The 53,626-nt window shown below is 43.9% G+C and overlaps 1 long non-coding RNA gene and 1 gene segment (V, D, J or C); one reads left to right on the forward strand and one right to left on the reverse strand.

Annotated features, from left to right (window-relative positions):
- Positions 1-25,838: 25,838 nt before the first annotated feature.
- Positions 25,839-26,787, forward strand: LOC119960989. Its single transcript, XR_005459562.1, has 2 exons — positions 25,839-26,145; positions 26,246-26,787. It is a non-coding gene; the product is annotated as an uncharacterized LOC119960989 (long non-coding RNA).
- Positions 26,788-41,975: 15,188 nt separating this feature from the next.
- LOC119960967 lies at positions 41,976-42,398 on the reverse strand. The segment is given in 1 exon segment: positions 41,976-42,398. A coding segment is annotated over 1 exon segment (423 nt).
- Between the last annotated feature and the right edge of the window lie 11,228 nt (positions 42,399-53,626).

The following is a 53,626-nucleotide window of genomic DNA, read 5'->3' on the forward strand; positions in this document are numbered from 1 at the left end:
ATGTAATACAGAGACAGGTTTAAATTAATAGAAGCAGAGTCAGGTTCTAGGTTAATGTAAAGAGAGACAAACTGGGTCCATAACTCCATAAGATATAGGAGCAGAATTAGCCCATTCGACCCATCGTGACTGCTCCGTCATTAAACCATGGCCAATATGTTCCTAATCCCCATTCTCCTGCCTTCTCCCAATAACTTCTGAACGCCTTATTGATCAAGACATGTCCTCTAATTGGTGGCCTAGTTTAATATGAACAAAGAGAAATAGGTCCTTATTTAATATAAACTGACACAGGTACAAGGTAGTATAATATAAACAGAGACGGGCTCACAGCCTGGTGCAATACAGAGCCAGGGACGACTGTCCCTTCAAACACTCGCAGGTCAGGTGCATCACAGGTTGGAGACAAAGAGAAACTCCCTTACACTGTCCCCATCAAACATTCTCAGAGCAGCTGCAGATTGTTTAGATATAGAATTAAATTCCCTCTCGCTCAAACACATTAAAGGCCTAGAAACCAAGAGTTCTATACCAGGCAAAACCTCTTCTGCACTCTTCCTTCAGAGATCCCCAAGACAGGTTGACAGTGGGGTTAGTTACTGGGTAAAGAAACCTCTGCATTTTCCCATCAAACCCACCCAGGTCAGGTGCAGCACAGTTCAGATACGGAGTAAATCTCTCTGTGCACAGTCATATCAAACACTCACAGGGCAGGTTCAGTGCAGGTTACATGCAAGTAAACTTGCTCTACACTCTTCAGTCAAATGCTCCAAGGTCTCGGCAGCTGGATTAAGTGCAAGGAAAGATTCTTCGACCCTGCCACATCAAATCCTCAACCACCATGTGCAGCCCAGATCAGATATAGAGGAAACTTGTCTCTACAGTTCTCATTAAACACTCCAAGATCATTGAATGCTCCAACCTCATTTTAGCGTAAAACTCCCTCGACGGATTCCAATACATTGGATTCGATGCATTTAGTTGGAAGCCAACGGGGTGAGTTCGGGCTGAGAGGGCTGGTTTAGCTCAGTGGGCTAGACAGCTGGTTTGTGATGCAGAATATGCCCAGCAGCCCGGGTTCAATTCCCGTTCCAGCTCACCTGAACAGGCGCCGGAATGTGGCGACTCGGGGCTTTTCACAGTAAAATTGTTATTAGTGTTGGCCACATGTCGATTAAAGACAATGACCCATCGTGGAGAGACATGAGATAGAACCAGTTATGAGAAAGACACAAAGAGAGATAGGATACAGGACATTTCTACTAACACACTTGGCATGCCCTTATATTTAGAGATTAAAGGGAATATTTCCTAATTATGAACATGGATATCATCATGACATTTTTCTCATATAACTGATGAATAAAAAAATGTCGAAAAACAAACACTACTGGAATCCGTTGATCTATTTGCATCATTTGCTCTATTTCTGTGCGGTGTTGGTGGGGAAACATTTGTTTTGCTTTTCTCAGTCCGCAATCTAATCTAGATCTTCTATTTCTGTGTCTATTTACATAAACACCTCACTGGTCACAATGAAGTGTTCATGTCAGCAAAATTAGATAAACACAGTCACTTATTGATTAGTTTTAACTCAAAATAGCGGTTTATTTTAAGAATATTGACAGTTGGTTAAAATGAATAGAAACTTCCATTAGAACAGATGTTACTTAATTGAAATAAAAAATACTTTAAATTAAGTATTCATTCTGAAAGTTCTGATGCCTCAATTAATAAAGCATCTTTAACCAGCTACTTTTCCACTGAACGTTAATTTGATTGAAATCTTAACCTATTTAAAGTAGATAGATTAAAACATCAAGCAGAGGAGTGATCTATAGTCACATCAATCTCAGATCTTTCAACATATTACAACCAGCATTTTAAAAATGTTAACATTTGGAAAGAGATTGCTTTTGTAAAACACTTTACGCGACCTCAGGTCACCTCAACGCCCTTAAAACTCACTGATTTTTTTTGCTGAATTTAGTCTCTGCTGTAATGTTGGAAACAGAGCAGTGAATTTGCGCACAGCAAGCTCCCACAAACTGAGATGTGATAAGTGACCAGCTAATTTGTGATTTTAGATGAAGAACGGACATTGGTCCAACATCCAATTGGCAGCAGGGTAGCATGGTGGTTAGCATAAATGCTTCACAGCTCCAGGGTCCCAGGTTCTTCGGAAGTATAAACAACGCGACGATTTTTGGTTGATTGATTAAGCCATTCAATTGAAAGTCTCTACAGCTGCAAAAAACCCATAGGATTTTGAGCAGAACTTGGCCATTCGGCCCATGTTATGGGTATAGGGTGGATACGTGGGTTTGAGTAGGGTGATCATGGCTCGGCACAACATTGAGGGCCAAAGGGCCTGTTCTGTGCTGTACTGTTCTATGTTCTATACTGGGAAAAGCAGCTCTGCCCTTTAGAATTATATCAGTGAGGTAACCTATCTGAAATGTGAATCTGTTTCTCTCTCTGCTGATGCCCACTGTCCTGCTCCGCAGTCTTTTTTGTTGTTTTTGTTTTAGATTTCCAGAATCTGCAGCACTTTGCGCAGTTTTGGATTCATTCTCGCCATGTAGCCATCAGTGACAAAGTCAGCATTAACTATCCATCCTGAGAAGCCGGATGTGAACCATCTTTTTGATGAGGTGCACTTCGAGCGATTTTATTCACATTTGACTTTCTGTAGCATCTTCCCTTCAACTGACTTGCTTGCTCGGCAATATCAGAGATAGTTAATAGTCAACCACATCATTGTTGAAATAGAGACACATATAGGCCAGAGAGAGTAAGGAGGGAAGCTTTCTTCTGAAGGACGCTGGTGAACCTGCTGGGCTTCGCGTGAAATTTCCATTTCTTCGGAAGTATAAACAACGCGACGATTTTTGGTTGATTGATTAAGCCATTCAATTGAAAGTCTCTACAGCTGCAAAAAACCCATAGGATTTGGAGCAGAACTTGGCCATTCGGCCCATGGAATCTGATCTGCCATTCAATGAGATGGTGGCAAATCTGGTAAAATCCTCAACTCCACAGTTCCACTTTATTCCCATAACCCTTGATTCCCTTACTGATGAAAAATATCTGTCTCAGCCTTGAACATGTTTATTGACCAGGCGAACGCTCTACGGCAAATAATTCTATAGAAGCACTACGCTCTGAGAGAAGAAATTCCTCTTCATCCTCGTCTGAAATGAGTGGCACCTTACACTGAGATTGTGCCCTATGGTGCTAGATTCTCCCAAAAGCGGAAGCAACCTCGAACATCTACATTGTCAAGCCCCCTGAGAATACTATATATCTCAGTAACTTCTCCTCTCATTCTTCTAAACTCCAATTCGTGTAGGCCTAACCGACTTAAGCCCTCCCCATTTCAGTCTCTGTGGTCACAGTAAGAAGTCTTACTACACCAGGTTAAAGTCCAACAGGTTTGTTTCAAACACTAGCTTTCGGAGCACTGCTCCCGACGGAGCAGTGCTCCGAAAGCTAGTGTTTGAAACAAATCTGTTGGACTTTAACCTGGTGTTGTAAGACTTCTTACTGTGCTCACCCCAGTCCAACGCCGGCATTTCCACATCATTGCCACAGTCTCTGTGGTGCAATTGGTCAGCGTGTTTGGCTGTTTACCGCAAGGTCTGCGTTTCAAGGCCGGATTCTTCTTTATTTGCTGACAGGTAGAGTAACGATGGGCCGAGGAGACTCCTTCTGTGCTGTGAAATGCTACCTACCTTTGAAAATCCCTCCACACTCTGGATTTACCTAAAGAACCTTCTCTGGACTGCCTCCAAAATATCTTTCCTTACATAAGGAGACCAAAACTGATCACAACATTACAATATGACCTGGTGGAATTTGTACTCCTGTGTCTGGAGTATTAGTTCAGGCCTCCAGATTACCAGTTTTGTAATAATATTGCGAGACTATCCCGAAGACTGTAATATCCCCCCATCGAAAAGATGGAACAATTGGATCATGTGCGGAGGTATCTATTGTGGGAGGTGATAGTGATTCCACAGAGAGAATCATCATGGTTTGCATTTTGACATTCTGAAATATTGCTCGGTGAATCTAAAGTTCAAACTATGGGTCCAGTCTTACATGGGTCAATTTAATTTTCAGAGGCTGGTCTTTTACTAGTCTTAGGTCCTATTCTGACACGATGGCAATGGTGATAGGGAATTCCACAGGCTCCATATAAAATATCAGTTATTCCAAAAATAGCACACCAGGGTCAGTCTCTGTTTATATTTTACCGGACCATATTCCTGTTGCCTGTCACGATATTCTAAATGATTGTATATATTTGCTTGTTTGTACGAGTACAATCATTGTTGATTTGGAGATTATATTAATTCTTGTTGATACTTATAAGTAGTTCTATGAAATTTGTATTTGCTCTGCTATCATGTGGGTAATATTGAGTTTAATATTTTACCACCGTCCCAGTAATGTACTAGACTTGAGGGACAGGTCTACATGTGAGCATCGCTGCACAGCACTTTCCAAAAGTTAATGGAAATCTCTGTTATGTTCAAAATGATGAATTTACTCTTGTATTACACTCTATCCATTGGAAACTGGTTTTCATGGTGAGGATTTTTTTTCTGCCTCGTTTTATATTCACTAAACGCCTAATATACTGGCAGTGTGAGGCAGATCAGTGCTCTCACAGAATCACTAGAATGGCTCCCACAGGATAAATGTCCACACAATCATAGAACTCTCATCTGGTTAAGAACAGCAAGTGAATTCACTTCAAAAAGGGATTGGCCGTTCACGCAGTTGTGCATATAAAATATTGTTCTGGAGTTTTGCAACTGTAATTTATCAAGACGTTATGTTATGTTCAGAATTAATTGTTTTGCTTTGCGATGTCTTCATGCGTCTCGGCCCTAAGCTCTGGTATTCATTCCCCACTCCTCTTTACCTCAATTCCCTTAATAAAATCATCCCATATAACCTGCCTCGTCGACCAAGTTTTTAATCATCTGTCCTAATAAGTCTTTACACATATATTAATCCAGACCCTGCAGCAGGAATGACTGCAAGAGACCCTACCTCAGTTTATAATATTCCAGACCCTGAATCAATAATCACTGCTCTATATCATTTAAGGGCAATCAACCTTTGTATCAGTAATTTCTGCACTAGAACCTGTTTCGATTTATGCTAGTTGAGACCTTGCATTAGTAATCACTGCACTATATCCAATCTCAGTAGCACTGTTGTTTCACAGCGCCAGAGTCCCAGTCAGTGCGGAGTCGGCACGTTCTCCCCGTGTCTGTGGGGTTTGCATCGGGTGCTCCGGTTTCCTCCCACAAGTCCCGAAAGATGTGCAGTTCTGTAATTTGGACATTCTGAATTCTCCGTCTGTGCACCCAAACAGGCGGCGGAATGTGGCGACTGGGATCTTTTCACAGTGACTTCATTGTAGGGCTACTTGTCAGCTTACTTGTGAAACAAATATTATTAGATTAGTTTAGGTTAATCTCCACCCCATATGAGTAATAATCGTTTTAGACCTTGGCATGGAGTCATGGAGAGTTAGCGGTTTACAATACAGAAAGATGCCCGTCACCCACCATATCTACGATGGCAGTCAGGTACCTGTCTATTGTAAGATAGTCCATAGATGGTCTTCCTACCATAAAACCATAAGGCACAGGAGCAGAATTCGAAGATTAGGCGAATCGAGCGTGCTCCGCATTCAATCACGACTGTTATGTTTCTAATAGCCTATCTCCTGCCTTCTCGCCAGAACCCCTGATCCCCTTATTAATCTAGAAACTATCTATCTCTGTTAGCCTGGTTAGAAAGAGGGAACGATCCTTCGGCACTGCCACATCAAATCCTCACCACCCTGTTCAGCTCAGGTTAGATACAGGGTAAATGTTTCTCTACAGTGTTCATTAAACACTACAAGGTAATTGAATGCTCCAACCACATTTGAGAGTAAAACTCCCTCTATGTATTCCAATTCATTGGATTCGATCCATTTAGTTGGAAGCCAATGGGGTGAGATTGGGCTGAGAGATTATATTCGGCACATGTTGGCTTCATGTTGTCGATTAAAGGCAGTGACCCATCGTGGAGAGACATGAGACAGAACCAGTTAGGAAAAAGGGACAGATATCAGATACAGGAGAACTGGAAAACTCTACTAACACATTTGGCGTGTCATTATATTTCGAGATTAGAGGGAATCTTTCCTAATTCTGAACATGGATATCATGATGATCTTTTTCTCATATAACTGACGAAGAATCAAATGTCAAAAACAATCATTACTGGAATCCGTTGATCTATTTGCGTCTTTGCCTCTATTTCAGTGCTGTATCGGTGGGGAAATAGTTGTTGTGCTTTTGTCAGTGTATAATCTAATCTGAGACTTCTATTTCTGTGTTTATTTACATAAACACCTCACTGGTTACAATGAAGTGTTCGTATCAACAAAACGAACAGTCATTTATTGATTAAGTTCAACTTAAAATAGCGGTTTATTTTAAGAATATTGACAGTTGGTTGAAACGTATAGAAACATCCATTAGAACAGATGTTACTTTACTTGAAATGAAAAAATAAAGTTAAATTAAGTATTAATTCTGAAAGTTCTGATGCCTCAATTAATAAATCATCTTTAACCAGGCTGTTATTCCACTGAATATTAATTTAATTGAAACATTAACCGATTTAAAGGAGATAAATTAAAACATCAGGCAGAGGAGTGACCCATAGTCACATTAATCTCAGATCTTTCAACATATTACAACCAGCATTTTAAAATGTAACATGCGTGGAAAGAGCTTGCTTTTGTAAAACGCTCTACCCGACCTCAGGTCATCCCAACGCCCTTAAAACTCACTGATATATTTTAGCTGAATTTAGTCGCTGCTCCAATGCTGGAAACAGAGCAGGGAATTTGTGCACAGCAAGCTCCAACAAACTGAGATGTGATAAGTGACCAGCTAATCTGTGATTTTAGTTCAAGAACGGACATTGGTCGAAGATACTGGGAAAAGCAGATTTACTCTTTACAATTATGTCATTGAGGTAATCCACCTGAAATGTGAATCTGTTCTCTCTCTGCTGATGCTCACTGACCTGCTGAGCAGCCTTTTTTTGTTTTTGTTTTAGATTTCCGGAATCTGCAGCACTTTGCACAGTTTTTAACATTCATTCCCGGCCTATGACCGTCACTGGCAAAGTCAGCATTAACTGCCCATCCTGAGAAGCCGGATGTGAACCACCTTTTAGATAAGGTGCACTTCATACGGTTGAATTCACATCTGACTTTCTGTGGCAGCAGACCTTGAACTGATTGGCTTGCTCGGCAATATCAGAGATAGTTATGCGTCAACCACATCACTGCTGAACTAGTCACATAGAGGCCAGACAGGGTAAGGAGGGAAGATTTCTTCTCCTGAAGGATATTGGTGAACCTGCTGGGCTTTGGGAAATTTCAAGAGCTTCATGAGTATTATGAATGACGCAACAATTTTATTTCTGATTTATTAATTCATTCAATTGAAAGTCCCCCAGCTGCCATAAAACCAGGGGCTGATTTAGCTCACTGGGCTAATTCGCTGCTTTTTAAAGCAGACTAAGCAGGCCAGCACCACGGTACGATTCCCGTACCAGCCTCCCCGGCCAGGTGTCGGAGTGTGGTGACTAGGGGCTTTTCACATTAACTTCATTGAAGCCTACTCGTGACAATAAGCGATTTTCATTTTCAAACCATAAGATGTAGGAGCAGAAGGTGGCCATTCGGCCCATGGAATATGATCTGCCATTCAATGAGATCGTGGCTGATCTAATAAATCCTCAACTCCACTTTTCCGCCTTATCCCCATAACCCTTGCTTCCCTTACTAATGAAAAATCTGTCTGTCTCAGTCTTGGACATATTTATTGACCCGGCCTCTCCAATTCTCTGCACCATAGAATTACTCCCCTCTGGGAGACGAAATTCCTCTTCATCCACGTCTGAAATGAACGACACCTTACTCTGAGATGGTGCCCTACGGTCCCAGACTCTCCCACAAGCAGAAACAACCTCTAGCATCCACACTGTCAAGCTCCTTGAAAATACTACATATCTCAGTCAGTTCGCCTCTCATTCTTCTAAACTCCAATGCGTGTCGGTCTTCCCTACTAAAACTCTCCACATGTCAGTCTCTGTGGTGCAATTGGTCAACGTTTTTCGCTGCAAACCGAGAGGTCTGTGTTTCAAGACTATCCAGGACTGGATTCTTTTCTATTTGATGACAGGCGCAGTAACGATGGGCCGAAGAACCTCTTTCTGTGCTGTGAAATTCCAGCTACCGATGAAAATCCATCCATACCCGAGATTAACCTAATGAATCTTCTCTGGACTGCCTCAAAAATATCTATCCTGAGGTAAGTAGACCAAAACTGTTCACATCATTGCAATATGCCCTGGTGGAATTTGTACTCGAGTCTCTGGAGTAATAGTTCAGGCCTCCAGATTACCAGTCCAGTAATAATGTTGCGAACCAGCCCTAAGACTAATATCATCACATCTAAAAGATGGAGCAACTGAAACATAAAATACTCCTGCATTGGATCACATCTGGATCATGGGCTCAGGTATCTGTTGTGAGAGGTGACATTGATTCCACTGAGACAAGACTGTTAACCTATCATGGTTTGCATGTTGACATTATATTCTCAAATATTGCTCAGTGTATCTAAAGTTCTAATTCTGGGTCCCGCCTGATATGGGTCAATTTAATTTCCAGAGGCTAGTCTTTTATTAGTTTTGTGTCTTATTCTTGTTATAAATTTAGAGTACCCAATTATTGTTTTCCAAATCAAGGGGCAATTTAGCGCAGCTAATCCACCCACCCTGTACATCTTCGGGTTTTGGGGGTGAAACCCACACAGACACAATGAGAATGTGCAAACTTCACACGGTCAGGGACCGAGAGTCGGGATCGAACTTGGTACCTCTGCACTGTAAGGCAGCAGTGCGAACCACTGCACCACCGTGCTGCCCCCGTCTTGTGTCTAATTCGGACACGATGGTAATGGTGAACGGGAATTCCACTGGCTCCATATAAAATGTCAGTAATTCCAAAAATAGCATCTGAGCACAAGCAAGGGAGAAACATATATACAACTGGGTCTTCACACTGCATGAGCTGCACGGTCACAGCGGTTGGAAGATCGGAATGTTTTCCTTCGAACCAAGCAGTTTTTGGGAGGCGTGGTAAAAATGGTCAAAATTATGAATGGCTTTGTTTGATTAATTAGGAAGAAAGTTGAATCACTGGCAGGAGGGTCAGAAATCAGAAGACACTAATTCATGAAATATTAATTTCCCCCTCATTATAAACCTATCAAATTGTAAAAGGACTGGACAGGGCGGATGCAGAAAAGATGTGTCCGATGGCGGGGAAGGTAGAACCAGAGGTCACAGTCTAAGGATACGGGGTAAACCATTTAATACTGAGACGAGAAGTAATATCTTCACCCTGGGAGTTGTGACCCTGTGGAATTCTATACCACAGAACGAAGTTGACTCCAAAGTATTGTATGTTTTCAAGGAGGAGTTAGATAAAGCTCTTGGGGATCAAAGCTCTGAAGGGACCAAATGAAACAGGGGAAAGTGGGAACAGGTTACTGAAGTGGATGAGCAGCCATGATCAGAATGAATAGCGGAGCAGGCTCGAAGGACAGAATGGTCTACCCCTGCTCTATTTTCTCTGTCACTGTATTACATCATGTTTATTCTCATGTTAAATGAGACCCTGTCTTTATTTCTATTAAAGTAACCCCTGTCCCTGTCTACACTACACTGTACTGTTTGTGCTGCACTCAATTAATAATATGCTAGAACATACATAGGATTAGATCACATTAAGTTCCGCCTCTATGATATTCCACAGGAATTTACATCTTCACATCACGCCAAGGCCTGTCTCTGTTGATATTACACCAGACCATGTTCCTGTTACCTGTCTGGATATTATAAATTATTGGACATGTTTGCTTGTTTCTCCAAGTACAATCATCGTTGATTTTCAGATTATGTTAATTCATGTTAATATCTATAAGTAGTTCTATTAAATGTGTATTTCCTCTGCTATCATGTGGGCAATATTGAGTTGAATACTTTACCAACATCCCAGTAATGAATTGGTCTTGTGAGACATGTCTACATGTGAACACCGGTGCATTCAATTTCCAAAATTTCGTGGAAATCTCTGTTTTGTTCAAAATTATGAATTTACTCTTGTGTTATACTCTATCGATTGGAAAGTTTTTTTTCACGATGATGATTATTTTCCTGCATCGACTTATATTAACCGATCACCTGTGCACTGGCTCACAGTGTTCTCACAGTATCGCCACGATGGTAATGGTGGGCACCCATAGGAGAAATGTCCACCCAATCATACAACACTCATCTGGTTAAGAAGAGCAACTAAAATCGCTACAAAAGGGTATTGGCCATTCGTGTAGGTGTGTATGTGAAACATTTTTCTCAATTTTTGCAACTCCAATCGATCAAGGTGTATTGCTATCTTCAGAATTATTTGGTTGATTTTGCGATATCTTCATATGTCTCGGTCCTCAGCTCTGGTATTCATTCCCTACTCCTCATTACCTCAATTCCCTTATTAAAATCATCCCATAACCTGCCTCGTCAACCAGGTTTTTAATCATCTGGCCCTTTACACGTATATTAATCCAGACCTTGACCAGGAATGACTGCAATTGACCCTACCTCAGTTTATAATATTCTAGATACTGTATGAGTAATCACTGCTTTAGATCCTATCTCATTTAAGTTAATGAAACTTTGTATCAGTAATCGCTGCACTAGAACCTGTCTCAGTTTATGTTCATCTAGACCCTGTATCAGTAATCACCGCACGATTTCCAGGGGCTGGTTTAGCTCACTGGGCTAAATCGCTGGCTTTTGAAGCAGACCAAGTCGGCCAGCAGCACGGTTCACTTCCCTGGACAGGCGCCGGAATGTGGCGACTAGGGGCTTCTCTCAGTAACTTCATTGAAGCCTACCCGTGATAATAAGCCATTTTCATTTAATTTCATTTCAATCTCAATTTAGGTTAATCTACACCATGTACCCCTGAGGGATAGGATCTATTCACATTTGGAAGAAAATAGACTTATCAATGATAGGCAGCATGGTTTTGTTCAGGGAAGGTCATGTCTTACAAACCTAATAGAATTCCTTGAGGAAGTGCCAAAGTTAATTGATGAGGGAAGGGCTGTAGATGTCATATACAGGGACCTCAGTAAGGCGTTTGATAACGTTTCCCATGGCAGATTGATGGAAAAAGTGAAGTATGGTGTTCAGGGTGTATTAGCTAGATGGATAAAGAACTGTCTGGGCAACAGGAGACAGAGAGTAGTGGTGGAAGGGAGTGTCTCAAAATGGAGAAAGGTGACTAGTGGTGTTCCACAGGGATCCGTGCTCGGACCACTGTTGTTTTTGATATACATAAATGATCTGGACGAAGGTATATGTGGGCTGATGAGCATGTTGCAGATGATACTAAGATTGGTGGAGTTGCAGATAGCGAGGAGGACTGTCAGAGAATACAGCAAAATACTGTTAGATTGGCGAGTTGGGCAGAGAAATGGCAGATGGAGTTCAATCCAGGCAAATGCGAGGTGATGCATTTTGGAAGATCTAATTCAAGAGCGGACTATATGGTCAATGGAAGAGTCCTGGGGAATATTGATGTACAGAGAGATCTGGGAGTTCAGGTCCATTGTACCCTGAAGGTGGCAACGCAGGTCGATAGAGTGGTCAAGAAGGCACACAGCATGCTTGCCTTCATCCGACGGGGCATTGAGTATAAGAGTCGGCAGGTCATGTTACAGTTGTATAGGACTTTGATGAGGCCACATTTGGAATATTGCGTGCAGTTCTGGTCACCACATTACCAGAAGGATGTGGATGCTTTAGGGAGGGTGCAGAGGAGGTTCACCAGGATGTTGCCTGGTATGGAGCGTGCAAGCTATGAAGATAGGTTGAGTAGATTAGGATTGTTTTCGTTGGAAAGTCGGAGGTTGAGGGGGGACCTGATTGAGGTCTACAAAATTATGAGAGGTATGGACAGGGTGGATCGCAACAAGCTTTTTCCAAGAGTGGGGGTGTCAATTACAAGAGGTCACGATTTCAAGGTGAGAGGGGGAAGGTTTAAGGGAGATGTGCGTGGAAAGTATTTTATGCAGAGGGTGGTGGGTGCCTGGAATGCTTTGCCAGTGGAGGTGGTCGAGGCGGGCACGTTAGCATCATTTAAGATGACTCTGGACAGATATATGAACGGGCGGGGAACAGAGGGAAGTAGATCCTTGGAAAATAGGCGACAGGTTTAGATAAAGGATCTGGATCGGTGAAGGCTGGGAGGGCCGAAGGACCTGTTCCTGTGCTGTAATTTTCTTTGTTCTTTGTATTAGTGATCATTGCTTTAGACTCTGTCATAGGGTCATGGAGTCTGAGAGTTTTACAGTATAGAAAGATGCCCTTCCACCGATCATTTCTGCGACGACAATCAAACACCTATCTATTCTAAGATTGTCCATAGATGGTCTTCCTACCATAAAATCATAAAACATAGGAGCAGAACCCGTCCTTTTAGTCCATCGAGTCTGCTCCACATTGAATCATGACTGTTATGTTTCTAATCCTCATTCTCCCGCCTTCTCCCCATAATCCCTGGTCCCGTAATTAATCAATAATCTGTCTGCCTCTATCTTATAGGCACTCAGTGACTTGGCCTCCACAGCCTTCTGCGGGAATGAGTTCCACAGATTCAAGACCCCCTGGTTGAATAAAGTTATCCTCTTCTCAGTTGTGAAGGATTGTCCCTTAAATCTGAAGCTGTGCCCTCGGGTTCTCGTTTCACCTACTAGGCCTCTCACTATTCTGAAAGTTTCAATGTGACCCCACTCCCACACACCGCCCCGCGGCCCACTCCCCTCACGACGCCTCATCCTTCTAAATTCTATCCAGCACAGACCCAGAGTCCTCAACCGCTCCTCATATGACAAGTCCGTCATTCCGAGGATCAGTCTTGTGAATCTCCTCTGGAGCTTCTCCAAGGCCAGCACGTTGTTTCTTAGATAAGGCGACCAAAACTGCTCACAATATTCCAAATGGGGTCTGACCAGAGTCTTATAGAGCCGCAACAGTTACATCCCTGCTCTTGTAATCTAGCCCTCGCAACATGAATGCTAAAATTGCCTTTGTCTTCCCAGCTGCCAACTGAACTTGCATGTTAACCTTAAGAGAATCGTCAACTAGAATTCCTAAGTGCATTTGAGCTTCTGATTTCCTAAGCCCTACTCCAATTAGAAAATACTCTATGTTTCCTCCAAAATGCAGAACTTTACACTTTTCTACATTGTATTCCATCTTCCACTGCTTTGCACACTCTCTTAGCCTGACCAAGTCTTTCTGCAGCCTCTCTGCTTCCTCAGCACAACCTGTCCCTCTACGTATCTGAGCATCATCTGAAAACGTAGCATCAGTGCCCTCAGTTCAAAGGTAATAATAAAATCTTTATTAGCTTTTACATTACATCAGCCTTTAAAGGCTTCCGTATCCTCTGGCATCCCAGTAATCTTCTCCACATTGCATCCTTTGCTTTTATGCTGTCCTTGACTTCCCTTGTCAACCATGGATGCCCTGTCCTCCCCTCAGCATGGTTTCTCCTCTTTGGGATTAATTTATGCAGTGCCTCGCGAATAATCCCCAAAACGTCCTGCCACTGCTGTTCCACTGTCTTCCCTGCTCAGCTCCCTGTCCAATCAAATCTGGCCAGCTCTTCCCGTGTATCTCGTCAGTATTTCACAAAATTCCTTTTCTTGGGATCTGCTACCAACCTGACTTTCCCTGTCCTCCTCCATATTGAAGTCCCCCATGATTATTATAATATTTCCTCTCTTATGTGCCTTTTCAATCTGCTGATTGATATTGTGCCCCACATTCTGACTACGGCTAGGGGGCTGTACGTACCTCTCATCAGGGTCTTTTTTCCTTTGAGATTCGTCAACTCTGCCCACAGGGATTCTACACTTTCGGACACTAAATTGCTTCTTGCTATCGAGTTAATTTCATTCCTTACTCGCAATGCAACCCCGCCCCCTTTGTCCACGCATGCCAATTTCAATATGTGCAATGAGTTCATTTACCTTGTTCCGTATACTGCCCACATTTAGGTACAACACCCTCAGTTCTGCGTTGACCATCCCTTCTCATCGTTGTCCCTTTTTCTGCTGTGCCTGAAGTTGCATACACACCTCTATCCATACTCCCTACTCTCGCATGTGTTCAGGAAACTTTACTAACCTCCCATAAGCTCTCGGCCCGTTTCACTCGGTTAATGTCCTGATCACTAACCTACACTCTCACCTTCTCTTTTAACTTTGGTTTTCTAATTTTTCATACAACCGACCCCCCTCCCCCCAATATTTCGTTTTAAAGCATCACTTCTCAGCATTGAATTTTATCTGCCACCTATCTACCTGTGAACATGAAAAAGCCAGTGACCTGTTGCAGCCTAGGCTGGACGCATCCTTGTTACAACACCAGGGACGGCGGGACTGTCATATGAGGAGAGATTGACTACGTTAGGAATGTTCTCGATGGAGTTCAGAAGAATGAGTGGGAAGCTCATAGAGACTTATAAAATTCCCGCAGGACGAGACAGTGTAGATGCAGGGAAGATGTTCCCGATGATGGGTGTGTCCAGAACCAGGGGTCACTGCCTGAGGATTCAGGATTCATTTCGGACAAAGATAAGGAGACATTTCGTCACCCAAAGAGTGGTGAGCCTGTGGAATTTATTAGCACCGGAAATAGTTGATTCTAAAACATTGAATATGTTCAAGAGGCGGCTAGATATAGCACTTGGGGAGAATGGGATCAAAGGCTGTGGGGAGAAAGCAGGATTAGGATATTGAGTTGGATGATCAGCCATGATCGTGACAAATGGCGGAGCAGGCTCGAAGGGCCAAAAGGCCTCCTCCTTCTCCGAACTTCTACATATCTATGTATGTAATCCTCTTCCCTGTTTACTACATTGTCAGTTTTGGAGACAAATGAAACATTTCAATTGATATCATGTGAACCCGAGTCCCGGACCCTGTCTATTAATATATAACAGAAAAAGCAGTGCTGCTAATATTACCCACTGCAGAATAACACTGTACCCCACCCAATCTGAAACAATTGTTAAGAACTGTCCCTTAGTCACTGTTGTACACATTCTGCTCCTGCCCCTTTAATCACCTGAGCATCAATTTTCCCCACTTTTCATATATGACACAGACATTAAGATATTTGTCCCAGACCTCTCCATTCCTCGAGTCCCATCAGAATTCCAAGGACAGCTTCAGTAACGCTCTGCTTGTCTAAACTATTCCGTCTAATTCTCGCAGGCCAGGTACAGTACGGGGTTGCATACAGAGCAAAGCTTCCTGCACACTGAACCAGCAAACACTCTCAGGCCAAATGCATCACAGGATCAGATAAAGACGAAAGCTTCCTGAAACCTGTCCCATTATACACTCCCAGGGCCCCAACAGTAAACATTTAGTTACTGAGTAAACTTCCCTTAACAATCTCGCCTCAAATACTCGAAGGACAGGTACAGTACAGAGCAAAGCCCCCTCCACAACATCCGCCAACTAACATGTGAAGGACAGGTAAAGCATATGTGAGGAACAGAGTAAATTTGCCGTACCATCAGATACTTGCAGAGCAGGAAAAACGCAGGGCATGTGGAGAGTTAAGTTCCTGATACTCCGTCCCATTAATCGGTATGAAACAGGAATTATTTGTGCAGGGGTTTGGTGTGAAAATGTCCACACACACGCACAAACACTCAGAAAACAACGGACATGTGTCTTAATGTATATAATCTCAACCGTGTAACGGTGAATCTTGGGCCGACCCTGCAATCGACCCTGTCACCTTTTGTACGAATGTATACCCTGAATCAGTAATCACTGCATTAGACGTTATCTCAGTTTTCGCTAATCTAGATCCTCCATCAATAATTACGGTACTAGAATCTGTCTCACTTTATATTAATCTCGACGCTCTATCAGCAATTAGTGCTCTTGAATCCTGTCTAAATTTATATTACTGAAGACACCCCCCATCAGAAATCACTGCACTCGGCCTTGTCTCAGTTTATATTAATCTAGACCCTGTATCAGGAACTACTGTACTAGACCCTGTTTCAGTTTATGTCTAACTTAGGCTTTGTTGCATTACATAGACACATAGAAGTATAGAAGCATAGACAATAGGTGAAGGAGTAGGCCGTTCGGCCCCTTGAACTTGTTCTTCCATTCATTGTGATCGTGGCTGATCATCCAGACTCTATAGACTCTTCTCGCTTTCCCTCCATATCCTATGATCCCTATAGCCCCAAGAACCATATATAATTCCTTCCAGTAAACATACAAAGTTGTGGCCTCAACTGTTTTGTGTGGTAGAGAATTCCACAGATTCACCACTCTAGGTCAATACATTTCTCCACATCTATATCCTTAGACTGTGTCCCTGATTCTGGACTCCCCTCCATTAATCATTGCTGCACACCACCTTGTCTCCGTTATTATGAATATTTACCCTGTAACAGTAACCCCTGCATTAGAACCCTACACCAGTTATTGTGAATACCGGTCTTTTCAAAGTATCATAGAATCCCGACAGTGCAGAAGGAGGCCAGTCGGCCCATCGAGTCTGCACCCGCCCTCCAAAAAGGCACCCCACTGAGGACCACTCCTCCACCCTATCCCCCTACCCTTTGCACACTCAGGGGAAATCTTTTAGAATGGCCAATCCACCTAACCTGCGCATCTTTGGACTGTGGGAGGAAATTCTCGGTTTCCACTGCACTGCACTGTCTCCACTTGTATTAATCGAGGCCCTGTTTTAGTCATTCCGGGACACCGCTGGCTCTGTTTATTTAATGTCAGTTTATGTACCTGTAAATGATGCGCTTCTCTCTGTTTTAGTTATTAATGTGCGGGACAATACCAATATTAATCGTGATGTGGAGCTGCCTGTTGTTGGACAGGGGTGAGCTCAGGAAGAAGTCTTACAACAATAGGTTAAAGTCCAACAGGTTTGCTTCAAACACTAGCTTTCAGAGCACTGCTCCTTCCTCAGGTGAATGAAGAGGTATGTTCCAGAAAGATATATATCGGCAACTTCAAAGATGCAAACAATGCTTAGAATGCGAGCATTTGCAGGTAATTAAGTCTTTACAGGTCCAGAGTTAGGGGTAACCCCAGGTTAAAGAGGGGTGAATTGTCTTTAGCCAGGACACTTGGTAGGATTTTGCAAGCCAAGCCAGATGGTGGGGGATGAATGTAATGCGACATGAATCCCAGGCCCCGGTTGAGGCTGTACTCATGTGTGCGGAACTTGGCTATAGGTTTCTGCTCGTTGATTCTGCCTTGTTGCGGGTCACCTCACAATGCTCCACTTCTCCACTTCCACCCTAAACACATTAAGGAAGCCATCCCCGATGGACAAGCCCTCCATATACACAGGATCTGCTCAGACAAGGAGGAGCGTAACAGACATCTACAGACGCTGTAAGATGCCCTCGTCCAAATCGGTATGGCGCTCGACTCATCAATCGACAGTTCCAACACGCCACAGCAAAGAAACGCACCGACCTCCTCAGAAGACAACTATGGGACTCAACCGACAGAGTACCCTTCGTCGTCCAGTACTTTCCCAGAGTGGAGAAACTACGACATCTTCTTCACAGCCTTCAACACGTCATCGATGAAGATGAGCATCTTGCCAAGGTCATCCCCACATCCCCACTACTTGCCCTCAAACAACTGCGCAACCTCAAACAGACCATTGTTTGCAGCAAACTACCCAGCCTTCAGGAGAACAGCGACCATGGCACCACACAACCAGGGCAATCTCTGCAAGATGTGCCAGATGATCGACATCGATACCACCACTACACGAGAGAACACCACCCACCATGTATGCGGTACATACTCGTGTGACTCGGCAAATGTCGTCTACCTCATACCCTGCTGGAAAGGATGTCCTGAAGCGTGGTACATTGGCGAGACCATGCAGACGCTGCAACAACGAATGAATGGACAGTGCACAACAATCACCAGGCAGGAATGTTCCCTACCAGTCGGGGAACACTTTAGCAGTCAAGGGTATTCAGCCTCTGATCTCCAGGTAAGCGTTCTTCAAGGAGACCTTCAGGACACGCGATAACGCAGAATCGCCGAGCTGAAACTTATAGACAAGTTCCGCACACATGGGTACGGCCGCAATCGGGACCTGGGATTCATGTTGCATTATATTCATCCCCCACCGTGTGGCCTGGGCTTGCGAAATCCTATCAACTGTCTGGGCTTGAGATAATTCACACCTCTTTATCCTGGGGCTACCCCTATCTCCGGATCTGTAAAGACTTAATTACCTGCAAATGCTCGCATTCTAAGCATTATCTTGCATCTTTGAATTTGTGTATACATATGTTTCTAGAACCTACCTCTTCATTCACCTGAGGAAGGAGCAGTTCTCCGAAAGCTAGTGTTTGAAACAAACCTGTTGGACTTTAACCTGGTGTTGTAAGATTTCTTACAATATTAATCGTGCAATGGGTTACATCTCATTTATTACCGCACTCCTCCACATCTCTGTTTAAAATAAAATAGGTCCTTTCTCAGTTCTCTCTCAATTAGACTCTCTCAGTGTTTATATCTTTCGATATTATTCCAGTTATTAATACATTAGATCATTCTTCTGTGGCATCTATAAGTTACTTTAGTTGAGTTTTTACTTGTAGTTAGACGATGTGTTTATTAATATTTTACTGCACATTGTGTTTCGTAGTATTACATTAATCCCTGCTTCAGTTATCACTGTTCTTAACCGTATAACAAGTATTATTACCCTGGGACTTGTCTCTGGAATGATTGAACAGGACCATGTTCCGTTTTATCTTTCCCTCGGCATTGTATCTGTGTATATAATGCTCTCTGCATTTAAACATTTGAATAAGAAGGACCATGTTTCTATACATACCACAATTCACCCTTTCTCAGGTATGACTGCACGAGACTGTTTACTGTTTTAACAAATAGGTGCAGTCACATTCAGAAATGCACTGAGAATCACATCTCTCTACTGCAATAGGGGCTGGTTTAGCTCACTTGGCTAAATCGCTGGCTTTTAAAGCAGGCCAGCAGCCTCCCCAGACAGGCGCCGGAATGTGGCGACTAGGGGCTTTTCACAGTAACTTCATTGGAGCCTACTCGTGACAATAAGCGATTTTTATTTCATTTTTTCATTTCATTTCAATTGGCTCTTTTTTAATCATTGCATTAGACCTTATATCTGTTAATATTACATTATGTGCTGATTAATTAAGTGATGTATGAATGAAACTCTGTTTCATTCGCGGCTGAAGTCTTCCCCCACAGAATAATGCAACAGATTTATTTTCATTGATTACGGCACAATCAACATCCTGGGGGTTGCCATTGGCCGGAAACTGAACTGGACAAGCCAGACGAATGCTGTGGCTGCCAGAGCAGTTCAAAGGATAGAGATCCTGTGGCGAGTAACTCACAGCCCGATTGCCCAAAGCCTGTCCACCATCTTCCAGGCAAAACTCTGAAGTGTAATGGAATACAAGCTCCACTTGTCTGGAGTGCAGCTTCAACAAATCTCAAGAAGCTTTACACCATCCAGGACAAATCAGTCGCTTGATTGTTGCCATCTGCAGGATTTACTGTTGGAACTAATGAAGGTTTCATATTCAGCACCTACCAGACCCACGGCTACAACCATCAACACGGACCAGAGCAGCAGATACTTTGGAACACCACCAACTGGAGATTCCTCTCCAAGTCACTCAACACTTTGACTTGGAAACATATCGCTGTCCCTTCACCGTGGCTGGGTGAAAATACTGGATATCTCTCGCTAATACAGTATGGGCGTAACTGCATATCAGGGACTGCAGCGTTTCAAGGTGGCAGCTCACCACCACCTTCTGAATGCCAACTTGGAATGGGCCATAATTGCTGACCCGATCAGTGGCGCCATATCGCGCAATTGAATGAAAAAAATAAAGGTTGTCTAAAAGATACACAGATAGATAGATAGATAGATTGATGGATAGATAGATAAATATATGAAAGATAGATAGATAGAGAAAGTAAGATAGATAGATAGAAGAAAGAAAGAAAGAAAGAAAGAAAGAAAGAAAGGTGGAATTTTATTTTGAATATACTAACTGATTTTTGTTCGTTCATGGGATGTGGATGTCGCTGGCTGATCCTGCAGTTCTCACCCATCCCTGAGGGCATTTAAGAGTCAATCACATTGCTGTGGAGTCATCTGGAGTCATATGTAGGCCAGACTAGTTAAGGGCGACAGGTGTCCTTCCCTGAAGGACGTCAGTGAACCAGATGGGTTTTGATTAGACAGAACAATGGTTTCATGGTCATCATTAAACTTTTAATTCCAGAGTTTTCTTGATTCAAATTTCACCACTTGCCGTGGTGGGAGCCCGGGTCCCCAGAGCTTGACTCTGGGTCTCTGGATTACTAGTCCAGCGACAATACCACTGCGCCACTGCCTTGTGACACTTACTTGTGTTTGGAAGAATGCATTTTGTCGTATCAATCAGTATTAGCTGTTATGGAAGTTCGTTGCAAAGGCAAATACATCTTTAAAACTCCTGCCGATCTGTTCTCATCTCTTTGTTTCAGACTACACATCGATTAATTAATATCTCTGTTCTCTCTCAGACTTAATTCACTTACAAAAGCATAATGAATAACTATTTGGTGTTGTGTGATTGGTCTGGTAATGGGTGTGTAATATTTTGCTGTAAGGTTGGAGCGAATCTTGAGATATTCACTTCATCACCAGGCTGAGGAACAGAAACACAGGAGCCATATTGAACTTCACATTGCACAACACTGTCACAAACTCCATTGTGTTGGAGATGGCTAATTCAGCCTTGTGTTCATCTGTGGCAATTACCCGCTGTTTCCTTTCATGGTCCGAATTGTCTTTCACCCTTTTTGCTGAATGGATTTCTGTTTGCTTTTGATGTGGCCACTGATTGTGAGAGACAGAGTCTGAAACTGTGTGTGTATGGAATGAAATGAAAACTGAAAATCGCTTATTGTCACGAGTAGGCTTCAATGAAGTTACTGTGAAAAGCCCCTAGTCGCCACATTCCGGCGCCTGTCTGGGGAGGCTGGTATGGGAATCGAACCGTGCTGCTGGCCTGCTGGAAAAGCCAGCGATTTAGCGCAGTGAGCTAAACCAGCCCCTATGTGTCTGTATGTGTGTGTGTGTGTGTGTGTGTGTGTGCGTATCTGTGTGTGGATAGGTGTGTCTATGTACGCGCCTGTGTGTCTATATGGGCCGATTAGTCTGGAACACATTATTATTCATTGTTTGCAAAATGGCGTTGCCAATAATTGCAATTATGTTTCAGCACAGGACGACATTTTATTGAGATTACCTTCCGCATCCTATGCTGCCCCTAATATGTACTTGTAATGTATTGTCCTGAGTGATCTAGATAGTAATATCAAGCTGTCCATTCAATTGAAAAGGCAAATATATCTTTCAAATTACTTACATATCGGTTCAGCTCGCTTTCTCTGTCTCAGGCTGCACCTAAATCAGTTGAACCCTCTTCTCTCTCTCAGACTTCACTCACTCACACAGGCACACAGCAGCCGAGTCTGGCACCTAGTGTTTAAATGGCACCTAGTGTTTAAATCTTTTTTGCTGAAGGCACTTCTGAAAATAATTAAGCACCAAAACGTCATCAGAGGAAATTTCCGTGCCAAAAAGGCAATGGATCATTCACTTAACCTCTCTCCCTTTCCCCCCTCTCACTCCCCCTCTCCCCCCCCCCCCCTCTCTCGCTCTGACACCAAGTGACTTCAAACTTTCTACATTAGTATAACCTCTGTTAACAGATTGTTGCTTTAATTTCCCTTCATCTCTCCAGATTATTATTTGTATTATGACCAGTGAAGATCATCTGTGCATCTCCCGATCGGTTTCTAAACAAATAATATAACTTTTACAAGGGAATGGGAATGGAGGTGAATGTAATGCTGAGAGCGGCAGCAATCTGTGTGGGTGTTCTTGATGCTGTCAGAGTGAGTTCACCCTCACAGGCAGGAAGACTGTTCACGGTGATAACATGAAACTGACGCCTGCTGTTTCATTCTCAGGTAACACAACTTCCTGTTTCTCTGCTGCTGGTTCCAAACCGCACATCTCACTTCTGAGCAGAAAATAAATCCAGGGACCACAATCTGGTGAGAACATCTGTCAGTGCGGCCTATATCTGCCCACAGAGTCAGGGCAGAGTCACACAGATCACATTGTGGTCACATTTACAAATGAACCTGTTGTGATCTGTTCAAAGATTCCATTCCAGGACATAACTGGATGGTCAGTGGATCAGTCACTGAGTTTCCCCGGTTCTCTGAAGCCAGGAAATGATATCTTGTTCCATTTCACTATTGTATCATTCTCCCGCTCTGGGTGTAATTTGTTTTTACTGTTTCTCAGTTGTGTCTCTCTTTCTAATTTCTTCGCTCAGTTTCACATCCTCTCTCTGTATCTTTCTCCATCTTTATGTGTGTCTATTTAATTAAACTGCTAAAACAAAACCATCAAGGTTTAAATCTAGTAATTAAAGAGAGACTATTACGACTGGTAGGAGGGTCTGTCACCAGAGGACACAGATGTACCGTATTGAACAGGAGGATTGTTTTTACACAGCGAGTTGTTATAAACTGGAACACACATCGGGAAAGTATGATGGAATCAGATTTAACAGTAACTTTGGAAAATGATGGATAAATATTTGAAAGTATTAAGATCTGAAGGATGAGAGGGAAGGGAACAGTTAGATGGTTCATCTCTAATCATTGTCCCAGCACCTTTTCTGTATCTCCCTCTGTCATTCATTGAGGCCGAATAAAATACAATGATTGTACAGCTTTGCTCTTGTGCTAATCCTGTCTTTAGGCAGAACCTGGGTGTGTGCAGATAATTGCCACGAATCTTTCAGAGGTTCGTTGCTGTTTACAATCCACTACTTTGGACAAAGTAACAGTGGATAGGGGCTGGTTTAGCTCACTGGGCTAAATCGCTGGCTTACCAAGCAGGCCAGCAGCACGGTTCGATCCCCGGGCAGGCGCCGGAATGCGGTGACTAGGGGCTTTCCACAGTAACTTCATTGAAGCCTACTCGTGACAATAAGTGATTTTCATTTTTCATTTTCGAATAGCACTTGTTTCGAAAAAGAACAATTATCGTTAACATTTGTGGCACTAATTCTTCCTGTGATGAGGCTTTGGCTTTTAGTCTTTGTGTCCGAAACTGATGATTTAAACATATGTGTCCATAAGCTGGGACGGTAGGGTGGCGCAGTGGTTAGCACTGCTGCCTACGCCTCTGAAGACCCGAGTTCGATCCCGGTCCTGGGTCACTGTCCGTGTGGAGTTTGCACCTTCTTCCCGTGACTATGTGGGTTTCACCCCCACAACCCAAATCTGTGAAGGTTAGGTGGATTGGCCGTGCTAAATATAAATAAATGGATACTTTAAATTTACCAAAGAAATATTGGGTTCATAAGCTGCCGGAACGGGCTCTTGCGTGTCTGTGTAAATGGAGAACTGTTGGTAAGAATGAGAAGAAACAGATGCTTTTGTTTCCCCCGACAGATGCACCAGTATAGGTGCCATAATGGTCCTCCCATTGGGTATAAACGATCCTAGGTGGAGTCAATCACACGCGCCTCACTCAATGAAGTTTCCAATCCACTTTTCCCGCACACATCCCTGTCACTCAGCATGATAATGAAGCCTGGGGTAGGGCCCAAAGAATCCTTGCTTTCTGATAGTTTCACTTCCTCTTAAAATCAACTGTTCATGAGATCCACTGCCTCCTTTAATCGAAGATTATCACCAGTCTCTGTTATTGATACACTGGTGCCGGTGTCTGTGATTATTATTATACCAGACCCCAGTCTGACCCCGGGCCCGGCAGTCTCTGTTATTGATACACTGGAGCCGGTCTCTGTGATTATTATTATCCCAGACCCCAGTCTGACCCCGGGCCCGGCAGTCTGTGTTATTGATACACTGGAGCCGGCCTCTGTGATTATTATTATACCAGATCCCAGTCTGACCCCGGGCCCGGCAGCCTCTGTTACTGATACACTGGAACCGGTCTCTGTGATTATTATTATACCAGATCCCAGTCTGACCCCGGACCCGGCAGTCTCTGTTATTGATACACTGGAGCCGGTCTCTATGATTATTATTATACCTGACCCCAGTCTGACCCCGGGCCCGGCAGCCTCTGTTATTGATACACTGGATCCGGTCTCTGTGACTATCATACCGGTGCGGCAGTTGTAAATCACTTCGCAAATCCAAGGAGAAAATATGTTTGTTCTTTTACAAGTGCGGAGTGGGGGGCGGCGACGGGGGGGGGGGGGGGGGGGGGGCGGTGGAGGAATGGACGTCAAAACATCATTGATGTGCCAGTAACGAAAGGGAAAATGCTGGAAAATCTCAGCAAGTCTGGCAGCATCTGTCTGGAGAGAAAAGAGCTAACAAAAACTTTGACTCTTTGTCAAAGCTTGACTGATGTCACTTCCTGCGGAACACATGACAGGAACATCGCCTCTAGAGCTGTGTCTGATTGGCCTGATATTATTTTTGTAAATCACAAGTTTGTGTTTATTGCAGAGGCTGAAAATCTAACCGTACATTTCGCTGATCACTAACAGAACGGTAAAAATCAGAACGGTAAATTTGATCTCTAATTGACCTCAGCGGCTGTTTAATCAATAATTGTCCTGAAAACTGTTCCCTGGAAGAATAAAAAGTGCTGGATGCAGATGAAGATGTTCTATTGATTTTAGTCTCTGTCATTAATGAAACTGAACTGGCTGCCCGGAAGGGTATAAGGAGAGGGGGGGGGGGGGGGGGGGTTAGTGAAGGGAGTCGAGTTTGATTAAGATTCTACTGTGGCGCTCAGGGAAATGGTCTCTGTGTTGTTCGTGGCATATGTACAGGACGGGGATATACGCTGGCAGTTTAGTATCCGAAACTTGTAATTTAACATACATGTATTTAACATACATTAGACGTTTGCTGCCTTCATTTTATTCTGGCGTCTGAACTGTAGTTATCATCTTGTATAATTTAAAGTTCCTCCCACCAAAGAGCTCCAGCATCATATTTGTCTGTTGGCTGCGGCGGGAGCGGTTACGGGTTCCTCTTTATTACTATTATTAATGCAGGTTAATATACACAGGAATTAATTTTAAATTATGTTTAAATTGCAGTGAAGTAACTTATTTTGACGTGTTGTGTTATATTCAATTGATTATATCATTTTCTCAATTATTTAATATTTAAATAGATTATTATTTATGTCTTATTTTTCTTCCCATTTTGAATTCCTGCATCCACTTCATGCTTTTTTCTCACTATGTTCCTTTGTTTCTCTCTCTGTTTTTGTTGTTATTTGTTCGTTTGTCTCTCTTCGTTTCTCCGACCTTATTGTTTCCACATCACGGCACCGGGTCCCTTCACTGTATCTTGGTTCGTGAATTGGTTGAAACGGGAATTTGAGATGAATTTGATTTTCTACCTTCTGAACTTGAATGCCACGTGAAGGAACGAAAACGAGACAGTGAAAGTGTCTCTGACAGAGAGAGAGAAAGAGAGGCAAGATACCGACAGAGAAGCCGAACAGCAGAGAGAGACAGACACGAAGAGAAAGCTGAGAGACTCCAAGGCAGCGAAAATGCTGAAGGAGTTCGTTAGCCCAGGAGCAAGAACGATTGGTGCCCGACTCTCACGAGAACTGAGGGACTAGCCAATCCTGACCTTGGGAAACGCCCATCAGAATCACATTGCGTGAAATCTGCAGCTGATTGGAGATTACTCTTTAATATCAGACTAGAACTGCAACTTATTTCAAGCATGATTTTATTTCTTTCCAACTTTAAACCGGGCACCATGTTCTCCTCATATTGCTTTATGGTGATTCTCATCATCCTGCCCAGTGAGTCAATATTTACTATAATATTCAATATCACACATACACATGTTCCATATGTTATGTTCACTCCCAGACGTTTGAAACATTATGTGTCTTGTTACAGGAACAAATGGCGAAGACGCAGTGTTCCAGGATCGATCTGAATTAAAGGTTCTGGAAGGACAGAACGTAACACTGGATTGTAGATACTCGACAGCTGCTCTTCAAACTCTGTTCTGGTACATCCAGTATCCCGGGAAAGCTCCAAAATATTTAATGGCAATATATAGCTCTGGGGATGTAAATATTTCGCCAAATTTACCAGCGAGGATCTTGGCGGTTTTGCATAAAGAAAACACAACGGTTCCTTTAACTATCGCCGGGGCCCTTCTCTCCGACTGTGCCGTGTATTTCTGTGCCATGTTGCCCACACTGCACAGAGATATAGCAGATGCCGTACAATAACCCCACACTGAGAGTTCCAGTTAGTGCCCACCAGAGGGCGTTCCCTCGCCGATAAATATTCAACCTCCACAGTAAAAGCCAACGAGACTTTTCATAATTTCTGAGCAAGACGGGGCACCCAACAAAACCAGGCAAGGGCCACTTAGGGAATTAAAGTAGTCGCTTTCAGCTCACAGTTATAATAAAAATGAGAGTCACAAATAGATTTCTGGTGTCACCTCGTTTTTTCCTTTTGATGTTATTTCTGTGCCTGTCTGATTTATTGTGGACATTTTCCTCCGTCTTCCCGTTAGTATACCGATCATTTTGATCACGACCGCGCACAAACTCTATACGAACAGCGTGTTTTAGTTGTCCGGATTGTTTTAATGAAAAGATTAAAATTTACAAATTAGGAACATCGATGTTAAAACACACCCCATGCATCAATCTCCCTCGATGTTCATGGCCTTTTGGAGTGTCTTTTTATATCTATCATATTTTCCACCATCTTTCATAACCCAGGGTTTCTGTCTTAAAGTGTCTAAAGAAAGTTTTTCTTCTCACCCATCTCCTCCAACAGAACCAGCCCCCGAAAAGGACAGGACACTGTAGCCGAGACCGAGACCGATATGTTTCTCTTCACTCGCAGTCACTTCACTATTCATCCGTTTCACAACCGCACACAGCGAGCAAATGGCAGTGAGGCAATAGAATCCTAAGACCTTACAGCAGATTATTGATGGTAGGATCAGGATCGGTGTCTTCAAATACTCAACACTCCTTTGACAGAGCGGATAGTGAGCAGAATGTGACGTAGCATCAGGATATTGTGGGAATATTTCTGACAGGTAATTGTGGACTAAACACCTTCCGCATTTTCTCCAATTTCCAAAATAGGGTATGAATCAGAATATTAAACACCCGCCGGTCTGATAATTCCTTGTTTGAATATGCTTTTAGATCCAGGTCATGGAGGCTCTGTTTGTCAGTAGCTGTCCTTAGATCTAAAGACAGTTGTAGAAGGGAAAACTGAAAAAGGTATATGCAACATAAGCTTCATTATTTATTCTGGCACAAGAGCACCAGATGCACAGCGCGCGAAGTTGCACTGCAGGAATTCTGGGTGGGTAAATGAAAGTTTTGCCAAACCATATTTCTCGGTAGAATTCGAGACCTCAACTCAATTCACCAGTTGAAGCTTCAAGGGGCGGCACCTGACTGTGCCGTCTATTACTGCTTTCTGTCTGTGGGAATTGTGATGGAAAGCAGTCTTACCCCCGTACGTTTACCTTGGACAGTAGCTCATTTCTCCTGTCTGTTTGGGGGTTCTACAGAATCTCGGGCAGATTAACCCGTAATATGAGCAGCGCTGTCAGCCTCTCAAACCAAATACTGCCAACAAACCAATGAAAACGTCAGGATACCGGTTCCAGAAGCGGCTGAAAAAATAAACAAAATAGAATCTTTAAAATGACAGGTAGATGCAGCTCGAAATAAACGTATCGGTTAATTAGTCTTTCCTACGCCTTTTCTTTGTTTATTCTTTTAAAAAACAGGGTTTAATGTTAGGATCAGCTCCATGGAACAGGGTAACTCTGACGTCACAAAGAATCGACAGACTGACGTCACAGATAGTACAGACTGACGTCACAGAGACTGCAGTCTGACTTTCCTCAGACGGAAGCACTGACGCATGCGCACTCTCCTACTTGTGGTGGAACAGCAATGCTGAAGCTCCCTCATACCTTCACCCTGTTATCCACATTCCCAGGGACACATTTCTGGACTCTACAGTGTATCTGGTGTAGGACTCAGTTTTATGCTCAACAGCGTTGCCTCCACTCAGTTTGGGTTCTGCTGACAGCTATTTTACAAATTGGGTTTGATCTGTGATATGAATCTGAGCTTCACTTTCGTGATCCGTTTCAGTGAGAGGGGATGAGAGTGCCTTGCCGGTTTTTCTACGGACTGAATGCATCTAGGCTCACAGAGATACGCGGCAGAGTCAGGGACAGAAGCTTAACTAAGATGTAAAGGGACTGTTTCATTGTCCTGGTCGAAATCAGCAAAAAAAAAAACCGCTCTTGTTATTCTGGAGAACTAGCCCGCTACCCCTTTCCATACCTCCTCATTAAGGATCCCGGAGCTTCTGTATAGTGAATGTACCAAAGAGGGAGGGATAGCTATCCGATGTATAGTAATTGCAGTTTTGTGTTACGGTCTGTCCTTCCTGAATCATCTCTGGGACATTGAATCCATCCACTAATTCTAAAACAAAGACCAACCTTTGTCAGACATCACAGTAATTGCAAACAATGGAACATAGGAAGAAACGACTCAAAAATCCACTCACCGGGCAACACGACCATGGTTAGCGGGAAAGGACATAGGAGAAATATGGCAGGTGGTTTAGATTTCAGCTAACAAATCAGAATATTTTAAATATTCTGAATGTTATAGACTGACATTGAAGAGTGAACATAGAATTGGGCATGTTTCGCTTATTGTGAATCTGAGGGACAGCTGCCGAGGAAGAGGATTGGCTGCTCTCTCAGAAATGGGACTAACAATGAACCAATCAGTGATGCTGGTGCCCTATTACTGCATGAACACTCAAAGCTCTTTCTGTGCTAATCCGCTTGAGGTTGGCCTTCCATCGATGCACTTACACACACACCAGACGCACGTGCAAACACTTTCGTACAGACACCCAAGCAGAGGCTCACATTTACAGTTAACCAAATGTAATCGTTACCCAGTGAGGCTAAACCTATTTCAGTATCTTTCTCTTTCTTGACCTTCTGCTCAGAGTTTTGCTTCAAATCTTTCTCTCTCTCTCTCACACACACTATCCCCCATATGCTCTCCTTCCATGTGCTTGTGATAATCCTGATTATTTTGCTGACAGTCTGGTCTCAATAAAACTCGAGAGGAATCTGTAGGTATAGTATTATTTATTTTTAATCAACTTGCAAGGCTGACCCGCTCTATAGAGATTCAGAACACATACAGTCTCCTGAAGCTCCCAGAACCGACTGAGGACCAAGTCAAAGAGATCTCTGCACATATTCAAACGGCATCACGTTTCACATACAAGATTCCCATAGGTCATCCTATACACCTCCTGACCTGGCCATATAGCCTGAATGGTTCACTTCGGATTCCTCAACCATGGGCCTCTTGTTACCCAGCATCCTTTTCACCATCCTCTGCACGAGGCTCCCCTCCACCTTTCTGGCCATGCTTTGCTGAATTCCTTTGTTATTTGTCTGTGAACTCACTACCATCAGACCGGCTCTATCATCTACATTATTCTAACTAATAATCCTACTTTATATCACATTCGTTTGTTCAATTCCTATCCGATGCCACGAATGGGTCATGTGCAGCAATTTCCCCAACAGCACAATCGTTTCAGAATGGAAATGAGAACAGCAAACGGAGGCTGCGCCCCGAGACACCGCAGATTCTAAACTAATCAGACTGTGCGGCTGGTATCATCTGCAGGCGGGATTGCAGGAGCGGAAATAGCGACGGTTGAATCTCTGGAGACTTGTGAGCATCCTGCACCTGTTCACTGCTCATGTGAGTGAGGGACTGGCATGCATCGCCCAGAAGTATCAAAAATTAGGGAACGGAATGAACATTCGGCACATGCCTATTTGAAAATGCTGTCCCAATCGTCTTTCGCACACCACATTTTCCATATTGCTTTCCATTCTCAGATTATGAAAGTCACTTTTTGGCAGTTCTTATTGAATCTGCTTTCATCATTTTCGCGTTGTGTTCTAGATGTTAACAAATCGGAATATTATGAATAAATACATCATTCTCTATCATATTTTTCTATCAAATCGGGATGATTTGTCATTGGATCTGCTGCTAATGGGAACAATTACAGCAAAACGATTTGAGTCTTCCTTCTACCTCTATTCTTACAAGCAAATTAACCCAGAATTCTCTGGTCTTTGCATAAACGGCCCTCGTCCCTGTTAATATTTAAATATATAACATCTTTCTCCAACGTCCTAATACTACTCCTCATTTGTCGTGCACAGGATTTGGAAAGAAACGGGCAGCAAAGATTTCATCGATTTAGTGTCCGTTTCTGACACAAACATCAACAGTAGTAAAAACTGTTTCCTAGCAGATCTAGTTTAGATTTCTGGGAGACATTCATGTCTTTTTGTGTATTTCAATGCACCCTCAATCCATTCAGTGGCTGCATTCAAATAGGAATGAAACTATTCCGGCACCAGAAGGTGCCAACTTCAAACATGGGGATGATGAAGTTCCGTGACGGCACCGTCAAAACCAATAGACGTCGTGGTCTGAGTGATGTCAGAGTGGGCCTGGTCCTCTGCAGTGTGTGGGTGGAACAATGAGCTGAACAGAGCCCGGGTTCCCTCTCGGCTTCTCAATCTCTGCCTCATTCCATTCCCATTCACTCAGAGAGGTTCAGTCAGACATGTTTCTGTTAATACTGGCGGCCCTGTTGGACGGTAAGTAATGGATAATGGTCGTCAAGCCAGATTAGCAGTTTCTGGATTGCAATTACATTGAATATAATTAACGATCAGAAATATCCACATAGTTGAGTTTCCACAAACTCACAGATATACAAACAAATTTAGGTGAATTATGTTTAACCTATCGATGTTTCATTTATTTCCCTTCGCAGGCGGGCGAAGTGCAGATGCAATAACTCAATCACCGGTGACAAAAACCGTGTCAGAAGGGGTTTCGGTGCGGCTGGATTGTGAATATACAGACTCGAATATGCAGTACATGCAATGGTATCATAAGAAATCGGCACAGCCACCAATCTGGATTATTAGCAAATTATTACATCTGAAGGATGATGCAGTTTCAGGACGATATCTAGCGGCTGCTGACAAGTCTAAACAGAACGGTTACCTCAATATCAGCGATCTCAGTGTGGAGGACGGGGCGGTCTATTACTGTGCAGTGAGGCACAGCGTTAGATAACAGCTGGTGCCCCGTACAAAAACCTCGGCGAGTAGTCACAGCTTCACTAAATCTGCTTTGCTGCTCCTGTCTGAGGGAATTGTTTGATCCTGGATTCAGGAACACAGTCAGGTCTATTCATCATTCAGTTATATTGGTGTCTCTGCTCTTCTGCGGGTGAACAGATGAGCAGTTTGGGAAAATACGCGACTCATTTCCATGCAGCAATGAACATGGTAAATTAAAACTTGGAATACCGGGCTACCAGCAACGGTAATAACAGCTCTCAGATGTGGAGATAATGTAGCTGGAAGTTAAAGATTGTTCTTCCAGAACAGTTAACTCAGATGAGCCCAAGGCCGCTGAGTCTACCCCGTTAGTTCCTGTAACAAAAGAGTGTGTCAATCTCTGCTGTTGTATTTCACATATGGAATTCAGAATAAGAACTTTAACAGACTGACGGAGCAGCACTATTATTGTTATCATGCAGGACCATGGGGTCTGCTTTAGGCTTCAGTATAAAATCGATTTTTCGATCGAAAACTCATCTCTTGCCTGTTGCTGGAGAGTCACTTAGATAAGGGACGTGCTTCAGAAGGGTGCGCCCCACGGTGAGGGCTATAAAACTGCCGGAGCTCGAATACATCCACAAGTCATGAAGGCCCTGGAACGCCACAGCCTTGTATTTGTATCGTCCTGAGATTTTTTGCTGCACTGTCACGGGGGCCAATATTACTGACGTTGCCTTTCACCCGAGTGTCGCTGGCAATCAGGGGATTGGCCGTCTCTGCGGAAGTGAAAAAAACGTCTGATCATCAGTACCGCGCACCTGCTGCTGCGTTGAGTTGTTTACACTACTGTAGATCCTCTTGTTCCTACAGCCACACAGCTCAACTGTGCTGTGCCTCGGTCGCTAACAATATCTGGTTGTATACAGTTATTTATCTGTATGTTAGTCACATTAAGATAATTTATACCTTTCTGCTGCAGATTCCCGCCAAACAGCCGAAACATGAACGGTGCAGGCTACCCGGATGCTGACTGTATCTGTCAGGATCTATTGTATCGACTGGCAACTATCGTGTGACGTCACTGTCTCTTCAACCCGATTTCAGCCTCCCCGCTGTTCCGCAGGGTCCTGGTGGCTCCAGGCTGACATAAACAATCAAAACTAATCAAATAAAATTCAACACCAGCCTCATATTACCCAGCATAACGGCCAGCCCCACCGTCATCATTGTTATTCAATTAACAATAATATCAGGTTCCACAATGCGGGGAGAATGGGGTTTTTTCTGTGAGGTGAGATGTTGAGGAGAGCTGAGTGGCGGTTCCCGCGATAGTTCCTGAATTAGTTGCTCTCAGGCAATTACCTGTCAGAGCAGAAATGCCGATTCAGGTGCCACTGCACGGCTGATCAAACCAATGACAGGAATAGACCAGTGACAACAATGTTTAGAATATCACCACTCTGTCAGGGCGGGATCAACAAACGGAAACTATGACCGGGACACCGCAGACTCAAAGCTGATAAAAAAATGTGCGGCGGTCGTCAGCTGCATTCGCAAGTGAGGGAGCGGAAATAGCGAGGGGTAACCTGCACCTGCTCATTGCTCGAGTCACTGAGAACAATATAGAGAGAAGACACTTCCCTCCAGCGAGAAGGAACCAGTTTGAACTGACCCTCCCTGCCCCTATTTCATAGAGTCATAGAATCCACAGTGTAGAAGCAGGCCACCCGGCCCATCGAGTTCGCACCGGTCCCCGGAAAGAGCACTCTACCCAAGCACACACCTCTATCGCATTCCCGAAACGTAACACAACCTTTGTGGGCATTTAGCATGGCCAATGCACCGAACTTGCACATCTTTGGGCTGTGGGAGGAAACCGGAGCAGCCGGAGGAAACCCACGCAGATACGGGGAGAACGTGCAGACTCCGCACAGACAGTAACCGAAGCCGGGATTATAACCTGGGACCTTAGATCTGTGAAGCAACAGTGCTAACCACTGTGCTACCGTGCTGCCCACATAAATACACGACGCGGTCGGAAATTATCGTTTTGTTTTTGAAAAACATTTTATTAAGGCATTTATGATTTTAGAACGACAATTACAACTGTAAACATAACTCAGTGAATACCACCCAGCCAACATGGCGAACACACACACAGTTCCCCAGTCCATCCTCCTCCACTCGCTGGACTCGCCTGAACGAAACGAAACTGAACTATCTCCCCCAGCCCCCTCTAATTCAGTAACCCTCTCTTATTGTATCTGCTAACAGTTTAATTTTAATCATTGTGCTCCTGATTGTTAGCTCGGTAGCCTTGTCCTTTTAACATTTGACATACCCAGGATTCAGACAGAAGATTCCAGCGATGGTTTCCACAGATTTAGCTTAATTTTCTGGCATAAACATTAACAGTAACAAAGACAGTATCTAAATAGCTCCAATTTATATTGCTGGGTAGCATTTGAATCTTGGTATGTTTTGCAGCAAACACTGAACCCACTCAACAGGAAAATTCGATTCAACAGAATTTTCCAGCAGAAGGCGCCGAATTCAAGCACGGGCGTCACAAACCACGTAATGTTTTCTCTAAACATGTATGGCTGGGAGACCAGTGAGGTCACAATAACCCCCACCCCTCCCCCGCCTCCCAAACCCCTCCCCCTTGCAATGAGCTGAGCAGAGCCCGGGCTCCCTCTCTCCACAATCTCTAAGAGAGATTCAGTCTGGCATGTTTCTGATAATACTGGCGGCGCTGTGGCACGGTAAGTACTGGTAATAAACATCGATGCAGATTAACATGTTAATATACAGCGATGGCAATATAATTATGATCGAAAATATCTATATGATGTGCAATTGGGAGGTTTCACAATCTCACTCAGATACAAGCAAATTTACAGCAGCTCTTGATATTTAATCCTCTACCTTCACAGGCGGACTGTGCGCAGATTCAGTAACTCAGTTACCGGTGATAATAACCGCATCGGAAGGAGATTCCGTGCAGTTGAATTGTGAATATACAGACAAGAATATGTACTTCATGCTATGGTATCAGCAGAAACCGGCACAACAACCGATATGGATCATCACTAACAACATAGCGTTGAAGAAAGGTCAGCTTTCAGGACGATATCTGGCGGTTGCTGACAAGTCTAAACAGAACGGTTCCCTCAATATAAGCGCCCTCAGTGTGGAGGACGGGGCGGTCTATTACTGTGCAATGAGGCACAGCGTTAGAGAGCAGCTAGAGCACCGTACAAAAACCTCAGCGAGTATTTACAGCTCTACTAAGGTCCCTTCTGCGCGAAGAATTTGATTTCCGCTTTTCAAACGCTGTCAGGTGTATTTAGCAGGCCGTTCTTTTGGTGCTTCCACCCTTGTGCCGATAAACAATAGAGCAGTTTGGAGAATGTTGAGGCTTCTCATGCTGAGATATTTACAGTAACCTTAATCCCGGAATATCCACCAAGCAGCAGAGGGACGATCTCAGATGTGGAGTTAGTATAACCAGAAAGTACGGACTGTTCTTCCAGAAGCCTTAACTCAGCTGAGCCCAGGGACACCGACTCCTCGGCACCCGGCGAGTAATGAAATGCAGAATAGAGCAGAGGGAGGTGGTGGCAAAGTGGCATTGTCACTAAACTAGAAATCCAGAGACCCAGAGTAATTCTCTGGGGTTGACTCATAACTGCCCCCTCAAGAGCGATTGGCGATGAACCAAAAGAACAAACAATTCCTGCGCAATTTACACATGAAATGTAGAATAGCAGAGACTCATCTAACAACACTGCCAGCATTATCAGTCCGTGACATAGGGAGCACACGATGCCGGGTTTAGGTTTGAATAAAAATCGATCTGTCGATCGATAATGTAAATAAAAGTAAATTATTGCTTGAATCTGAAAAACTGGACAATTTGCAGGTCTGGCAGCATCTGTGGAGAGAGTAGGGAGCTAACGTTTGGAATCTCGGTGGCTCTTTGTCAATACGGATGTTGAGTTGATTGTGGGTTTACCGAAATACAGACCAAGCCACAAATGAGTCCCAGAAATCTAAATTGCAGCTATTTAGACACTGCCTTCCTTATTGTTAATGTTTATGTCTGAAAATGATGAGGGGCGTTGATTGGGTCGATAGGAACGAACTTTTCCACTTAGTAGAAGGGTGAATAACCAGGGGGAATAGATTAACGTTAAGATGCAGGATTTAGAGGATATTTGAGGAAACCATTTTGACCCAGAGGGTGATGGGAATCTGGGGCTGAATGCGTGAAAGGATAATCGAGGCAGAAAAACTCACAACATTGAAGAAGCATTTAGATGAGCACTTCGAACACCATAGAATACAAGGCTAAGGACCAAACTGCTGGAATATTAGATTAGAATAGAAAGGTGTTTGATGGCCAGCGCATGCACACTGGGCAAATAGCGTCATTTTGCGCTGTAAAGCTCTTTGGCTCTGTGACTCAAAGTGGAAGGGTGGAGAGGTCCAGGGAGGAAATTCCTGAGCTTTGTGGCCAGGCAGGTGAAGGCACGGCCAGCGATAGCGGAGTGATTAAAATCGGAGATGAAGGCTGTGAGTTCCAGATTCCCACCACCGTCTGGGTGAAAACGTTCTCCCACAAAGCCCCTCGAAATCTTCAACTCCTTACCTTTAATCTGTGCCAACTGGTTATTGACACCATTACTACGGGGGAAAGTTTCTTCCCATCTACTCCATCCATGTCTCTCATAATTATGTACACTCTGGATGAGCAGGCAGTGTTCCTTTAAGACTCTCCTTCTAACCAATCTCGTTGACTAAGCTTTTGATCATATGACTGAATATGCCCATCGTTCCTGTAAAACCCCTCGGGACAGTTTATTGTGCGAAAAGCTCGACATGAATAGAAGTTGCTGTATTTGTTGTAGTTCAGTGACACCTGATAGTTTGCTGAGAGAGTGAGTTTTCACACCAAGATATGAACAAGAAGCAGGAGTTGTTCATCGAAGATCCATTCATTAGTCTTACATATGTTATGCCTCATGGCGCCAAGGTCCCAGGTTCGATCCCGGCTCTGGGTCACTGTCCGTGTGGAATTTGCACATTCTCCCCATGTTTGCGTGTGTTTCGCCTCCACAACCCAAAGATGTACAGGGTAGGTGGATTGACCATGCTAAATTGCCCCTTAATTGGAAAAAAATAACTGGGTACTTTAAGTTAAAAAAAATGTTCTGAATGCGAGTTGCAATCGCAAACTGGTATAACTGTGCAGGTGGGCCTCACTACTGATGCTTTTTAGTTTTGTGTGTTGTTACAATTTGTATCACTGTCACTATGGAAAAGGAACTATCGCTGAGGGGGCGCCCCCTGCTGAGCAGTGGGTGGAACTGCCAGTGTGGGGTTTTTGTACAGGGTCCACCATATCTCTGTAGCAGTGTGGGCGCCACGGCACAGAAATACACGGCGCTGTCGGAGACCATTGTGTTACTGATTGTTAATTCGGTAGTCTTGTTCTTTTCATCAAACGTAGAAGAAAACCGATCGTTGAGTTCGGTGTTCCTTTGCACAGTCAGCCCAATGATTCGAAGCATGTAGCTTGGAGCTTTCCCGGGCTGCTGACTGTACCAGTACACATAAGGGTTAGGAGAACTTGTTTTCAATGTGCAGGTTAATGTGACTTCACTTTCCTCTGTAACCGTTATTTCAGATTCCTTTTGTTCCACGGTGTCTTGGTGGCTCCATTCTAACAGAAGTAACAGCAATAATGACAATCAGAGTCAGCCTCATATTAAACAATAAAACCATCAGCAACATAATCTCTGTCATTTTACCAACAATAACATCTGGGTTACAGCAGTCAGGAAGAGAATGGAGTGCCACTGGGAAGGAAATACTTACTGAGAAGTGAGATAACGATGATGAGCGAAGCGAGATGGTTCCTCATGATCCTCCTCGGGTTTGTAACTCTACAATGAGATCAATCCTCTGTCAGAGACAGAAATAAAGATCCCCGTCACACTGCACTACTGATTCGACCAATGAGAGGAATGAACAGGCAGCAGCAATCTCTCCAGTAACACAATTGGGTCAGAATGAGAGCAGCAACCGGAAGCTGTGGGCGGGGTACCGCAGTCTGAATATTGAGTGAAGTGTGCGGTGACTTTCAGCTGCACTCGGAACTGATGGAGCGGAAATAGCGACAGTTGAATCTTCACTGGACCGTAACCATCCTGCACCTGGTCACTGCTCAAGTCACTGAGAAGAAATATATCGGGAGGGACATGACGGACTAGAATCTAGAATCGTGGAGTCAGGGATGAGGTCGCACGATCTATATTGCCCGAGACACTTTGATTCCCAAGGGGCAGTCACATGCCAATCGACCGCTGCGCTACCGCCTCTGGCGTGTTTGTTCTGTCCATGAGACCAGAGGTTCCCAGGCATTGGCGGCTGTTGTATCCGAGACATTATCTGTCAAGAATGATTCTGTGAGTATGACCGCGCCAGCCTGTGGCTTCATTGGCCTTTATGAGAGATTTCTCAATTTTCGTGCACGCCTCAGCTGTTAGAAAGTGCCGGCAGCGTAAGGTTTGCCAATGTCCTTTCTGCCGCCTGGGTGGATGCCGAGTGTTCTAGTCATTTCATGTTTCTAATCCCAAATGTGATTTCTACACAGCGGAGTGATTTGCTCGCTCATTTCACGACATTCAATGCTGTGGGCTTGGAGTCACATGTAGATCATGAGGTAAGGACGGCATGTTTCGTTATTTTCTGACCGTTCAGGACTTTATTGCATCGAAAGAGTTTTGACCACAATGATGGGCCTTTTAATTCCAGATGTTATGCATTGGAATCCCACCATCTGCCGTGGTGGAATTGGCAACCTAACCTCTGGATTTCTGGCCCACCACCTTCACACCCCAAATTATTATTATTGTTGTCGTGTTGTTGCCGATATTGCCACAAAATAGTCATGGAGATTTTCTCATTCAACCACGGTCCATAAGAGTGAAGGTAAAGCGGCAAATTGTTTGTTTTTAAACATTTCAAGATGACCACGGTGGAGATTTGACTTTTTATTCTGTTGCTCGTCGGTAAACAACATTCTGCTGAGCACCAACTGGAAAAAGCCAGCGGTAGTTTTTGTACAGGACCTGCTCTATCTTTGAAGCACTGTGGGTTCAGTGCAGAGATACACCGCAGAGTCAGAGATAATTGCACTGCTGATCCTTAGCTCTGTAATCTTGCTACTCATGTCGAACATCGAAGAGAATCGATCACTGATGTCGGGTTGTCTTCTCACTTTCTCTCCTATATTACGAATGACATACTGTGGGGTTTGTCCAAAGTGTTGACGGTACCAGAACATATAACTTCGACGATCACTTCTTTCCATGGTGCAGGTTAGTGTGACATTACTTTCCTCTCTCACCGCCATTTCATGGGTCGGTTGTTCTACTGCTGCTTCGTGGCTCCAATCTGACAGAAAATCATAGCTATTATCATCATGGTTAGTGTCAGCACCTCAATGAACATGACTATTATTATTTCACCAGAACGGTAACTTGGTTAGAGATCTTGGGGAGGATATTTTTTGCAGGAAAATAAATACTTACTGAGAAATGATATAATGAGGATCAGTGTGAGCTATTTCTGCATGACGCTCCCTGAATCCGGGACCCTCCTGTCCAATAACCTACCCGTCGGAGCAAATATACAGCTTGCTTCCCCACTGCACTGGTAATCCAAACCAAAGTCGAAGAGGAAGCCACTTCAACAAGATGTTAATAACAAACGGCAGGCAATGTGGATCATAACAAGAACAGCAAGGGGAGTTTGGGGCGGGGCTGTGGCTGGTTGCATCTACAATTTGCAGTTTACAACTGTGCGAAATGTATTACCACAGCGTCCCCTGGCGGTTTCGTCTTTCATTTCGCTACTTCAAGAAGTTTGAAGCGTGTTGCATAATTATATTCAACAAGGGCAGCACGGTGTCCTATTTTTCTCGCAGTTGTAATTAGTACATTTTGTCTGATATCACTGTTCCCACTAATGCTAAAATGGGACACTGGGGGGAATTGTGTGTTCCGCATTCTGCATTTTCCTGGAACATTAACATAAGAACTAGGAGGAGGAGTAGGCCATCTGGCCCCTCGAGCCTGCTCCGCCATTCAATGAGATCATGGCTGATCTTTTGTGGACTCAGTTCCACTTTCCCGCCCGAACACCATTGTCACTTATTCCTTTATTCTTCAAAAAACTATCTGTCTTTATCATGGAAAACATTCAATGAAGGAGCCTCAACTGCGTCACTGGGCAGGGAATTCCATAGATTCACAAACCTTTGGGTGAAGAAGTTCGTCCTGAGTTCAGTCCTAACATTGTGGAGGGAGAACTGGGCTCCGAGACGCGGAAAGCGGAGATTGGCTCACAGACAATCCTAAAGATTGAAAGGAGCCAAACAGACAGAGGGACGAACAGAGAACCGGAGATACAATAAAAGACAGACAGAGGGGGAAAGGGCTACAACTAACATTGATTGGTGCCCAATTACTGACAGCACTGAGAGACCAGCCAATCATACCGACAGTACTGAGAGAGCAGCCAATCATGCCGACAGCACTGAGAGACCAGCCAATCATGCCGACAACACTGAGAGACCAGCGAATCATGCCGACAGCACTGAGAGACCAGCCAATCATGCCGACAGCACTGAGAGACCAGCCAATCATGCCGACAGCACTGAGAGACCAGCCAATCATGCCGACAGCACTGAGAGACCAGCCAATCATGCCGACAGCACTGAGAGACCAGCCAATCATGCCGACAGCACTGAGAGACCAGCCAATCATGCCGACAGCACTGAGAGACCAGCCAATCATACCGACAGCACTGAGGGACCAGCCAATCATGCCGACAGCACTGAGAGACCAGCCAATCATACCGACAGCACTGAGAGACCAGCCAATCATGCCATTGGACAACGCCCATTCGCTTCTCAATAAATAAAGCCTCACAATGACCTGAGTTTACTTTTTCATGTCGGAGTGGATGTGTTGATATATTTTTTAAGTTTTGTGGCTTCTGTGAAATTTTGAAGCAGCTGGCATGTTCTCCCGATGTTCTTTACTAATTCTTCTCTTGCTACCTGGTGAGTTTCTGTTTAAATAGTCAGTGTCTGTCGCCAAGGTTCGCCACCAGATATTTAACAGATGCTGTAATTTGTTGCAGGAACCAATGGCAACGACGCAGTGTCGCAGAATCCATCTGAGTTAACCGTTCTGGAAGGACAGTCCGTAAAATTGGACTGCAGTTACTCGGCAGCTAGTAATCGTAATCTGTTTTGGTACATCCAGTCTCCCGGGAATGCTCCCAAATATTTATTCACGATATATAGCACGGGAAGTACGTCTCAAGGTTTATCAGGAAGATTTTCTGCCGTTTTACACAAAGGAAACAAAACAGTCCCTTTAAATATCGCCAGGGCGCTTCCCTCCGACAACGCAGTGTATTTCTGTGCCATGGAGCCCACACTGCTGCAGATATAGCGGGTGCCGCACAAAAACCCCACACTGACAGTTCCAGTTATTGCTCAGCAGAGGGCGCCCTCGCACTGATAGACAGAAACAAGTCCACAGCCTGTGGGGAGTCATAGAGCAATTAATAAATTAACAAAACACAACACAAAACAAAAACAATTGAGCAGGAACTGAAGTCTTATATTAATAACTTCTAACCAGCATCCATGCTGAAATTAATTGAATAAATTAATTCATGGTGCGTTCACTCGCGTTCCAACTTGTCCGGATGCTTTGCCAATTGTTTGAATGAATGTGCAGCCCTTTCTTCATTTTCACATTCCGTTTCTGGGTCCGTTTGACCACAACCGGTGCATCGTGTCCTTTTGCTCACAGTATGTTGCTGGCTTAGTCACGGTTCGCAGAAAATGAACACATTTCTCAAGGTAACAGGGAGGAACACGGGACCATTGGAGTTGGGGCAGGATGGTAAAGAATGTTGCAGAACAATGAGAAAACTGTTCATTTACCCGTGCGGCAATATCCAAGGACAAGTTATTAGGAAACATTATCGGAGAATTAAACTGTCAAACTATCACGGGAATGTGAATTTTGTTGAAAAGGAGGAAATGTAACCTTATTTTCAGTTATGACGATATAATCTTTAACCTCTGTTACTGACGTTCATTAGTTTTTCACATTATTTCATTTATTTTTCACAGTATTTTGATTAATGTTCTGTGCGATTCCTGTACGTTTTAGTTTTCCCTTTATCACGCACGTAATCTCGTTCGCCTGTTTGTTCCTCATTTATCCCTGTCTATTTCCAACGTTCTTCAACTCTGATCCGATTTAAATCTTTCCCACTTGATTTTCGAGCTTTTGCACTCATTCCCCAGTACTTGTATTATTATTACTGCGCCAATCACACCGCCGATTCTCCGAGCTCAGTAGAGCAGTGCTCCCACTCAGTGTAGGTTTCTGTACGAGCTCTCCATCTACTTGTGATGCTGTGCCTCACGGCGCAGAGATAGGTGGCAGTGTCGGTAACTCGGGCTTCTCTCACAGTCAGGACACTGAGTTTGCTTTCTCCCCCGATTGAGGCAGTGATCCTCCCGTGTTGATCGGTTTCTCTTGTGGCCAGCACTAGATGCTGGGGTGGCTGATTTGGCTGCTGTCTGTACCAACGCACGGTGTTCATCAAAGCGGTGCTGGTGCAGTTCATGGACACGATTCCCGCTTCATGAACACCCATCCGCCGAGGGAGCTGCAGCAGCGGATCTTCTCCAGTCTCCACGGTGCAGATCAGAGTGAAAAACAGCAAAGAGACTCTGTAAACTCGGACCATTATTAAATCACCTGAAATGTCGGCTGAACCTATTGTTAAGTTTGTTCAGGTTAGAACCAGATATTAGATTCAGAAGAACTAACAAGAAGCCAAAGGCCCGCTTCAGAGGTGTCGTTTTGTCGAACAAAAGAGAAAAACACTTCCTGCTTGAGGTTTTAAACTAACAGCTGCCCACAGTGCTTCTGAGTTCACATTGGGCCGCCCATATTCAATGTTCCTCACTGCTTCGCACTGACCTCTGGTGGTGTCTACTGCTGCAAGTACACATGGCGAATCCCACCCAAGGTGTCCAAATAATAGCTGCAAACACAAAAATAACCGTTCCCGCCTTCCTACCCCGCCGGAGGGTGGGGATGTGGGAGTACATAGAACATAGAACATAGGAACGATACAGCGCAGTACAGGCCCTTCGGCCCTCGATGTTGCACCGGACATGGAAAAATCTAAAGGCCATCTAACCTACACTATGCCCTTATCATCCATATGCTTATCCAATAAATTTTTAAATGCCCTCAAGTGGCATGGTTCACTACTGTTGCAGGTAGGGCCATTCCACGGCCTCACACTCTTTGCGTAAAAAACCCACCTCGGGACCTCTGTCCTATATCTATTACCCTCAATTTAAGGCTATGTCCCCCTCGTGCTAGCCACCTCCATCCGCGGGGAGAAGGCTCTCGCTGTCCACCCTATCTAACCCTCTGATCATTTTGTATGCCTCTATTAAGTCACCTCTTAACCTTCTTCCTCTCCTAACGAAAACAACCTCAAGTCCATCCGCCTTTCCTCATAAGATTTTCCCTCCATACCAGGCAACATCCTGGTAAATCTCCTCTGCACCCGTTCCAAAGCTTCACGTCCTTCCTATAATGAGGCGACCAGAACTGTACGCAATACTCCAAATGCGGCCGTACTAGAGTTTGTACAACTGCAACATGACCTCATGGCTCCGGAACTCAATCCCTCTACCAATAAAGGCCAACACACCATAGGCCTTCTTCACAACCCTATCAACCTGGGTGGCAACTTTCAGGGATCTATGTACATGGACACCGAGATCCCTCTGCTCATCCACACTACCAAGAATTTTACCATTAGCCAAATATTCCGCATTTCTGTTATTCTTTCCAAAGTGAATCACCTCACACTTCTCCACAATTAGACTCCATTTGCCACCTCTCAGCCCAGCTCTGCAGCTTATCTATGTCCCTCTGTAACTGCAACATCCTTCCGCACTTGTCTACAACTCCACCGACTTTAGTGTCGTCTGCAATTTACTCCACCATCCTTCTGCGCCTCCTCTAGGTCATTTATAAAAATGACAACAGCACACGCCCCAGAACAGATCCTTGTGGTACGCCACTCGTACTGAACTCCATTCTGAACATTTCTATCAACTACCACTCTCTGTCTTCTTTCAAACTAGCCAATTTCTGATCCACATCTCTAAATCACCCTCAATCCCCAGCCTCCGGAGTAGGGTAGGAACCTGATCCTGATCGCAGTTCACAATATTATGAAGGCCATAGATCGGGTGGATAGCAAGACGGTTTTCACGTAGAAACGGGGGCATTAATCAAGGTGCCATCGATATCAGTAAGTGGCAGGAAAGTTAGGCGGATGTGAGGAAAAACTCTCACTCAGAGGGTTGTTGGAATCTGGAACTCGCTGCTTGCAAGGGTGGGAGAGGCAGAACTCTCGCTACATTAAAAAAAAACAGTTCGATGAGAACTTGAAACACCAGAACATACAAGTCTGCGGACCAAGTGCTTTTAAAATGGGGTTAGAATACACAGTGCTCGTTGGCCGGCTCAAACCTGATGGGCTGAAGGGCCGCTTCTTTTCTGTAAAATTCTCTGACACTTCCAGCCTCCCTGATCTACCTCTCTTATTCTTGGTGGTTCGACATCGGAATTTCAACTGAAACAGCAACGATTTCTTTTGATGCCCCTCCCACATTCTGGAAGACGTTTATTCCACACTTACCATTCGAACCATGACAAGAACCCAGATATTAGTTCCAAAGTCTCAGTTTATGATTTGAATCCGTGTGCTTTCCCACACGGGTGCAGTGCGAACTGTATTGTGTGATATTTATAAGCCACCAACAGTGGCATTGCATAAGAATCAATTAGGTTGAATGTCATAACAACCCTATTGATGTTAAAATAACATCCTTTTTTTCCGCACTGCCCGCCAGTTACTTTTTTCTGAAGAAAGTTACTGATCGCTTGCTGCTGGAAATCGTTCCTGCACTTACTCCAATGCTGCTCTCTGGTGGTGCTGACAAGGAACTGCAAGATACAGATTCCAATAATTTTAACCATCGAGAGTCAAGATTGCCTTGAACATGTTGCGATCCTAAATTCACCAGCAGTTTTGTTTATGCTTTCTCTTTTCCTTCTGGGTGACACCTGGCAGTGATGAATCTACTTATCATGAGTACATCTCCGCCAGAATTGCTAATTTACTTGTCACACGACCACATCTTTTCCTTGGACCACCATTTCCCGCCTTCCACTGAATTACACACCTGCCGTTTTACTCTTTCTGCCCTTTACCTGCCACTATTCATCTTTAAAACCTCTCACCGCTGTAAAGTTTTCCTTCTGTTCTCATAAAGATGATCCTTTAAAATGTTTACATTACATCTCTCTTCAAAACCGTTGCCATTCCGGCTGAGTATCGCTTGACTTTCCGCTCACATTTCAGACACTCTACAACTCCTTATGTGTCCCAGTTCATTTGATTAGCTGAACTTTGTTGGAATAAGGAAGATGAAGACCATGCGGCCAATTTTGTATCAATCATTTGGAGATGTTTCAACTCCCTCACCGAATGTTCCTCCAAATATCTCCTTAAACAATTCAGGGGTCGGGTCATCTTCAATTCACCCTGAAATTAATTTCACACATTCAGCACTCTCTGTGATTAAGAGGTATTTCCTATTATCCTATAATTGTATTGTGTGCTTTTAACCCGTGTCAAGGTGTATTTCGGAACCATTACATTTAGAGTAAAATTGGGGGATATATTTTTAATACGTGATGTTGGTGCAGGTTTCAGTCGGGCAATTAGAACATAGAACATAGAACATAGAACACTACAGCGCAGTACGGGCCCTTCGGCCCTCGATGTTGCGCCGACCTGTGAAACCATCTGAAGCCTATCTGACCTACACTATTCCATTTTCATCCATATGTCTATCCAGTGACCACTTAAATGCCCTTAAAGTTGGCGAGTCTACTACTGTTGCAGGCAGGGCGTTCCACACCCCTACTACTCTCTGAGTAAAGAAACTGCCTCTGACATCTGCCCTATATCTCTCACCCCTCAATTTAAAGCTATGTCCCCTCGTGTTGGTCATCACCATCCGAGGAAAAAGACTCTCACTGTCCACCCTATCTAACCCTCTGACTATCTTATATGTCTCTATTAAGTCACCTCTCAGCCTTCTCCTCTCTAACGAAAACAACCTCAATTCCCTGAGCCTTTCCTCGTAAGACCTTCCCTCCATACCAGGCAACATCCTAGTAAATCTCCTCTGAACCCTTTCCAAAGCTTCCACATCCTTCCTATAATGTGGTGACCAGAACTGCACGCAGTACTCCAGGTGTGGCCGCACCAGAGTTATGTACAGCTGTAGCATGACCCTGTGGTTCCGAAACTCAATCCCCCCTGCTTATAAAGGCTAGCACACCATATGCCTTCTTAACAGCCCTATTAACCTGGGTGGCAACTTTCAAGGATTTATGTACCTGGATGCCGAGATCTCTCTGTTCATCTACACTACCAAGAATCTTGCCATTAGCCCAGTACTCTGCATTCCTGTACTCCTTCCAAAGTGAACCACCTCACACTTTTCCGCATTAAACTCCATCTGCACCTCTCAGCCCAGCTCTGCAGCTTATCTATGTCCTCTGTATCCTATAACATCCTTCAGCACTATCCACAACTCCACCGACCTTCGTGTCATCTGCAAATTTACTAACCCATCCTTCTACACCCTCTTCCAGGTCATTTATAAAAATGACAAACAGCAGTGGCCCCAAAACAGATCCTTGCGGTACACCACTAGTAACTGAACTCCAGGATGAACATTTGCCATCAACCACCACCCTCTGTCTTCTTTCAGCTAGCCAATTACTGATCCAAACGCTAAATCACCTTCAATTCCATACTTCCTTATTTTCTGCAATAGCCTACCGTGGGGAACCTTATCAAACGCCTTACTGAAATCCATATACACCACATCAACAGCTTTACCCTGATCCACCTGTTTGGTCACCTTCTCAAAAAACTCAATAAGGTTTGTGAGACATGACCTACCCTTCACAAAACCGTGTTGAGTATCGCTAATCAACTTGTTCTTTTCAAGATGATTATAAACCCTATCTCTTATAACCTTTTCCAACATTTTACCCACAACCGAAGTAAGGCTCACAGGTCTATAATTACCAGGGTTGTCTCTACTCCCCTTCTTGAACAAGGGGACAACATTTGCTATCCTCCAGTCTTCCGGCACTATTCCTGTCGACAAAGACGACATAAATATCAAGGACAAAGGCTCTGCAATCTCCTCCCTGGCTTCCCAGAGAATCCTAGGATAAATCCCATCTGGCCCAGGGGACTTATCTATTTTGACATTTTCTAAAATTGCTAACACCTCCTCCTTTTGAACCTACAAACATATACAATCAGCGAGTCACAATGCCTGGAAACTGGCCTCTTTGGATGATTTATTGCACAGAAAGAAGAAAGGTGTCATTGAGACCTAAAGTGAGGAGAGCTCGATCATTACTATCGATCACACACTGCATAAGATAACGGCGCCCGTTATAGGACGTCCCACCATTTCCCTTTGACTCGCCTGACCTCAGCTCTGGTAGTGAAGATATCGCTATCCCTATTCCCTGATTGCCATCGCTGTTGGGTTATAAGTACTGTTGGTGGAGTCTGTACTTGCTGTAGAGGAGTTCTTGTCAAACAGACAATGGGCGCGATATGGGGAATCACCTCTTACTATTCCTGGTGACTCTCTGACATCGCAGTGAGTAAGTCCTTCCGAGATAACGGGATTATTATTTAAATGATAAAATATTAAAGCATGCTGCTGTGCAGAGAGACCTGGGTGTACTGGTGCATGAGTCACAGGAAGTTGGTTTACAGGTGTAACAGGTGATTAAGAAGGCGAATGGAGTTTTGTCCTTCATTGCTAGAGGGATGGAGTTTAAGACTAGGGAGGCTATGCTGCAATTGTATAAGGTGTTAGTGAGACCACACCTAGAGTATTGTTTTCAGTTTTGGTCTCCTTACTTGAGAAAGGACGTACTGGCACTGGAGGGTGTGCAGAGGAGATTCAGGAGGTTAATCCCAGATCTGAAGGGGTTGGATTAGGAGGAGAGGTTGAGTAGACTGGGACTATACTCGTTGGAATTTTGAAGGATGGGCCGGGGGGGGGGGGGGGGGGGGTCTTATAGAAACATATAAAATTATGAAAGGAATAGATAGGATAGATGCGGGCAAGTTGTTTCCACTGTCGGGTGAAAGCAGAACGAGGGGCATAGCCTCAAAATAAGGGGAAGTAGATTTAGGACTGAGTTTAGGAGGAACGTCTTCACCCAAAGGGTTGTGAATCTATGGAATTCATTGCCCAGTGAAGCAGCTGAGGCTCCTTCATTAAATGTTTTAAGATAAAGATAGATAGTTTTTTGAAGAATAAAGGAATTAAGGGTTATGGTTTTCGGGCCGGAAAGTGGAGCTGAGTCCACAAAAGATCAGGCATGATCTCATTGAATGGTGGAGCAGGCTCGAGGGGCCAGATGGCCTACTCCTGCTCCTAGTTCTTATGTTCTTATAATGTCCGCTTTCCTTTTGATCGTTCTCAACAATCTATTAATGTTCGCAAAATGGTAGTAATGACAGTAATGGTGTATTAAAAGCATTTTAATTTTTCTCTTATTCCATACCTGTTTTGAATCTGAGTTTTGAACACCCGACTGGTTGATCGTTCCAGAAGACCATAAGACATAGGAACATAATTCGCCCATTCGGCCCATCCAGCCTGCCGCGCCATTCGATCATGGCTGATATCTTTCTCATCCCCATTCTCCTGCCTTTTCCCCATAAGCTCTGATCCCCCTATTAATCAAGAACCTATCTACATCTGTCTTAAAGACACTCAGCTATTTGGCCTCCACAGCCTTCTGCGACCAAGAGTTCCACAGATGCACACTCCTCTGGCTGAAATAATTTTCCTCATCTCAGTTTCAAAGGATCGTCCCTTCAGTCTTAGGCTGTGCCCTCGGGTACTAGTTTTTCCTACTGTTGAAAACATCCCCCCACGTCCACTCTATCCAAGCCTCTCCGGATCCTGTAGGTTTAAATAAGTCCTCAACCGCTCTTCATATTACAAGCTCTTCATTTCAGGGATCATTCTTATGAACCTGCCCTGCACTCTTTCCAAGGCCAGAACATCTGTCCTTAGCCACGGGGCCCAAAACTACTCACAGTACTCCAAATGGGGTCTCACGAGGGTCTCATGCAGTCCCAGAGTACATCCCTGCTCTTGTACTGTAGCCCTCTCGACATGAATGGTAACATTGCATTTGCCTTCTTAACTGCCGACTGAATTTGCACGTTAACCTTGAGAGAATATTGAATTTGGACCCTTTGTGCTACTGACGTCCTCAGCCGTTTCCCATTTAGAAACTACTCCTCTGTAGAACATCTTTTTCAGATCAGGCAAGGAGATTCTATCACTCAGCCGCCGTTCTCAGGCATTGTGATATACGAAGAAGCGGTGCTGACTTACAGTTATAAAAAAAAACAGTTAAATCCTTGGAAACAAACTCTTGCTGCTTTGCACGACAGAAGCTCTTCCTGCCAAAGTCTGTTATAAATCTATCAACTGTGAAGACCTAAACGAAACAATTATTCATACAATCAGCCATTTTTAGGTGTCAATTTACGATTTCATCTGTATCTGCAGTTTGTTTTTAAAATTTAGAATAACCAATTATTTTTTCCAATTAAGGGGCAATTTAGCGTCGCCAATCCACCTAACCTGCACATCTTTGGGTTGTGGGGGTGAAACCCACGCAGACACGGGAAGAACGTGCAAACTCCACACGGATAGTGACCCAGGGTCGGGATTCAAACCCAGGTCCTCAGCGCCGTAAGCAGCAATGCTAACCACTGTGCCACCATGCTGCCCCCTCTGTATCTGTAGTTAATAGTCACAAATTACCCCGAACGCCCACTTTGTCTGCATTAGTTGTATACTGTTTACAAGCACTCACCACCAGGAGGCAGGAGCAGGTTAGTTCTGTTCATGGTTTCATGGTCGGAACGGTTACAGATTGGGTGCTTTATAAAAAGTGGTTAATGACAATGAACATCGTTGCCCATTTCTACCTGCCTTTGAGAAGGTGGTGGTGAACTTCCTCCTTGAACCACTGCATTCCATGTGTATATGTACACGCATAGTGTTGTAAGTGAGGTACACCCATACAGTTGTAAGTGAGGTACACCCATACTGTTGTAAGTGAGGTACACCCATACTGTTGTAAGTGAGATACGCCCATACAGTTGTAAGTGAGGTACACCCATACAGTTGTAAGTGAGGTACACCCATACTGTTGTAAGTGAGCGTGTTCCCGGGATTTGATCCAGCAATAAGTGTGAGGATATCCATTTTGGCCGACAAAATAGGTAAGCAAATTATTATTTAAAAGGAAAGCAGATTCAATATGCGACTGGGCAGCGGGACCTGAGTGCCTTTGTGCATGAATCGTAGAAAGTCAGTATGCAGGTACAGCATGTAATTAAAAAGATAAATGGAATGTTTGTGTTTATTGCAAAAGGACTGGAGTATAAAAGTACAGAAGTGTTGTTGCAATTGTGCAGGGTGTTGGAGAGAGCACAGCTGGAGTATTGTGTCCAGTTTTGGTCTCCTTATTTGAGGAAGGATGTGGTGTCCTTGGAGGCAGTTCACAGGAGGTTCACCAGATTGATTCCAGGGATGAAAGGGTTGACGTATGAGGAGAGATCAAACAGTTTGGGCTTATACTCGCTGGAGTTCAGAATCTCTTCGAGGTATTTACAATCCTAAAGGGGATTGATAAATTAAACTTAGACGAAATGTCCCCCCTTGTGGGACAATTTAGAACGAGACGTCACAGATATAGGTTGAGATGTGGAGTTGAGATGAGGAGGAATTGCATCTCCAGAGTGTGATGAATTTGTGGAACTCGCTGCCCAACAGTGCGGTGGAGTCTGAGTCATTAAATGTTTTCAAGAAGGATGTATATATATTTCTGATTTTAAAAATGGGTTAACGGGATATGGGAACAGGTGGGGAGTTGGATTTGAGTCCAGGAACAGATCAGCCATGATCTGATTGAATAGCAGAGCAGGCTCGAAGGGCTGAATTGCTTATGACTGCTGCTAATTCCTGTGTTCCTATGTCCTAAGTCCTCTGTTCGAATGACAGTGAAATGATGACTATATAAATCAGGTTGGTGCAAGTATGAAGGAACCAGTCAGGTGCTGGTTGTCCCATGCACCATCTCGTGGAAGTGATTGTGGTATTGTGAGGTGCAGTCTCACCTATGACCTGTTTATTTAGTCCCTTAAATTTGAACTCAGGAATCAATATCGAATGGACGTCTGGCGCTCTGACTTTTAACCAATAAATATACGTGAAAGTTATTTTTATTATGAGTGTGCTGTGAATATTTCTGATGATCAGTTAATCCAAGATCGCTGAGCCAATGCGTTGCCCACACACTCCCATCTTGTTCAAATGTATTACACAGTCAATCCCCTTTTCCCCACCACTGTATATTTGATTTAAAATATCGTCTTTGCCTATTTACCGTATTTCTGCATTCAGTTTTCTTAGGACCCAGTTCCTTCCTGTGTCGGCTGGGGGATGCATCAATAGGCAGAGAGCAACTTCTTTAATTGAGGCTCCGGCTTTCCTAACGAACGATTTGAAGTTTTTTTTCCTTGTCTCCTCCTTACATGGTGAACCATTTAATGGGTCAACTTTGGGTTTAATTCCGCGTGACCGTACTCATTTCAAAGATGAATTAAATCACTTTGTTCCTTTCACAGGGCTCTGATGGTAGGAATTTAGCATCCAAGGAGGTTGCGATCATTGGTTGAAGAGAATACAATTGGATAGAGGAAGATGATTGAATGCCAATTGATGACACCGTCGACAATGAACCAATCAATAGGGTCCGGGTGTTACTCACCCTCTCCTCAACTCTTGACTGAAACAGTTTCCGCTTCAACCCGTTCAGGTGAAATGTGCCAGGAACTCTGCAAATATGTCACCAGCTACTTTGTATTGCTCCTCACATCGGCAGCTCTTTTAGCCGGTAGGTTCAGCCAGTGTATTACTCTGTCTTTTACACCTTTACCATACATTACGCTATCCAAGAAACATTGGAGAAACAACAGTCGGTTCAACATGCCCCCCTTCCCAGATTGAGAGTACTGAACCTCACACTAAACAGCTGTACACAAAATAACATCACTCAACCACCACACGGTATTGTTTAACTCCTTTTAAAACGAAGCGTTTTTTAATATAAATGAACTGACACTATGTTAACAGCTTCAGGGCTCCAACAGGAAACAGTTCTTTGCGGGGTTTCCGCTCATGATGAAGAAGGTCGGCAAAGGGCAGATCAATCAGAGTCTGATTTCCGGGCCAGGAATTGCTGCCGAGTCCAGGACTCTCAATAGTGGGAAGAGATGGAGAGAGGTGAGTTTTACTTTCTGTTCGGAAGTGAAAGACTGATGGCTGACATTCTCACCAATTTCCTTTCACCTCATTGGATGTTGCCACCAGACATCATTCAAAGGCCCATTCAGGGTCTGTATGTTTCAAAAAAATGAAGTCCTAAATAATTAATCTGTGGCGAGAGAGTGAATGGTCAGAAAGGTTTAATCTATGTCGTAATTCAGACTCCAATGATCATCGACGGCCAAGATCATAAAATGTAATTGTTTGTCCTTCATTCAGTGTCTCAGAATTGTGATGTTCTTTGCTTTGCGGCTTCGAAGGATGGTTTCGAAGTGTAGTGCCTCGCAAAGAGCATCAAGTTATGTTTTGAACAAAGCTAATTTAGACCATAGAACATACAGTGCAGAAGGAAACCGTTTGGCCCATCGAGTGTGCACCGACCCACTTAAGCTCTCACTTCCACCCTATCCTCCTAACCCAATAACCCCTCCTAACCTTTTTGGACACTAAGGGCAATTTAGCGCGGCCAATCCACCTAACGTGCATGTCTTTGGGAGGAAACCGGAGCACCCGGAGGAAACCCACGCAGACACGGGGAGAACGTGCAGACTCCGCACAGGCAGTGACCCAGCGGGGAATCGAACCTGGGACCCTGGAGCTGTGAAGCCACAGTACTATCCACTTGTGCTACCGTGCTGCCCGATTTATTAACGAAATAGATTCGAATTGATTACTAAGATATAAATACTACAGATAAACTAAAACTACGATTCCACCTACAGAGCTTCTGAAAACAAGACTACGCTCTGTCCCGCCTAATCACCTACTTGCAGAACCAATTGTATCACGTGATTCACGTGGATGCTCTTGATCACCATCTGCTGGTTGGATGCATTCACATTAAATTGTTAGCCCTTCATCTACTTTACAATATATATATTGTCACAAGAATCACTGAATATTTTTGTACATTTTTTTCCATTTTATTTCCTCTCTCATCCATTTTGTAATTACTGCGCCGTCCAAATGGATCTCTGGTCACTCTGGTTTCATTGTGAGACATAAACGGAAAGGATATCTACTGATTGACATTCAGTCTGATACCAATGTGAAAAATATACAATGACGTCAGTGCCGACCCCCACCCCCGTCACTGCTAAGAGCAATGGTCCGATAATGATTGTCTCAATCATTTCCAATTGGAACAGCGAGAAACATGTGACAACTGCGCCCTCTAACGGTGATCCAGTGAATTGTATAATGTCTGCATCATCGACAAATTGTAAGTTCGGTAATGCGCAGTTTCCAGCGGCATTTTATTGAGAGCTCTGTTTCAAACAATTCAATTACATAAATAGGATCAAATATCAGTGAGACGAAAGGAAAATGCATTCTGGGTTATTTCAGAACCTCTTTCTTTATGTCATTCTCGGGCATGTGTATTTCGCTTTTGTTATGTTTCACGTTCTTT

This window comes from Scyliorhinus canicula, unplaced genomic scaffold (genome assembly GCF_902713615.1).
Source record: "Scyliorhinus canicula unplaced genomic scaffold, sScyCan1.1, whole genome shotgun sequence".
Classification (NCBI taxonomy): domain Eukaryota; kingdom Metazoa; phylum Chordata; class Chondrichthyes; order Carcharhiniformes; family Scyliorhinidae; genus Scyliorhinus; species Scyliorhinus canicula.